Consider the following 72,089-nt stretch of genomic DNA (forward strand, 5'->3'; position numbering starts at 1 on the left):
CCTGACTGTGTTTCGGAGCAAGAGCCTCTGTCAGACTATGTAGCCTCTTGGTTTTGCTTTGTTTTCCTGCTATACGTTCAGAAAAATTACTAAAATCTCAGTCCTACTGAAAAAAAAAACTAAACAGTCAGGACGAACCGCTCGTTAAATAACGTATAAATCAATACTGGCAGCTTAATACACCATGGCACATAAAATTTATAATCCCAAGTCGGCAAGAAACACACATGGTACGTAAATCACTGTAAACGTGTCTAATGCAGAAAATCACAGTAACGTATAAGTAACGAAGAAAATATTGCGATGGTAACCATTCATAAACTTATAAAGAGCAAGTTGGCGCTGTTCTTTACTAGGATGAAGAAGCAAGTGCCTCGAATAAAATCTTCATGAAAGACCACCGAACCCGTAAATCACGAGTTGCATGGGGTTGCAAGAGAGAAAATGAACAACCCGTGCACCGTAATTGGCGACGTGGACTTAAGCAATAACAACGAATGAGTGCTGATCTTCTCCAGTGTGTTATCGCAATGTGACCTCTTTTCACATGGGCAAAAAATAATAAATAAAAAATAACGCGTATTGCAAAAACGGAGCTCCGAACGCCGACGCTTCCGTTCAATGAGGCATAAATGTTGCTGATGTTTCGAAACACGAATATGGCTGATTACTTGTGGAAGGAAGAGCCCTATCGTGGCTGTCAGCGCAGCGTTATCACGAAAGGCAAAACGTAAGCTCAATACAGGACTCATCGAGGCCGATCGAGGACAAAGTGCGCCCATCGCTTGCTCTGTTCACGCTCCACGGGTCATCATTGTCTATTGTTGCAGCGCCCCTTAATTGAAGGCTTGTGAGATTACTTGTACAATATAGAAAATGACACACAAGCAACACTATATATATAGTAGCGTATACTATGCTACGTCAGTGTTCGAGGCTATAGTGCAACACGGGCATGCACATCTTCGAGCAGGAAAAAAAAAAGAAAATGGGAAATGAAACAGTGCAAGCGGTGTCCACCTTTTATTTGTTTTCTCGCTCTTTGTATATTATCAGTCCGTGCTGTTTCATCAGGTTAGTTCACGAACTACTCCAATTTTGTTGCTGCATCGCCGATGGGAATAAAGAATACAGTGCCCGACAAAGAAGCACAAGATCTCAGTCTGGGCAATGGGACTGCACACGTCTATTTGCGAGTTACCAGAGCTAACTAGAGTTACTCGACCTAATGAAACGTGCTAGCGAAAGTGTGTTGGATTAATTCTGGTTACCTTTCCAGCCTGATTCATTGATTTGTGGGGTTTAACGTCCCAAAACCACCATATGATCATGAGAGACGCCGTAATGGAGGGCTCCGGAAATTTCGACCACCTGGGGTTCTTTAACCTGCGCCCAAATCTGAGCACACGGGCCTACAACATTTCCGCCTCCATCGGAAATGCAGCCGCCGCAGCCGGGATTCGATCCCGCGACCTGCGGGTCAGCAGCCGAGTACCTTAGACACTAGACCACCGCGGCGGGGCTACCTTTCCAGCCTGGCAGTTCTCTAAGGGCGCTTCTTCTGAAAACCAGTTCGAGACGACAGAGTCGTTTCGTTATCGCCTTCAGTACCCTTCTTACCGACGATAACTCCTCGCCACTTAGTTCTTCGCACATCAGGTGGAGAATGTGCAGCACTAATTGCGCCGCCCGTCCAAATTTCGCGCTTTTAGGCTACACGCTGGGACCTAAACTTTCACTGTAGGAAACACAAAAACGAGCTGCAATTAGACGATCACGCGCTGCAGTTTTCACGGCAGTGCGCACTTGCCGCAGGGTAATTAACATGCAAACAATTTTTCGCTCTGCGCCGCCGAGATGGAGCCTATCAGTGTACCGCCATGTTGCCGCGGTAAAAAGTATACAAGCCGGACCCTGTCTGGCTGAGAGAGCATGCCGCATCCCTAAAGTCTCAGACTAACCGTGCCCACCTCCCAATGGAATACCGGGAGTGCAAGTGTTTTGCTCTTTTCTATAGTGCCAATTAGGATGTCTTTGTTAGGGGCCGGCTGGAGAGGGAGGCATCTGAGGCTGACACGATTAATGCAAAAGGGGATTTGTGCATAAGTGTACCATAAGGAACTACCTTACTTGACAGGTTGATGACTTCAAGAGTTGTTTTTACTACGTCACTGTCATTAAGCGAATTTTGTCTTATTTCTTTGTTCACTCCTTAAGCCTTTTTCACACTTCGTTCTGACATTCGCCAGAAAAAAGCAGCTGCAATCTGCAATTTATCCGTTGGTTTAGTTCCCTTCTCGTCACATTGTCGTGTCATGGATAAGCTCATATCTGTTTTTTTTTATTTGTTATTTATGGTTTTATTTCACGTTACCATAGTTTTTTAGGGTTGCACCCTAGTCCTTGCGGATGCGTGGTTGTCATCCAGGCGATTATTCATGCCTAATAAACTCAGTAGTAGGTTGACCGTCTCTCCTGTCGGCGCTGTGCCCCTATTTGCGTCCATTATGCCTACACCATTTTCACACTCTTCATTTTAATCAGGGACCTGGTTGCGAATTACCCATTTAACCATCATAAGAACTGATAGCATCGATCCCGTAGTGCAGGGGTCTCAACCAAGGGACCCGAGGCGCTCTCGCTAGCGGTGCGCCCCACCCATGACTGTCCTTGCGCCATATAATTTTGTAACACAAAAGCATCTTGTGGGAGGGGCCACCAAGACCTTCTTGACACGTTTCTGTCATGGATAAGACCTTGTAAAATATGCACTAACAGATGACAAAGAAAAAAAAACTAGAAGAAGTTCTGTGGCCGGGAATCGAACCCACGACCTCTCGCTCCACAGCGCATTGTAATAAACGACTGGGCCACAAAGCGTTTGTTTTTCAACATGATAACGCTGATTCAGTTGTAGCTGAGCTATTCAGTTGTATTTGCAGTTGTAATACTCGGAACTCGGTGGCACTCAGCGTTTTCTTGTTATCACGTGCGAGATGCCACGAAAAGTACGAAGGGCGTGTTTTAAGGGTCGTCGTCCCAATCCTTGTCATGTGCGGGGGGTCCCCTGCTATACTATATGTACTTTGCGCTACAGGGCGTGGTCGCCCATGCACGCATGGTTATTTCATGCAGGAGGCTCTTTGTATGTGTAGTGCTTTCGCCGCTAAGTTTGCGCTGCGGTTACAAAGTGCACGAAGGTCACTCTGCTCGCTGCAGTGGCCGCCTTTGAAAAAGGAGCGCGCTGCTCAAACATAAACAAATAGCAACTGCGACAATTGTTATCTCGTGCTATGCGCGCGGATGCTAGTGCGTTCGTTTCATACGTCCTTCTTTGTGTTCTAGCAGCGTGATTCGATTGTCGATAAGTGACATTCATCTCTTTTTTTTTTTTTGTACGTCCTTTGTTCTCGAGCAGCGCACTGCAAGTTTTGAGCTGCTTGCCATTCTTGGCGTGACATTTCAATTTGTAGCTATTGCATTCATTGCTTCACCACTGGGAAGAAACCATCACTTTTTTATGTGCTCGTTGGTGCCACCTTTGCGCGAGATTCACGTTACGCTTTGTCCGGGTAAATCTCCACAACTTTAGCTACCAGAAGAGTTAAAGAATTAAACCTAGGCTTAGTCGTTGGCATGAAGATGTACCGCTATCGGCATGAACGCGTATGAATCCACGTCGAATGGCGCTGTAGCTGCGAAACACCAATGTATATTCTAAAAGCTTTCGTGTTGCGATGCACAATAAACGCTCAAATACCTCTGTGTGGACACGTTTAACATCGGCGTTATTATGACGGAACTATCAGGCATGTTCTTTTTTTGCTAATGTATGCCCATGAGCTACACAAGTATGACTGATGCAAAGCTGCGAAGCCTTTTTTTTTTTTTTCGTGAGGCACCCCTTGAGAGCACCATGTGTTAAATCATACATATACAACCTTGGAACGAAGGTTTATTTTTAAGAAAAGGCATCGATACTTCAGTCATTCTGGTGATAAGTACCGACATCTTTCTTGAAACCGCCCGTGAGGCCTCTTTTGAAAATGAGCCTTGTATGATATATGGGAAATAACTTATTTCATATGACAACATTCGCTTACATATTGCGCAAACTCCTCGTCTCTGCTTTCTTCCGGCCTTTGCATGAGAGTAAGTTTGAATGAATGAATGAATGAATGAATGAATGAATGAATGAATGAATGCGTAGTAAGAGACAACCGAGCGACGTGAAGGTGGTGGACTTAACCGTGCCAATCTCGCCACTATTCCCAGGGCCGAAGCAGGGTGGCGGTGGCGGCTGCAGTCATCCAAACCACCAGGAGCGTGAGCTCACTCTATCTAGCTGGCGCATTGATTTCTCTGAATGGATGCGTGAGAGGCGTGGCGCAGCACCACAATATGACGATGATGATGATGCTACAAATGAACGAATGAATGAATGAATGAATGAATGAATGAATGGTATAATAAATGAATGTCTATTCCAGCAAAATACAGGAAATGGGCATCAAGCGTACAGCTACAGTGGTAGCTTCAAAAGTGCGGAAAGCCCAATAGGGCAAACGGACAAAAAAAAAAAAGATCGACCAGCAGAAACATAGGTCAAGCCAGCAAAGGCGAACTAGCCAGCAAAGGCGAACACATTCGTATACTGAAAGGTGACAAAATTGCAATGAGCGAACACTTAAGCCCATTAATTCAATGAAAACCAGCAAAATGTGGAAACAGAAAACTATGAACGGCCCTTAAACGTCATGGAAGCATGACTATCCAAAGAACCAATGTTAGGCTCCCAGGGGAATGCTCATTCGGTCAAAAGAAATGAAGACAGGGGTGCGTTAACATGACATGACCTAAGATTCTTGAAAATTATACCAAATTATTTGGATAGTTTATATTGTGATGACTTAATGTGTATGGTAAAGTGAAACAAAGGCCTTTGACACCTCTTACGTGAGTGAGGTTCGCTATGGCTGATGTGAGTTTGAGACCTACGCCGTAGTGGGTACGTGCCCTCGGTCCACTCACTAATTATCATCATCGCCAATTCTTGAGTCTGTCGGCGAGAGGTGAAGACGAGTTGGAGTGGCGGCGAGGGCATGCCCTTGATGCCGACTTCCCGCGACCATGAGTGCGGCGCGACATGGCGCAGACGCGAGGGCTGGTGCGTCGTCGGCGGAGGCAGCGCGGAATCGTGTCGCCGTCGAAGAAGTGCCGGGACCCGCCTTTGCTTCCAGCAGCGGGGGGCTCTCGGGGGCGCTCATGTCTCTTGTCATCTTCGCTCTCTTCCTCATCTTCATCGTGACGATGACGGCCCGATACCTGCGCGCCGGCCAGCCAGCGCAGGTGAGCTACGTGAACAAGCAGCGTTCTATTCCCAGGAGCCATAGGGCCATCTCTCTGTGACAGCAACGTCGTTCTCCTTTAGCTTAATGTTTATATGAAAAAAAGTCATATTTCTCAATCAAAAGTTACTGGATAAACATAAAAAATATTATCATGCTCCCCTATAAAAATAATGTCTTTGAAAAACTTCAATTGTCAGCAAAACACTCACTTAGGAAATACTCAATAACCTATATAGACTAGCTCTTAAAGCTGCACTGAACACAAAGAAGGTAAGTAGCTGAAGTATACTATACGTTCTTAGTTTGCTCGTGTGTATACACGAGAAAGGTCATGGTAAGATCTTCATAAGAGAAATCAAACAAACACTGACGACGAGACATCCCCCTCAATATTTTGAATTAACAAAGATCATGGATCTTGGTTCATTCAGCTTGAATTACTGAGCATCCTAGTTTATAACCATGACACGGGTTGAATAAATCAATACATTTCGTCGCCATAAAGTCTGACATTGTTCACTTTCGTCAATCTCAATTGCTTATCGATCAAGATGGACTGCATTAATATCTAATAAAACCGTCGACAGCAACACACTTCGAATATTTTTCCTACGTCTAAAGATGTCACACTGATATAGTTGCGCTCACGTTTATGCGCCAAACATGCTGTATAGAAGTTGACGTTGGCCATCGTAACTTGTAATCAACTTTTTCCTGCACGTCAATGCAGAAGTTCCAAGATAAATACCAGCAAGTTGTTAGGTGCCTACTTTATTATTGTGGTTCTCTCATCAGTAGTGGAGCCAGAATTTTCTTTCCCAAAAGGAGGAGGGAGGTGATCAAAATTATGCATATACTGTACGTGCGTGCGTTTCTATGTGTGCGTTACATACACACATGAAAATTCGAAAATTCCTGGAGAGGAAAGGGCGTACCATCCTAACCTGACTCTGCCACTGACTACCCACCGCACCAGTGTCTTCAACCGTCCAACCGTCCTTGCATATATTCGATCACTGAGTCGAGATGGAATGATGAACTAAAGAACATTCTTAGAAAATACGCCATGATGCGGTTAATACTGGAAGTTCTCGCACGTTTAGACTGTGGCGTTCAACGTGGTGGAGTATGATAGTGCAATTGTTTTCTGTCAATTTCTTGGCCTTCTTATCAATTACCGCCGATGGTCGGCTGCTACCGTTTGTACCGTCGGCAGCACGCCGGGCAGCAAGCGCTGACGAGGCGAGATAAGGAAATACAGAACGGACGTGTTATCCCGTCCTCTATTATGGAATGCTTTCGAGGACGGCCTGGCCTCGCGTACATGTTCTTGCGTGATAGGGTTTTTGGAGAACGCAAACTAAATAATACTGTATATATCTTTTAACAAAAAATGTATTCCTCTATCCGCTGCACTTTTCAGGTGAATAAAGTTCCACTTGAGCGATTTCCCAAGACTCGTGCTTTCCATTACTGCACCAGGAGTCATAGATATTTTAAAGCAGCGACTCCTTTTTAATGTATTCAGAAACCTTGTGACATTTCAAAACAACTATTCCACCCACACCCCTCCCCACACACCCAAGGAGTATAAAAAGCAATACAAGAAGCAACTCCAGCATTGCTTCAGAAGTAAGTGTTTTTATATCGACTCCTTTTCAAGACTCTCCCTGTTCACATTGCGCAAACGAAGCCTCTGCGCAGTGAGTTTATCTCGTCCTCGTCGACGGCATATGATTTGAAACCTGTGCACGGATCAACGAAGCCTTTTGTGATAGGTTGCGATAAGTTGAAATGCAGTATATCACACGAAATTCTCAACCTGCGCAACAGCCCCGAAAGCAGCTCATTAAGAGGAGAGTGAGAAGATAATACGATATGACCCTAAATCATCCTAAGCCTACGGTTATCGACTAAATCTTTGAACAGGTCGCTCTTTCGGTATGCAAAAGCTATCCCGAAGCCCGTAGCTGCTATTTGAAAGGATAGAAGAGCCTATAGTACAAACACAGCGGAAAACTAAGAAGAAGCACTAAGGAAACCTAGTCATTCATACACGACACAGTGCTTTTGAAGCCTTATTCGCTCCGAGATAACAATGCAATAAGGCAGAAAAGTACACCCCACATTAGCTTTTAAGTTCAACCATTAGTGTGTGTGTGTGTGTGTGTGTGTGTGTGTGTGTGTGTGTGTGTGTGTGTGTGTGTGTGTGTGAGTGTGTGAGTGTGTGTGTGTGTGTGTGTGTGCGTGCGTGCGTGCGTGCGTGCGTGTGTGTGTGTGTGTGTGTGTGTGTGTGTGCGTGCGCGCGTGTGTGTGTGTGTGTGTGTGTGTGTGCGCGTGCGTGCGTGCGTGTGTGTGTGTGTGTGTGTTCGCAAAAACGCTTTCTACCATTACATACAGCGAACGTTTCATTGGTCATGACACAGATATTTCGCGCAATAGCGTCATGTGTCCGAGTACGTTTTTGATGATCTTCACTCTCCCGGCGGAAACATTTCGCTGAGCAGCGGTCACGCATGAATTCATGTACTATGGCGTCTGATGTCTCACTATCATCAGTATAGTTGGCTCAACCATGATTTTTACCGCATTTGATTGGAAGCGTTGACAACAGTTACAAAAGTGAAACGAGCACACCACTGTAGGAATAATGGCTAAAGTGACAGTGTTTCGTAACTGGTACGTATTAGTAAAAGAAAAAATCAGATGCCCCGCGGACCCATAGCGAGAGCCAAGTCACTAAAACTCACCGTTCAAGAACTTTTTGTGAATGAAAAAATAGTAATGTGTGAAAAGCGTGAAACAGGAATAAGCCAAGGAAGCCCACATTTCGTGTTTTCCTTTTCCGTCTGTCCTTGTTTGCTATACGCCTCTTTTGAACCGCTAGCTCTTCGCACTTTTCTCAACATTTTATGACGTGAAAGCCTTAGATGTCAACTCATCAAACAAGCGTTGATGGTGGCGTCGGAGTCAACACGATTGATTCAAAAAATCATCATCCCGCGATGACGTCAGATGTCACCATAATCAGTGACGTCATCATGAAGCTATCGTGAGATGTCATAGATTGACCAAACGTGGGCCGCGCCCGAAGGCACCGCGAAGCCTTTACATAATTCTCATGATGGCTACAGAAAATGATCATACAGAGCGGAGCTCTTTGCACGAACTAGCACTAAGTGTTCTGTAGTAATCACTTCCACAAAGTGCGTCTATATTGACACAATGTGACTTCAAATTACGCGCGCTAGCAAATGCTTGTGCTTTCTAGATGATTTGCGATGCACGAGCCTGCGGGACCCAGCTGCGCGCGAACCGGGTTGAAAGAAAAGAAGAACGTAGAAGAAGAGGCAGAAGGCAATCCTCGAGACAATCTAGCTGTGCTATAATTCTCGGGCACAAGTTCGCCCAGCCTACGTTAGCTTATTAAAAGAGTTTAATGAAAAGTGCGTTACAAATCTGGTGGAAGTGCTGGGTGTGATGCCAAGCCCCTCTCGAGTGACGGAGCACAGTCCAGAACCACAGCGATTTCGACCCAACGAGCTGACGCCTGTTCATCAGCGCTGCAGTCGACACCTACGTGGTGAGGGTCCTGAATTTTCACCTTTATCGACTTCGCTTGGAACATCAACGGCTGTGAACGGGTACGCAACTGACATGACAGCTCAGGTCACTCCAGCCAACATTGTCGTAAACCAGCCAATGCTACCAAAGCCTTTCCACGGTGAAAGCTACGAGGACGCAGAGCACTGGCTTGAGCACTTTGAACGCGTCGCAAAGGCTAACGGATATGGGGAAGAGCGAAAACTTGGAAGTGTTTACTTCGCACTGGAAGATAACGCACGAACGTGGTATGAAAACCACGAAGCCACCTTCCGGTCATGGAATGATTTTCGACGGGAGCTGCTCGCTGCTTTCCCGAACACAGACCGCAAAGAGAGAGCTGAAGCTGCGCTCCAGACAAGAAATCAGCGCAATAACGAAACTGTCGCCATGTATCTGGAAGACATGTCTCGCTTATTCCGCCGAGCGGATCCAAGTATGAGCGAAGACAGGAAGCTGCGCCATCTGATGCGAGGCGTGAAGCAAGAACTCTTTGCCGGACTAATTCGAAGCCCGCCGCGCACCGTCGCCGAGTTTCGTTCCGAGGCGACTACAATGGAAAGGACGCTACAACAGCGAGCAAGGTTATACAACCGGGATGCGATCGTCACTTCCTTGGACATGTTGCCACCAGCCTTCGGTAACGGCATGGAAGCACTACGCGAGCTGGTGCGGTCTGTTGTGCGAGAAGAGCTGCAGAGGCAGCGTCTTGACCAGAACGCTCCAATGCTTTCGTCTCTGGCCGATGTGATCCGTGAAGTGTGGGATTGGGCTAGTTGGTAATCCATATAAAACTTCTAGGCGCGTAAAACTTCAGACAACTAACATAAGAGACAAGGACGAGCGCAGACTTTCAACTGATTTTATTACTACTACGACACACATATATATATTAGAAAGAAGATAAGCCACACAAAAAAAGGCGAAAAGAGAGATTGCAAAAAACATCACACAAAATCAAAAGGCGAAAAGAGAGATTGCAAAAACATCACGTGCTCACCCTGGGCCCTCACGTGCCGAATTTAAAAACGCCAATTCTTTCCCAGATAATGCTATCGATGGTTTGCTGATACAGCTACCTCGAGCAATTGCTGCAGCTTCAATTACAAGTCTTGTGCCTTCATTAGGGTGGGACGCGAGAACCCTTGTCTGTTCGAACAAAGGCTGGCATCCACATTCGGAACAATGAGCGGCCAAAAAACCGTCCCGTCCTGCATTTCTTACTTTCTGGCAATGTTCTTGAAGTCTTACATTGAGGCACCTGCCCGACTGACCGACGTACTCAAGTCCACAAGACAAAGGTACGCCATAAACAATCCCTGTTGCACACTCAACAAACTTCTTTCGGTGCTTAATTTTGCAGCTACTCGTAGTGGTTCCTACGGGGCTTGTTTGGACAGATAATTTTGACAATTTATTCGGTGCGGAAAAACCACTGACACGCCCGCTCTCTGGCCTATTTTCTTGAGTTTATGCGAGATACCATGTAGATACGGTATCACCGCCACCCTCTTGGGAGTTGCTTCTTGTAAAACGTCCCCATCGTTACCGGCCCTTGATTGTCTGCGCAGCTTCTCACACACAGAAACTAGCAACGAACCGGGATAGCCCGCTGCCTCTAGACGGAGAATCTGCCTGTCGAAAAAACCCCTTTTACCGTACGCGTCTTCTCACAGCAAACTGGTGAAGCGTGGAATTGTAAAGGCATGTTTATATAACGCTTTAACAAAATCTTGCTTCCACTCAGTCCAGCGAAGTTTCGACAGGCAGATTCTCCGTCTAGAGGCAGCGGGCTATCCCGGTTCGTTGCTAGTTTCTGTGTGTGAGAAGCTGCGCAGACAATCAAGGGCCGGTAACGATGGGGACGTTTTACAAGAAGCAACTCCCAAGAGGGTGGCGGTGATACCGTATCTACATGGTATCTCGCATAAACTCAAGAAAATAGGCCAGAGAGCGGGCGTGTCAGTGGTTTTTTCCGCACCGAATAAATTGTCAAAATTATCTGTCCAAACAAGCCCCGTAGGAACCACTACGAGTAGCTGCAAAATTAAGCACCGAAAGAAGTTTGTTGAGTGTGCAACAGGGATTGTTTATGGCGTACCTTTGTCTTGTGGACTTGAGTACGTCGGTCAGTCGGGCAGGTGCCTCAATGTAAGACTTCAAGAACATTGCCAGAAAGTAAGAAATGCAGGACGGGACGGTTTTTTGGCCGCTCATTGTTCCGAATGTGGATGCCAGCCTTTGTTCGAACAGACAAGGGTTCTCGCGTCCCACCCTAATGAAGGCACAAGACTTGTAATTGAAGCTGCAGCAATTGCTCGAGGTAGCTGTATCAGCAAACCATCGATAGCATTATCTGGGAAAGAATTGGCGTTTTTAAATTCGGCACGTGAGGGCCCAGGGTGAGCACGTGATGTTTTTGCAATCTCTCTTTTCGCCTTTTGATTTTGTGTGATGTTTTTTGCAATCTCTCTTTTCGCCTTTTTTTTGTGTGGCTTATCTTCTTTCTAATATATATATGTGTGTCGTAGTAGTAATAAAATCAGTTGAAAGTCTGCGCTCGTCCTTGTCTCTTATGTTAGTTGTCTGAAGTTTTACGCGCCTAGAAGTTTTATATGTGATCCGTGAGGAGGTCAGGCAGGTGGTACGTGAACCTTCGAGCAACGCACAGCCAGGGCCGCCACTACAACAGAAGACGAGATTGACGTATGCTGATGTGCTACTACGAGGACCTCCAGGACGTGCGGACGTCGCGGCGGCTACACCTATGCAGTACCCGATGCCGCCGAGCACCCTGCAGCCAACGCCAGAGAGGAGACTAAGGAAGAGCGATGTCTGGCGCACTCCCGACAGGATACCGCTGTGTTACCACTGTGGGGAGCCTGGTCATCTCTACCGAACGTGCCACTACCGCCAGGCAGGACTCCGTGGTTTTCCTGTTAATGCACCTCGACCACGAAATGGTGAACGTCCCTTCGAAATTGAAGAATACCTGTCAGGTCGTCAAACCTCAAGTGGCTTCCAACGACACCAACCTCGGGCAACGACAACGGGGAGGTATAGATCGCCTAGCCCCCGACCTTCAGCAAGCTACCCAAGGTCTCGTTCCCCAAGCCCGCGTCGGGAAAACTATAGAGTCAGCGACCTGTGGAGGCAAAGCCGCTGTCGACGCTAATGCAGAAAAACCTCCATTGCTGACTCTGAACGACGACCGATTCAGAAACCGGTGCTTCGATAGTGACGTTGCTTCCGATTTACGTGTGTTCGTTGACGGCTACGAAGTCATCGGACTGGTAGATACCGGCGCAGATTATTCAGTGATGAGTAGCGGACTTTCTAAAATACTAAAGAAAGTGCTGACTCCTTGGAAGGGACCACAAGTTCGCACAGCAGGAGGGCACCTCATCGACCCTACTGGAATATGCACAGCAAGAATCGGAATACGGGGTTTCACGTACGTCGCCAGTTTTATTGTGCTGCCGGAGTGCTCAAGAGACTTGATTATCGGCATGGATTTCTTACGAGCTAATGGCGCTGTAATTAACTTGCGAGAATCTTCCGTCTCATTCTCGACTAGGCACGCGATTGGTACCTTTGAAACGGAAGAAAACGTATATGACCTTTGTATTGCAGATGATGGCGTCATGGTTCCGCCAAGATCGAGCATATCTGTCGCAGTAAACAACAAAGCATTCAGTGAATTCGAAGGATTTGCTGACAACAACACTGCCTTACTACTCCAAAAAGGGATCTGCATGGCACGAGGCCTTGTTAAGTTACGTGACGGATGTGCAAATGTTCTACTCACAAACTTTGGAAATGAGGTGCAGCACGTTGCAAAAGGAACCGTTATCGCCAGTCTGAATGATTTCGTCCAGGTTACGGAGCTGCGAACTTTTGAAACCAATGATTCTGATTTCGAAGACGTGGAGTCTGTCCTTGCAGCCATCGACATCGAGCCAGGCCTACTACCAAGCGAAAAAGAGCAAATAGAGGGTCTTTCAAGGGAATTCGCCGAATGTTTCTCGTTGTCATCTAAGGTTCGACGCACTCCTGTCGCTAAACATCGCATCATTGTCGACGAGTCAGTGAGGCCAATACACCAGCATCCCTACCGAGTGTCACCAAAAGAAAGAGAAGCTATTGGTAATCAGGTTAAAGAAATGCTCAAAGACGGTGTAGTCCAGCCTTCATCAAGTCCATGGGTGTCACCTGTTGTTCTTGTGAAAAAAAAAGACCAAACCTTACGTTTCTGCGTTGATTATCGGAAGCTGAATGCCGTCACCAAACGGGATGTTTATCCTCTGCCAAGAATTGATGACACTCTGGATAGGCTGCGAAATGCCAGGTATTTTTCCTCATTGGATCTTAAAAGTGGGTATTGGCAGATAGAAGTGGACGAAAGAGATCGCGAAAAGACAGCGTTTGTGACACCGGACGGTTTATACGAGTTCAAGGTACTCCCTTTTGGCCTTTGTTCAGCACCCGCCACATTCCAACGGATGATGGACACAGTGCTTTGTGGTCTTAAATGGCAGTCATGGCTGGTTTATCTCGACGATGTTGTAGTTTTCTCTGCTACCTTTGAGCAACATTTGGAAAGGCTCCGGGCCGTGCTCACTGCGATCAAATCAGCGGACTTGACGATAAAACCGCAGAAATGTCAATTCGGCTTCCGTGAGCTCCTTTTTCTCGGCCATGTCATCAGTGCAAAAGGCGTCCGCCCAGACCCTGCAAAAACTGAGGCCGTAGCAAGATTTCCGAAGCCAACAGACAAAAAGGCTGTTAGGCGATTTTTAGGTCTCTGCGCCTATTATCGACGGTTCGTAAAAAATTTTTCACGAATTGCTGAACCACTGACACGGCTGACAAAAGAGGAAATGCCTTTCGTATGGCTTGCCGAACAAGAGGATGCCTTCAATGAACTACGAAAGTGCCTTCAAAGCCATCTTGTTCTGGCGCATTTTGACGAGGAAGCGGAAACCGATATCCACACGGATGCAAGCAATTTAGGTCTTGGGGCCGTGCTCATCCAATGGCAAAACGGACAAGAACGAGTCATTGCGTATGCCAGTCGCACTCTTTCGAAAGCTGAGGTGAACTACTCAGCGACCGAGAAAGAATGCCTTGCCGTGGTATGGGCTATCAGCAAGTTTCGACCATATTTATATGGTAGGCCTTTTCGAGTTATAAGCGACCATCATTCGCTATGCTGGCTGGCTAATCTCAAGGACCCATGTGGACGGCTTGCACGATGGAGCTTGCGATTACAGGAGTACGATGTCACGCTTGTGTACAAGTCAGGTCGCAAGCACAGTGATGCGGACTGCTTGTCACGTGCTCCGATTCAACCTGCTGCTTCTGCTTCCACCGAGGATGGTGAAGATTTTATTTTCTTGGGAGCTGTGACACCATCAGAGATGGCACATCAGCAGCGATCCGACCCTGAGATACTCCTCTTGATCAAGTACCTACAAGGACAGTCTATCGATGTTCCACGACCTTTTGTCCGCGCCTTGTCAGCGTTTGTCCGACGAAACAACATCCTGTACAAAAGGAACTTTGACAACAATACAGCGACATTCCTGCTTGTCGTCCCTTCACCTCTGCGACCAGAGATTTTGGAGGCTTGCCACGACGATCCTTCAGCTGGACGCTTAGGAGTAAGCAGAACGTTAGCACGCATCCCCACTAAATACTACTGGCCGAAGTTGCTTAGCTCCGTACGACACTATGTCAGAACCTGCCGGGACTGCCAAAGACGTAAAACGCCACCGCTAAAACCAGCAGGTCTCCTTCAACCGATAGAACCACCAGAAGCCCCATTCACACAAGTGGGAATGGACTTACTGGGCCCATTTCCTACGTCGTCATCGGGAAAACGGTGGATAATAGTTGCGACCGACTATTTAACCAGATATGCCGAGACAGCGACTCTAGTTAAAGGATCAGCCGTTGAAGTAGCCGAATTCTTCGTCTCCAACATAGTACTGTGGCACGGAGCTCCAAAGGCGTTGATCACGGACCGAGGGACTGCATTTACGGCCGACCTGATGAAATGTATCATGAAATTGACGCACACCAGTCATAGAAAAACGACGGCATATTATCCTCAAGCAAATGGTCTAACGGAACGACTGAACAGAACGCTGGCTGATATGTTGTCAATGTACGTTGATATAGAACACCGTACTTGGGATAAAATATTACCCTATGCAACATTCGCCTATAACACTGCGATGCAAGAGACAACACGGATGACGCCATTCCAACTTGTTTTTGGCCGGACGGTAACGACACCTTTAGATGCAATGTTACCTATTGACGAGACGCCAGAGAATTACTATGACGTTCACGACTACATACAAAGAGCAGAAGAAGCTAGACAGCTGGCACGATATCGCATTCTCCAACAGCAGAAAACCGACACGCATCGATACAATCTGCGAAGAAAAGACGTCCAGTACGCACCAGGAGACAGAGTATGGGTGTGGATTCCTGTACGAATACGTGGCCTGTCAGAAAAACTGCTTCGCCGCTATTTCGGTCCGTACAGAGTGCTCCGCCGCGTCGGCTCGCTCAACTACGAAGTTACGCCAGAGGGACAGGATATTTCACCCCGACGGCGGCATCGCACGGAAACTGTGCATGTCGTCAGGATGAAACCATATCACGACAGGCAATGAAACGCTGAAGATACAACGTTCTTTGACGTTAACGACATCCCCGACGAGGGTTTGTGAATGACTGCCATGCAACCAGTTTGACACAAGCATCGGGACGATGCACTCTGGAAAGGGGGGCAATGACACAATGTGACTTCAAATTACGCGCGCTAGCAAATGCTTGTGCCTTCTAGATGATTTGCGATGCACGAGCCTGCGGGACCCAGCTGCGCGCGAACCGGGTTAAAAGAAAAGAAGAACGTAGAAGAAGAGGCAGAAGGCAATCCTCGAGACAATCTAGCTGTGCTATAATTCTCGGGCACAAGTTCGCCCAGCCTACGTTAGCTTATTAAAAGAGTTTAATGAAAAGTGCGTTACAATATAGAGCCCGAAACTACGCTGAAGAAGCATTCAGACTTGGGCCAGGTTATTTCTCATTGCTTGGCTTTCCTCACCAATCAGTATTACAACATTAGGGCTGACTTTGATCCATTGCGCGTTCGGGTAGCCTCTGCGCGGGGTGGTTTCATAAGGATAGTGCCTTCCCCTTCGTAAAGATGTTTCACCTTGGAAACAGCAATGCCTGAGCGCTTGCATATCATCTCGACTTCTTGCCTCACTTCGGTGGTAAACCTCAAAAGAAGGGCGACTTATGCGCGAGTTTTATACGCCTTCTCTCACTACGAGTCTTATTGTGTACCGCAGAAGTCGCGTTCGGAAATTTCTTCAGATTGTGACGTAAGATCGGGAGCTCTCGCTATCCAGCAGGCCGGAGAGAGTGGCGGAGATATTTAAAGAACTTTGGAGGTAGCGGTGAAAGACACTTACGAAAGAATTAAGAATGATAAGGGCAACGCAGACGGGCGTCTGCGGTGCAGTTGACTAGCCTTCCTCTTTGACCGCGTGAGGGTCTTAAATACGAAGAGCGAGGCCCGTCAACAGCACTGTAGGCGCACGTCTGCGTTGTCTTTGTAACTATTTACTTTTCCGAAGTGTCATTCACCGCTACCTCCACATGAGGGTCTTAACTATACACCGAGTGGCGTCGACGTTAATCAATGGTTTAGAAAGGTCTCCGTCTGCTCTGTTGAAATAAGACCACGTTAGTTGGTCTTCCATCAACTAAAAAAAAGCAGCTACTAAAGAAAGTGGCGTAAAGAAACGAAAAACAGAGTAGCAAATACACATGAGAGTGCACACGTCTCCTTTTCTTAAGGTCACTTGCCTAAGGGTTCTTAAATTCTCGCAGGTCTGGGCTCTCGTGGAGGGAAACTTTAAACTTGCTTGAAGCGCATACTGCAATCAAACGTGCAGACGAAAGACTGAGAATTCAGAATCACTTAGGCTTGTTCTGCGCAGTTACATTTGTATTCTGTTTTAATCTTTTCAGCCGTTTCCTATTCTGTGCAGTGCAGACTGCACGCTTCATTTTGTTACGGCTAGGCTAACGAGCGCTGGAACACTGGGTCACGTTCCTGAAGTTGTATTTATTTCGTCGCTGTTTTTGAAACGTGATTACACCTACGAGTTAGTAAGTGTGCATTTCATCCAGTCACTTTTTCTTTTTTTTTCTCCTTCTCTACCTCCAACCCGATTCATGAACACTCACCCTCATTATCACTCCTGAGTGCAAGTTCTAGTGTTTAAAATCCGGCTGCCCTGCCTACAACAGTAAAAGGGCTCTTGTAATTTTGGCGGAAAGTAGGAGTAGAAACGAGATGACAAAGTGCTTTTTTATGCGCTTGAACATCAACATACTTTGAGCATTTTGGCTAGAAAACTTATCCTGGTGACTGGCCGTGAATTATATTTTTGGTAGTTCCCCTACGAAACACCCGCGTAATATGTCGGGCAGTTTCGCAAATGCTGTCTCATTTTCTGCTTTTTATAGCATCTATAAGCCGGTACTGTGAGTATTCTGGAAACGGTCACGAAATTTCAGGCTAAACACGGTGCACGAAACAATATGAAATGGTCAACAAGATTGATTTTTCAACTGCTTTTCTAGCTTTCTAGCTCGCTTGCGCTTCACGTGTGGGAGCTGGTCCAGATGGAATACAAGTGATCACGAAAGGACATTCCACAAGTTGCTGCGTGGCCGGAATATTCTCTTTCGCATTACTTAATTTTGTACGGTCTGACATGAGCTGTACATGAGCTGTAAGGTGATGTGGAATAATGGGTAGGAAGAATGTCACCTCCCAAAAGTTTACGACGATCAAAGGTGAATGCAGCTGACTGAAAAGAGTGTAATTAAAAAAAGCAATTCGAAGGCTGATAGAAACGCCGCACCAAAGGAGAATTTGTCAGATTCCAACGTATACCTTAGGTTCCTCACTCAGGACCGTATGTAGTGTAAACAAGCGTCCGCCCCATCACTCTTTTGAAACCCAGCATGTGATGTGTAAAGCAATCACCAGTATTCCTCTGTAGACCGGTGATTGTCAGCACCTGGAGAGACGAAAAAAAGCACGTGTTATTGTTAGCGAACCACTATCAAAGTAGACAACGACGAAAACCATATATCAGGTGAATCAGTGCAGATTCCCGAAGACGATATCACCACTCCCTTTCGCCCAGGAAGCTGCTGCATTTATACACGAGAAAACCACGCTTTCAAACAGGAAAGCAGATTTATATTTACGCGGCAGGCTAACGAAGCAATGTCGGCTATTGCGCTTCTTCATCTCTCGCTGAGTGCAACGAGACGAGTAATGTACAGAAAACATTCTCTGGTCCCGCAAAGCCTTTCTTTCTCAGATCGAACGGCTTCCGGACAGCACGAAAGCGAAATTATTTCCTTGAAAGCGTGACGAACAATTGTTCTTAACGGAAAGGCCCCTAGGGGGAGGAGGCCTAAAGTTTAAGCGGAAAGACAAGGAGGTTAGCCCGTTCTTAGTCCGGCTGGCTACCCTGTGCTGGGTAAACGGGTGAGGGGAATAAAAGATGTTGAAGAAAATATTGCGAAGAGAGAGAGAAATTTTTAAAAATGCGACGGAGGAAAGGCAACATCAAAGAGTATAAGACACTAAAGTCTGTCTCTGAGACCAGTTGTCCGCAAAAAGCGCAGCAAAGCTTTCAAAGCCTTCTGGGCTGAGGATGGGCTCGGCCAGTGACCCAGAATCCTTTGTTCCGACAAAGCCCGATCGCCCAATCTATCCAGAGCTGCAGTGAGTTCTTCTCTTTGCGCGTTGAAATGGGTGCACTCACACAGAAGGTGCGCGATGGTTTCTTCGCAGCTGCAGTACGTGCATGTAGAAGAGCTGACCATTCCAATGAGATAAGAGTATGCGTCCGTGAAGGCCACTCCAAGCCACAGGCGGCATAGAAGAGTCCCCTCAGCGTGAGATAGATATTGTGCAAGGAAATGAAGCCGATTCTATACTTATGTTGTACTGGAAAATGAATTTATCTGCCCGTATAACAAACTTTCAGGAGGCCAAAAAAAACTTCAAACGAAAGGATCGTCCACCTCAGGGGACCAGTTGCCAAAGGGTGCTAGGCTTCTGACCCAAAGGCCACAGGTTCGATCTCGGCCGTGGCGGTTGCATTTCGATAGATGCGGATTGGTAGATGCCCGTGTGTGCGATGCCAGTGCACTTTAAAGGACACCAGATGGTCGAAATTTCCGGAGCCCTTCACAACAACGTTTCTCATAATCACGTCGTAGTTTTTGGGACGTAGAACACCACATATTATTAAACGAAACGATTGCCGCCCAAGGCAATCGGGCGAGCACCTTTGTCGCCGACGTCATTACTACCATCAGATCACGTTCAACCAACTCGGAGCATCCATTTCGTCAAATCTGTGAAGAAGTGTGCTTAATCATACCTCTGTCTCAACTTGCAAACGGCGAAAGCCTTTAACAAAACAATGTCTCCAGAGCCTGTAACTGTCAGCTCTCAGCAGCCAGATCCCTGCCTTCATGTTTTATTTATTTATTTTTATTTATTTTCAATACTGTTAACCCTATCGGGCTGTTAAAGGGTGGGGCAGTTTACAAAGCACAAAAAGTAAATACAAACAATATAAAAATACAGAAACAGCATAGCACAAACAGAACAATGCAAACTAAAAAACGCACACAGGTATACACAGCGCGAACAAAATTTATACAAAAGAGCACTGCATTTATACATAAAAATTTTGATGGTATACACACAGTGACTGCAGTGAATGTTGTTAGTGAATTTAACTGCAGTGACTGCAGTTAAATGGAAAACCCAGGTGGACGTTACCACTTAGCCAGTTTCCGTATGAAGCACGCCGAGCTCCTTAGGCTCTCACGATGTCCGCTGACGCCGTTGCCGTAGCTTCTCGTTGGACCAAAACACAGATTTTACATATAACGTACATGGAGCATCAGTAGCATGCGTACGGGTTAAAAACAGACCGTACTCGGTCCATGAATATGACGGTCTGCCCATCGGTCCTTGCGAGCGTGCATCCAGCATCCGTTTGTCCGTGCGTCTGTATGGCCATTCTTTATACTAGTCATTGAATTCAACGTAGAAATTATGGACCTTAGAACCTAGCTTGGCTCCGTCATCAGCATACACTTCGTGGATCTGCAGCAATATTTAACTAGTGACCAGGGCTGTCCGTTCAGTGGAAAAAGACTCGTCGCCGAGACACTTTACCATCTTCCTGTGTCCTCGACTTGACTTCTTCTGGCACCCAACAAAATGCCTTTACTGTTTTTGTGTTTGCCTATAAATAGAGTCGGGCTGGCCGTTGAAAGGCTTAACCTCAATATACTGGACACGGTTTCAGATGTTGGCAATCATCCGACAGTCTTTCTAACGTACGGGAAGGATACTGAAGGCGTAATTTTTTCTTTAATTTTTAAACAGCTTTATGCATGTCGCATCAACATAAATGAAGGGCCACGAGCATCTGCCCCTCTATAGTCATAATCAACGCCACAACAGACTATTGCCAAAAGATCGGTTTGCTTCATTTTCCTTTAGCACGAAACTGTTTTATGGCGGGGTCCAAGAGCTCCGCTGTGCTTTTTCTGTCACGCATGTGACGTATTAGTATATACATCAAGACACGCGAAAAAAAGAATCAAAACAAAATGTTCAGCTTCGGGTAGTCAAGCCTACGACCTCTCGCTCCGCAGGGCCTGGTGCGAATCGACTCGGCCACAAAACGCTTGTTTCTCAGCTTGCTCATGGCAAGCATTTTATGTACGTCATTTACCGCTGGCGGCTTGAGCCAACACCGACTAAATTCCAAGGCCGAAAGGCTGCCGCAGTGACGTCAGAGGGTGGAGGCCCAGTTACCCAACTGAGCATGCTCAGTAAGACTTTTTTTTCCACATCTTTTATTCGGCCCAATCAAGACGCAGCAGCTGCGAGAGCGGGAGCGTTTGTTCTCCTAAAACGCGAACGAAACACCGGCTTTCCGCAGCGTTCGCGGCGTAACTGGGCCTCCACCCTCTGACGTAACTGCGGCAGCCTTTCGGCCTTGGAATTTAGTCGGTGTTGCTTGAGCAGGTCCTTCTTGCTATCACTGGCGAAAGGGGCACAGAGCACGTTCCCTGTGCAATGCGACGTGCATGCTCTTCATGGTATTATAGCTCATGTGCGCGCGCTTATCTCGTGATCGCGATGGTTAGTACGTTTAGGGATTTCACCGCGAATGTGCGGTGACAAAGAGCACGAAGGTCACGCTCACTGCAGTGGCCACGCTTGCGAATGGAGCGCGTTGCACACACACAAAACCGTGATTGTGACAGTTGTTGTTTCGCGCTCGTCCTGTGAACGATAGAGTTTCTTAAAATTAACTAGAGGGGACTCTGGCGCTGGGATCATTGAGCTACCATGGGAATGAGCGGTAGTGCACAGATTTGCCTAGGCTTCGTACTTGTAGATGGCTAATCGTACTTCTGAATTAGTTTATTGATGTGTTGCAGTTTCGTTTCGAAGAAAAAAAAACGAACCCTTTCGAACTTTGTGAGCCAATTTGAAATGGTAAGCCTAAAATGATAAGGTGTTAAAGTGCCACCAGTGGACATATGCTGATTTTAGTTTCGTGAAAAAAAAATAGCTCCAAGCTACACGAACACACATGGAGCCAGAAGCACGAAGATTAGACAATACCGTGTGCTGCCCATCATTCCCATTATCGCCGAAGTACCGTGCGTTGCAGCTCCCATAGACACTAGCGTCAGAGTTCCTTCTAGTGCATATGTAGAGAACTCTATGTTGTATACCTGTATGTTCCTTCGGTGCATCCTTATTTGTTTTCGAGCAGGCCTCTCTAAGTGTCGAGCAGGTTTTGTCCACGCTTGGCGTGTGTAAGTTATTCTCACGCGTCCTTCCTGATAGAACGTTTTGCAAGTTTCAAAGTTGCTGGCCTTTCTTCGTGTGACATTACGATTTGTTGCTGTGACAATCATTCCTTCACCCGAAACATTGCACAATAAATGTTCAAATACCTCTGTGCAGATGCGTTTCACTTTTGTGTTAAACCAATTTTCATGACAGAGGGATCAGACTTGTTTTTTTTTTGCTTTTTTGTGTACGCTTGTGCACTTAAATCCCAAAAATATCCGGATATGTACTACTGCCCAGCCATCGCTTTCACGCCAGAATCGCGCTTTCATGCAAGTAATTTCCGTTCAGTGACCTCTGACAATTCTTTCGCAGTTGTTGACAACATCGAATGATGCGCACACTTCAACAGTGGTTCTCTGGACACTTCTAACAGTCTAAGCTGCCTTGCCTCGACTACCCTTCTGCCTGAAAAATACCAAACGTCTTTTAGCGCAATGTAAATCAAGAAGATCGAAGAAAAAGCAGTGGGAGGAGCGATAGAAATCGGGAAGTACGGACTGAGCTCGGCTTATTTTGCACAGGCATAGAATCTTCGCCACTTCTGCCACAAAGTGTTTCACAGGAACCATCTGGAATATGGACGTCAGTGCTTTCTGTGGCTAACCATTCGCCTAGATTTCTTAGAAGCACTGCAAGACGTTCAGAGCTGTGCAACTAAATTATAGTCGGCACCTCTCTGGAACAAAAAAAAAGCACAACCTAAATACTACACTGCAATTTGCTCGAATCTCCTTCAGCTACACTCAAAGACCCAAGAGAGTTCTGGCAACTCTCTTTGCGGGAGTAGAATCTTGTCCCACATTTCACTCTCTTTTCAGGAGTGCTGGGAACTCTCTTCAGCACGAGTAAGAATACTTTCTCGACGGAGTGCTGGTACACTGGCTGAGCGAGAGTAAACAAGCTCCCTCGCCCGACTACAGTCACGCTTCTGAAATATAGTTCGTACACCCTCTGCGCGAGTTGCGCTATTCGCTCGAAGAGTTTTACAATCTGGCAGTGCTAGAGTGCTTCAACCTCCTTCAAGAGTAGAGCCACTCCTGCTGCGCTAGGACTAACTTCTCAAAAAAAAGAAAAATGTCGAGTATTTTATAAAAGCAGTGAACTGCACAGATTCCTTCAAGATTACGTCACATATGCTGGACGGACATTGGTAGGGGGGGGGGGGGGGTTAGAAAAAGAAGGTAACGATTTAGAGCACAAGGTACTCTCATAGAGAAAGAAGAAGACAAGAGCGGACACTCCGCAAAACCTGGCCTCAGGAAGTGCGTCACGACTACGTAACGAACTAGTGCTCCCACCAAACGTCAGAGGGCGCAAGCGCAAAAAAAAACAGTTATAATCAATGCAACAGAATTGTTTTCACAAATTAATAATTACACGCCCAAATTTGGTATATTTTTATACATAAAAACAATTTATTCAACACACCTTACGCGATTATTTTTCTTCAGCCGTACTGTCATAAACACCATCTACCCAGCGACAAGCCCATGCATGACTGACAGCGAGAAGCTTTCGTCGCTTTCGTTAAGGTCGGCTGCGTCGGCGTTTTCAAGCGTGAGATAACAGGTGAGGCACGTTTTCAAGCGAAGCTTGTTGAATGACATGTTGTTGGTCTTGTTGGGTCATTTTTTCAGAAAACGGTTACGCCTGCGCGAAAAAAACACCATGCAACAAACATAGAAAGATGCACACACACACGTTGCGCTTCGTGTGTGCGAGTTTGTTTCTTACGTGGCGTCTCATTCACGCAGTTGTAACCTTTTTCTGAAGCTTGTAAGGACTGGGAGGTTCGCTAAAAAGAAAATTTGTGGCTCTATGTGGCGGTTAGACGGGAACATTGTGCAACGTATGCAGTATAGCAAAGGCGGCACGGCGTCAAGCCGAGGCGACGCGTGCTGCGTCTGCCACGGACGCGAGCGTCTGTGCGCTGAGCATAGCTGGGCAGCTAGGTCGTAGGCTCGGTGCAAAATATTGAGAAGCGTTTGCTCAGCCTCGCATGCTTCACGACGCATTTCCCGAAGGCTCGGAACACCAATAATTCTTGGTATGCCGGAGGCAAATCTGGACTAGCCAAGTGGCCATCATCTTCGTTTCTTCGCTAGCCTTGTGCCACTAGTGCAAGCTGCCCACAAATGTTTTTGACGTTTCCAATATAATTTTACCGCACAAATTTCAACTACGATTTTTCTTCCCAATGTACTGCTGATACTGCGTACGCACGAAGGTGTTCTAAAGTTCCCAGGCCGCGATACCATTGCATTACAAGGAATAGCGGCCTGGAAACTTCTGAAGATCTTTGTTCGTGGTCTTGACGTATATATTTGTAAGTCAGAGTTTTATGGGTCAGAGATGTATCACTAGTTTTGTATTGTGCATCGATTAGCTAATCATTCAAAGGGGTTTGCTGGTACACTTATGACGTGCACATATCTTTTTCGTAATTTGACAGCGAAGCATCCACTTACTAACATTTTCAGACCACGCTGACGCCATGCCGTCCGGCGGTCCAAGCTACGGCAGCTACTGCTGTGTATCGTGGTGCTTCAACAATGGCAGAACCCACAAGAAGCCTGGGATGAGTTTCTTCCGCGTACCACGGAACGGCAGGTGTGTTAAAGCTTTTGTATGGTTTGCATGTCTGTAGGCTTATTGTTCGTACTTGCTAAGTGAGGGTAACAATAAAAAATCACTATTCAAGCACTTCCCCTTTCAGCTGATAGTTCATTGCCAATGCAGGATGAAAGCATGGATGCAGTATGCTGGACGCGATGATCTCCTGAGTAAGCCGGCCAGCCTATTGTACGCAACGTACAGGGTTTGTAGCGACCATTTTGCTGCTCAAAGTTTCATGGACCCTGGGCACACAAGGCTTACAAGAATGGCTGTTCCCAGTGTGCAACCAGCTGCACCATGTAAGTGATTGACTGAAACTCAAACATGTGCAATAGCAGCCACTTGTATTGAATCAGTGGCGACAGTTAACCGTGAAGATCTTTGTAGCCGATGGAGAAACCTCACTACAAAAGTAACACTTGGAAAGTCTTAAATTCTGTGAATTGTGGGCTATTACCTTCCTAACAGCAGCTTTACATTTCTGTCATTTTTTGATGCTCTGGACCTGCGCAACTTGTTTTGAAAGGCTTTAAAGGGCTATTTCACGTTATCTTCAAGCCTGAGTGCACATGTACGTATACCTTTCATCAGTGAAAGCTGCCACTGTTAATAATTACAAAAATCACAAATTACTTGTTTCCTAGTTGGTGCCGTCTCTTTTCTTCCACGTTCGACCAATTTATGCGTTTGAAAGAGCTGTTTAAGTTTCCCCATGCTACAAGCTTTGTAACTTGTACCAACTGCACATATATGCAGGTTTTCTGAGCGTCGCTTCAAGTAGTGACTGTGACATGGCTGCAGAAGCTGCACTGCAAGGTGCGGATGAGCTTCAGTTTGTGTTATTTTAAGCCTCTTACTGACACATTGTCGTAATTTCATCTCTTCAGGACCTGCGGTAGAGGCTTCAAAAAGCGGCTCCCACACATTGAGGTGCCCCGATGAACAGGGTGCGTTCAGTGTCGCGATTTCTTTTTTTTTTTTACCCAAATTGACTGTTGACCAAACCTCTGCAGGTGGCAGCTCCCTTGTAGCTGGTGAAAGAATTTTTGGTGATTTCGTCTTGCCGGAGAAAACCTTAACCAGTCGTTCAGCTGTCACAAAAGGAACTTGTGTGGCCGGTAAGTTGTATGTTCACTTCAACACCAGAGTGGATTGATATAGAGACTTCCGCAGGCCGCTCGCAAGATTGTTCCGACAGCACTGTCCGAGGCACTGAACAAGCTTCACAAGACCCTCCAGAAGACGTCTCCGCCAACAGCTCCACGCCTGAGTGCCTTAGAGAAAATGGTGACTATGCTTTTATTGCAGCAGTTTTTAATGTGCTATTTTATGTTTAGGACATTCTGAGGAAACTATCCTCAAAAGGACACTACGTGTGCACATACAAAATGTAAGGGTGGGCTCTCAGTGATTTTCATTTTTTTTTGTGCATTGTCAACATTGTGAATGGTTTGTTTTTAGGTAGTGGAATCGAAAACTTTGTACCACAGAAAGTTGTGCACCTTGGGTCTGAAAGAGCGAGGAAAGTGCTCGTATGGGATTAGTTGTTCTTCGCTTTTACATCAATTTTTTTGTTTATTGCAGTGCGTTCCTGTGTGCCAGCGACAATGTTTCCATCAATGAAGTACAAGCAAACCATTAAACATCTGCAAGCTAAAGTAGCAGCACAGCAGAAAACTATCAAAAGACTGCAGAGACAGCCTCACCAAGCACCGTCATCGACTTCGAAGGCCCTTGAAGTTATCCGACCGCACGTCACCGAGGAGGTTTTTAAACTTCTTTCTGCACATGTTCGCTTGAGGCCCAAACGCAAGGGCAAGCGGTTTCCCGTGTGGTTCAAGAAATTCGCTCTTCACCTAAACTTCCGAGGTCCGCGAGCATACCGATTTCTGGCTCCGTATTTTTCTTTGCCCTCCCGGCGTTCATTAAGGAGGTGGCTAGCTAATGTAAAGATGACTCCAGGCATAATTCCAGGAATCCTTTCTTCCATTGCAACAAATACTCAAGCTTGGAATGAACGGGACCGAGTGTGCGCTTTAGTTTTCGACGAAATGGCAGTGAAAAAGAATTTGTACTATGATGCTGCAAGAGACGTTGTCCAGGGTTTTACAGATGATGGCACTCATCGCACTTCAACCATCGCTGATCGAGCACTGGTTTTTCTTCTTGTTGGCGTTTCGAGAAAGTGGGTTCAACCGGTTGCTTTTACTATAGGGCACACATCAACACCATCATCTGTTATGCATAACTTGCTGGTGTCACCCATTTTGGAGCTTAGGAGCATTAATATTGCAGTGAAAGCAGTCATTTGTGACCAGGGCAGTTCAAATGTAAGTCTCGCTAACCAACTAAGAGTGACTGTAGCAAAGCCTTTTTTGAAGTTAATGGTGAGCGGGTATATTACATTTTTGATGTTCCGCATTTAATTAAAACAACGCGCAATAATGTCCAAGCACACAAGTTATACATTGGGGATGACATCGTTAACTGGTCGCACATTGTAAGCCTTTACCAATCCTCACATGAGTTGCGGTTGCGATTGGCTCCAAAGTTGACTGAACGGCACGTTCATCAGAAACCTTTTTCTAATATGAAGGTCAGCAGAGCAACTCAGGTCCTCAGTGCATCAGTTTCGATTGCTATCACGGCAGCGGTGTATGCGAAGGTGCTCCCTGCCTCGGCCATCACTACAGCTCAATTTTGTGATCGTATGGACAGGATTTTCGATGCCTTGAACAGCTCGAGTAAAAAAAGAACTTCGCAAAAGCTGCGGCATGCAATCATGAAAAATGATTCAGAGCTGATTGACTTCCTCCGAGGCCAGCTTCCCTAGATTGCATCATGGCAGTTTGTTGGCAGACGTCAACCACAAACCATCGTAGGTTGGCAAATTACAATTCAGGCAATTTGTCAACTATGGGACGACCTCTCCAAAAATTACAATTTTGAATACCTGTTAACACGCAGGCTTCAACAGGATCCTCTGGAGAACATATTTGGCCACATTAGGCAAAAACAGGGTTGCAACACCAACCCCAATGTAGCACAATTTATTTGTGGCCTGAAGCACATCTGCATAAGAAAACTCTTCAAGCTGTCAGAATACGGAAATGTCGAGGATGATGAATGTGACCTCCTCCAGGAGCAGCTCTCGCCATTCTCCCTCACCAGTGCGTCTCTTGTGGATAATGAGGAGTGTGCACAGCCACAGCCTGACGACTTTCCCGCTCTAGACGATCTCTCTGAACTTGCGACAAACATTCACTCCCATATTATCGATGACTCCGCTGCATATTATGTAGCTGGTTTTCTCATCAAACACTTCCTTCGGAATGCATGTGACGGTTGCAGTTGCCCACAGTTACTGAAAGACGACAGTGAGACGCTTAAGGGTACCCACCAGTATTTCACAATGCTCAAAGCATACCACGTCCCCAGCAAACTTTTTGGGAATCTCACTGTGCCATCAGAAGCAGCTTTTGCATACGTACAACAACTTGAATCTCACTTTCTTGCCATAATTGAGGCCACTGCACATCACCTGAAAGTGTGCGATGTTTTGTATCACCATCTGTCAAGTGTTGGCGATTTTCATTTCTGCTCTGCTGGGTGTCGCGCTAAGTTTCTGAAAATGTTTTGCCGGGTTCGCTTATGTTGGCATGTGCGTTTTGTGAACCGAAACTTAGACAGGGTTAGGTTCCAGTCTTCAATCTCGGGCATGCAGCTTGACAAGTTCAAAGGTTAGCAATTAGCGGCGGGTTTACACTAAAGTATTCGAGTTGAGCCGAATCCTGCAATAGCTTTGTTATGTTATTACTTCTTTACAGCAGACTTCATTATGGTCTTATATGCTTATATACTTCATTATGGTCTTATATGCTTATATTCAGTTCAACTGGACTAACCACTCCTTCGTTGCATTCATTGTTTTGGTTACCCGCTATGAGGAGTACGAACACTGTGTATTCGCTCGAAGTGATTTGCATAACCTTAAAAAGAATGTTGGGTATCCTGTCTGTATTTTTTGTAGCAAATACGGGCGAACTGTACACTTTACTGTGGGTCGCTTGGTCACTGTGTATGCTTTATCTCTCCAGCTCAAGTAATATATCGATAACAAAACCGCTTGTTGAAATGTCTTCGAGCGGGTAAGGAACACAGTATGAAGTGGGCACGGTTAATGTTATCACGCTTTTCGTATTTTAGCTTCTCATCAACCTCCTCATCTTGCCCATCAAAATTTTCAAAAGAATACCCAAACTTGTAGCGTTTGATGGGGCTGCGGACGCTGCCATTTTATTTTTATATAGCTTGTGAGTGATAACGTACGATGTAGAGCCTTTGTGAAAAATAATGTGCCAAAGTGGTTTCCTTCTGCTATTTATTAGCCCTGTAATACCGCTCTCGTAGCACCAATTAAAGTCCACAATTCTGGATAAAGTGATGACTACAATCTATTTTAGCTCGTAAGCGTCACAGCAACACCCAGACGCAAATCACTTGGGATCTTAAGTTTTTGATGAAGGCGACGCATAACAAAAGCCACAAGACCTGCCAGTGTTGTAGCATAAAGTTTGTCTTTCACGTAGTGAGCAAGCTGCAAAGCCCTACCTTTCTGAGGACAAGCAGGCATCAAGTCTGCTTTTTTTCATTTTGGACTAGCTGTTCTTAAGCACAGCCAGCACACTGCACCTTTGCCTTTCTGCTATATTGTGTCGTGTGGTTTCTGTGCGCTCTTTTTTTCTATGCATTATTTCGGTTAAGCCCAGGCGTGATTCGCGACTTCATTGCTGTGTATATGTCACTTCTTCCTTCTTCATCAGCATTGTGCGCTGTGGTTTTGCCATAGATCCTTACTTACCCACTGGCCCGGTGTGTCATAACTTCACCAGCTTCTCGGCTTCTGCCAACTCTAGCGATGTGTGCGTTGTCTGTGTTCTCTATGTATTTGTTACAATATTTGTTACAATTTATTTGTAAGGCGAGATGCATTTGTTGTCTACCTTTGTCATATTGTGCTTTTTATATTCTCATACTCTACCTTGCCTTTGAATAAAACATTGCGGATGCTCTGTTTCTTTGACTGATATATACATTGATCACTTGTTCCAAAAGAAAAACACAAGCGCGATGAATAAAACAATAGTGAATTATCATTACCTGCATCTCTTTTTATTATACTTTAATCGAAATAAAAATTACGTCACGACCGATTCGCACGAACCACTGAACAAAACAAAACAGGGAATCGCTAAATCAAAACGACCTACAAAAACTATCCATTTGGGCGATGAATAGTGGTCTGAAATCATGAACTTTCGACATAGCCAAACGTCGGTTATGCAAAGTAATTCAAAATTTGCGCCAGTGAAACCAAAACCGGAAGCGCACGCCACTTGCTCTCATCAACCACTAGGTGTGCTAGAGTCGATTGGGCCGCTGGGGTCTACGGGAGTGTCCACTCTTCACCTTTTTTTATTTCTCTATGGTACTCTACTACGGGAGAGCTTAAAGCCGTCCCGAGAAGCTTGACATATACAAAGAGTATACTGCAGAAGAGTCAGAACATTTACCTTACGTGCTGCAGTCAACCGTTCACGCAGCAACCAGTATTCATACTCATGATGTCCAGCCCTTCAGTACGGGTGGCGCTACATTTCTATTACGCGTTTTGAAGAGCAAATATGAATTTAGCATGTGTAACTATCTAGTGATCTTTAGTTTCTCTATAGGCACGTCGATCTTTTATAATAAATCTACATGACTTACAACACCGTTTTCAATACTAAATTCCAATTACCAGCTGGTATTATGTCATATCGACTCAGTGCAGTGAAGCCACTTGTGCCCAAGCCTGAAAGGATTACTAGTCGCTTACAAACACAGTTGGGACGATCTGGCAGCAGTGCTGGCCGAAAAATAATCTACGAACGTTACGATCCGGCGTTCGATTCGATGCCGCGGTGTGTACTTGGCCGCCAGAAAAATAACGCTGGCCGGCAGAACCACAAATCAAACGCATCTCTGGCAATCCTTATAGTTTTGCTTACCTCGTCTACACTTTAATACAACAGTTAGAGGCTCGAGTGTCAATCTTCGCGAGCCACCTGCGCCGAGATCGGTGCAAGGAAATGTGACCCGTACGAGTACAACTCTCAGCGAATATAGGCCTATAGCTTACCAGCCGAGTACGTCATACATGCCATCGGCATTTCTGGGTTAGATAATATGCTAAGCCGAGGAGTGTAAAAATGACTGTACAGCAGACCCTTGCCATTGGTAACTTGAATGAATCATTAGGGAGTTTTAGAATACCGTTTGCGAGCGCTGCGGGCGTTGCGGGCGTAGCGGGCGCCATATGTGTTTTAGAATAGCGTTCGCCCTACTGCGATCCGCAACGCACGATCGCAGCGACACCGTAGCCTCGAAACCAGCGCTTGCGGGCCACATGCGGGCACGACCTACTGTACTTCTGACCTGCCCAGCTGGCGATGGTCTACGGAGCTGCCTGCGCCGGCTAAGATTCCGAACTTCGCCGCCTAGGGAGCACTCGAGTGACCCCAGCTGAGCGCCGGTGAATGCATGAGAATGCGTGGGTTGCATGCGTGAATCGCAAATCAGGTACAAACACATGTATCAGCGTGCAAAACAAGAAAGAATGACGACGTAGACAGGTTGGCCACCAAATGTTTATTTAACTCATGATACCAGCTATATGTGTATACAATGGTAGACTTGTTGCCGTTGTGTTACACTCAGCTGGCTTGCATTGGCTGTCTGCGCAAGAAAGGGCAAGGACTATGACGCCTGACAGTGTCCGCGGCATCCGGCGCGCATAGAAAACAACCCAATACAGACAATTTTGCGCATAAATACCTTCGTCTCAAATGGCAAATATAGATCTCGGGTAGCTGAATAATCAGTGAGAGACACTCTGCAACTGTTTTGAAACGAAACTGCACACAAAATTACTTATTCAACGCTAATTCTTCACACAATGGGTGTGTTTCGAAACCTAGTTGCATAACCTCATGTAGTGACATGGTTTCCTTATGTGCACTCGTGTTGTCTTTTCTTTATTTTTTTTGGCTAATAGTTGTGAGTATAACGCGTCGTTGTTTACTTTCTTGAGGTTGTCGGTTTATTATTATTTTTTGTGCTAATATGCGTCTCAGTCTGTCATGCACCACCAACCAGCCCAGAAAGTCACTCCTTTAGAGACGCGTAGTCTTTTACAACACAGAAATCACCTCGATCCATTTTTCATGGACCTCGGTCACTGGAAACTCATGAAAAGTCACATAAGGAGTCTTCCCTTGCCTTGATTCGCAGAAAGGCACGTAGCACACTACTATGATGATGGTTAATTTGCACCAAGAAACCTCGCTTCGCTGGTGTACAAACTGCACCGACCTGCACGCTTCTGTCGCAGCTCGGCACGAGCAGGCGGTAGCGAAAGATCGTCATTATAACTTTAGGTTATTCAAAAAAGAGGTTTTTATTTATTTTGATCGTCCAGAGTGTATGCACGCGTAAACATTGCTGCTTTTCTCCCAGCTTCACGCGAGCAGACGCAAAAAAAAAAAAAGCGCGGTGACCCATGTTTTGGCCGCCAGCAACCGGTGCGGATGAGGTAAGTTGCAGCGCCACAGGGCGCATAGCGGCAGGCACTAATGCCAGCAAGGGCGTGCTGGCGCTTCGCTCGCTGGGCAGGTCAGTAAAATACAGAAGGTCGTGTATGCGGGCCGCCATCACCACCCGTAGCTTCAAAACCAGCGCTTGCGGGCCACATGTGGACCGCCATTACCGCACGCAATTTCGGATTTTTTTGCGTGCGGTCCGCGAACGCCGACTTGCGTACGACGCATGCGCAGTGGCAGCGACCGCACCGCAAGGGCTCGCGGTGCGCTATTCTAAAGCTCCCTATTAGAGAGTTTTAGTACTGCGTACGCTGCGTACGTGGCGGCGTTGCGTACGTAAGGACGCCACGTTCTGCGTAGTGCGCATGCGCAGACCGCAACGCGCACGTATCGCGTTACGTACGCAGCTGCTACGTACGCACGCATGAGATGCGTGCGTGCGTACGTATGAGGTGATCGCGCCGCTCTCGAACAAATTCGCGACAGCGCGAGACTTCGTTTTGCAAAATGGCGGCATCGAAGGCAAGCACCGACCGGCTCTGTGGCTTAAAGTATGGCCATAACCTGGCTATAACACTTGGATTGGCTCACATTGGCTGTCAACAACACGTGCTTCTATTTTGATATACCAGATGGCGCAACACGCTTCACGCTCGTTACATACGCGGGTACTACGGCGTACTAAAAGCCGATTAGTGGCAAACGACGCCACGTAACGCAAGGCGCTTGCGTGATGCGTATGTAGCACCATTCCGCAGCACTAAAACTCTCTATTGTTTCTTGCGTACGGTGTGCGCACAAAGAGAGATGAGCATCGATGCGACGCACTTTCAGCCTGCGGCGCAGCGCACACGGGCCACCGCCGACAGCCGCCGGGCGCACTCATCGGCACTTCTCTGACTCACACGTGCAAACACAGGCTTTTCGTTCGGTGCGCGTTCATAAAGTAACACGATAAGACATTTTCGTGCACGTGCAATTCGATTTTCACCTATCGGCCATGCCGTTCCAGCTATCGGTTTGCGGATGTAAATCAGCAACACGGCCGCTGTGGTATAGCATATCGTAGCTTGCGCACAAAAGTACACCTATTCAATCAACTAGGCGCGTACTTATCGAGCATTACCGTCGATATCAAACTTCGGCGCACGTCAACCAGCAGAAAAAGCGAGTAACTGTTATTGCACGCGCCAGCAAGTCATCTGCATCAGGTTCTCGGTAATTTCTCTATGTTTTCTTTTCTATGTTGTGAATCCTGAAAGAAACATGGCGTCTTGGCATTACTGGCATGTATAACGCGTGAACGCCAGTAGTCCCCGTATCATGAAGATGGAAGGTTTAGTTAGGAACGAAAATCGTGCATGCATATGTTCAAGCTATACGACCCGTGAAGCGGAACAGCGTCTTTTCTTCTAACCAGTTTTTTACCCTGCAGGGAGCCTATCACAACGTGGCTCAGTAATGAAGAAAAAAAAATGGCCCCGTATCTGCATGTTAATCTGCAAATGTCATCGAAAGACGATAGTCTCGTGTGTGGAGAGAGTGAACAGAACATTTATTTGATGTTCTGCGAAAGAAAATCGGTGAATGGTATTCTGTGCTGAGATTGTGCAGAGATTTACCTTGTATACTCACGTTGCAATTGGTTTGTTTGGTGAACTAGCTTTTGGCGACGCTTTAGGTGTTGCCGCCGTTACTTGCATCGAAGGGGTTTTGTTGTGACGCTTCGGTAGTGGCGCTTCGGGAACTGAACCTTCATGATCACACAAGCATGCTTTAGAAGTTATCACCGAAAGTTATCCTATTACTCGACGCATTAAACTTACCTCTGAGGCGTCTACGCTCAGAGGCGTATGGCTACGAGACAGTTTTATTGCTTTGCGGCGTCAGTGGTAACGTGCAAGCGCTAGATCAGCAAGGACGGAGTGCCAGATCCCATTCACGCCTCATCGGCACGAGAGTTGCATAGATTGGGAACTCCACTTGAGTAGCAGAGAGTTCGCACTCTCTTTTACTCTGCATTCAACGAAAGAGTATGTTGCGCGGCCAACTCAACTCTTCCCTACTCTCGCACGGAGGACTCTGGGGAGAGTAAAACAGTCCCTCTGCTCTTGCAGTACTCCACCGAATTCTGTGAGTGTCTACCCTGCACGCGACAGGTAATGGTACCCTTAGAATCTGCTGGCTGGGTACGGGCAGACGCAAAAGTCAATAATTGATTCGATAAAGGCCTGAAGAGCACCTGCAATACTCATGATACATGATGCATTGGCGTACTGAAAAATTCTATCACGCATTTAAGGTCATTGCATTTATAACTATCTGCTTGAATGCTCCATGAGCGCGAAGGTTGTCATTTGCTCTAGTTGACTAGTCATGTTACGTACGCACTCGAGCGAGCTTGAGTCTGTGTCGATGATATATGAAGGGAAGTTCAGAATAAGTTGTTCATACTCGCTTGCAGTGTTAAGGCAAGATGACTGCCGTAACAACGTATATCTGTGTGTGCAAGTACGTGTTTGAAGACATTACGCACACGTTGCGACACCCGACTCCAAGTTGGTCTGTCGTCTTGACGTTGTCGCTAGCATGACGCTAGTGTAATCTATATGTATGTATGTATGTATGTATGTATGTATGTATGTATGTATGTATGTATGTATGTATGTATGTATGTATGTATGTATGTATGTATGTATGTATGTACGTATGTATGTATGTATGTATGTATGTATGTATGTATGTATGTATGTATGTATGTATGTATGTATGTATGTATGTATGTATGTATGTGCGTGCGTATGCATGTATGCATGCATTTACGAAAATATCGCGTAAATGTTTACGTTAGTGGGTGAATGAGCGAGGGACATAAACAATCAATTCATTGGCAGGAAGGTTGGCCTTCTGTTACACGTTAAAGTTCCGTTACTATCTCAACTAATAAATGGTGACAGAGATCTAAAGGCGAGATGAATCATGATAATATGATAAACAGAAGCATATGCACAATCTAATCACCTTATGGGATGCGTAATGCCGTTTGTAGAGTCCAGTGGCTGGTGCAAAGGCATATTTTTTATTTATTTTCATTTACAGGTACTGCAATCCCCATAGGTGATTTTAGCAGAGTGCAAATACATCGTCATGGTGGAAAAAAATAGGCAGCAAAACAACAAAGGGCAGCAAACCTTGCTTCCACAAAATACAACACAGATAAATACAGATAAATACACATACTCATGTCACTTTTCTTTGTGCGTGTGAGAGAGGGAGACGGAGATATCACGCACTTGCGCGGGTTATAATCGGTACTCAAATGCTTTCTGGCAGGTGCCGCAGCTTGTGACGGCTGCCGTGTCCAGTCGGAACCTGAGCTTTTACGACAACGGAACCGCAGTGCCCGAGCAGGAGGAAGCGGAGCCTGCTGTCGAGGCCGCGGTGAACCTGACCCTGCTCGAAACGACGCTGCAACCAGTGGCTGCCACCAATCAAAGCAGCTAGCCAAACCAGTCGAGACCGTGGTCGAAGGACTGTACAGAGGCTTGGATTGGATCGCGGCCTACTTCGGCGTACAAATGCGCAAGAAGCCGCACATCGACTAACGAGCACTGGGCGAAAGTGCGCATTTGCGTCTCCAGATCCCGCAGAGGCTGCAGTAATCTTTATAGAAACTTTGCATTCTCTACTTTTTCTTTAATCTCTTCTCTCGGACTTTATCCTTTCTTCTTACTTGTTAGTTTTGTTCTTTTTTTTGCTAAAGAACATCTTCTCACGAGTTACCTTACCGTTTACTGTTAACCGTGTCGAACAATCCCATAGCTTGTCACGTCTTTGGCCTTATCTCTCTCTCTCTCTCTCTCTCGTGAACTGCAGCGTATCGCTCGTGGTCAACTCTACACTGTTGTTTTCATGATCACTGCGCCTCGGTAAACCACAAATACGACTGCTCTCCTTATCCTTTGTTTCTTCTACTAACGCACAAAACCTGTGCACCCGTCTTCACTGGAGAGGAGGAGGAGCGTAGTCTGAAATCGGTGAATTTTCTTCCCTCTCCACCCGCCGTTCGGCTAGTACGCTATAGTTCAGCTATTGCCGCTGTTGTGTGAAGATCGATGCGTCTGGCATGCGCAGCGCGTGTGACGTCAATGTGTTTTAAATGCGCTAAAGCAGTTGTACTGTTAGAAAACTGGAATGTCGGACGAGAACAGGTCGACAGGCTACCACGGCACTGCGCTTGGCTGCCACAACAACTATCGAAAGCACAAAAGGCTGGCAGCCGAGACACGCGAGGTGTAAGTTTCTTCGTAATGACTTTACCAGGTCACAGGCCTCCTTTTCCCGACAAACATTTTACTACATGTGGTGTCTCTCCTTGTGATCGTTTCCTCGTGTACACCAGCTTGATTCCGCTTGGGTACTGGTACACGTACACTTCATCCTCCGCAGCAAAGAGAAGCAATGTCGAAGCTGACAGTTAACACACACACAAAAAAAGACCAGAATTCGTCTGTTGTAACATCAACATTCCATATTTTTATGCAACACCCATAAGTTATAAAGCCTGCGGCTACTTAAATCTATGCGCGTGCAATTTCAAGATTATCTAACGAGCGCTTCCCAAATTGCATGGCAGAAAGGCCCGTTTAGCCGACAGGAAAATGCCTCTAGTGTTTTTTAGATGACACATCATTTCTCGACTTGTCAATATTGCGACAATAACTGAGGCAGTTATGTGACAACTGGACTATTTTATTTTTTTCGTGGCAGCCAGAATGGGAAATTTCAACCCACATGAGTTATTCCCTGAACTTGTGCGCTTGTCGCGATGCTTTTTAACAACAAAAAAAAACCAACAAATTACGTTACCAAGAACAGGCGCACTTACGGCGTATCGCCAGTGGTGGCTGCTCGCGCCGAAGCGAACTTACGCCATGCAGTTGCCATGCTTCCAGATGTGCAAAACGTCAATTTTCATGTTCTATTTGTGTTATTTCTACACGGAAAATTCAGCTTCTCTGTCGTACATCTGCTTTTTATCCTGCGCAACGATCAGACACAATCTCGTGACTACGACGAGGACACAGGCATCGGGGTATAATCGTGCTCGGTTCCATAAATTTTGTAGTGGGACGATCTGAGCGAAACAAGGTGGTCTGCTAGTGATTACTGAGCTGTGTTAAACGTAAGGAATCACTGATTTGATTGATATGTTGGGTTTAACGTCCCAAAACCACTATATGATTATGAGAGACGCCGTAGTGGACGGCTCCGGAAAACGTAAGGAATCACGGCAAATAAATCGGAGTTATCTTAAGTGAAGCTGGCCAATGGCGAACGCATTCGCTCGTCTCAATTTACGTTTCCCCGATTATTTTGGCGCACGTTAAAGAACCCCAGGTGGTCGAAATTTCCGGAGCCCTACACTACGGCGTCTCTCATAATCAAATGGTGGCTTTTGGGACGTTAAACCTCACAAATCAATCAATTACGTTTCCCCGATTACTTTGGGAGTTGTTCGAAAACTTCACGCTAGCGCATACTCCCTGAACGCCGCAAGACCAGCTCTATCAAGACATACTAATTACCCATTCACACGTGCTGCTTAAGGAATGCTGTGAAATTCTACTCACCTCTTGTCTATTGTGGGCGCCGCTGCTTTCCGCTTCAATAATTTCGAAGACGAAAGCGTGTCGATAACTCACTAGTGTCTTTACACTCGCGAAGCGTTCATGTGTTTTGACTGCGCACCGCAAAGAACAACAATATCCTGTGCACTGATCGCATAAGCTGCATACACCGCCACAGATCACACATCAACCGACACGGCGGCGAAACATGGCAGACGTTAGACGGTTCTGCGGCAAAAAAGAAAAAAAGGCAGCATCCACGTGAAAATAGTCTATAGCTTATGTGTTTATCCATCTCATGCTGACGTTCCGAAGAGGCAGATGCTGAATACGGGGATTCGAGCTTGCAATTGCGTGCTGCTTGCCAACTACTGGAGGCGATGAGTACCAGTAGCTTCTATTATTAATTTGTCTCACCTTTGTCCCTTTTTCTTGGATCATTACTGACTAAATGTCCTTTATTTATTCCTGTTTAGCATGGCAGTTATTTATGTGACGTAGTTTCTTTGTCTGAAGCACATTTTTTTTAATTCGCACAGTGATTAGATGAGTGTAGAGTTCGTACTCAGAAGCGAATTCATTCCCGCGTAAACATTTCTTCCGTGCCGCGATCTTGGCACGAGAGAGTGTGCGCACTCTCGTCTCACACTAGAATAATGCTTAAGCATGAAGTGAACGCCACTGTTAGAGCCGTTAACTGAGAAATTGCACTTGTTTCTTATCTCAGCACAGTCTATTTACTCTCGTTGTCGTATAGAGTTGAACGCAAATTGGCACCTCTAACAAATTGTAGTTCATTTGGTTGGCATTTTCAGATGAGACATAGCAGTGTATTACTATACCCCATGAGAAAAATATATGGCTGCGTCTTCTCGACACTTGCCTATAAGGGGCAGAGTTCTGGAGGCCCGAAGAAGTGGTTCAATTGAAATTGAGGACGACGTAGCGAGCCATGGAAAGGGATATAATAGGTGTAACCATAACAAGAAGCGAGCAGCATTGGTAACGGAATGAACACGCGTTAATGCCACCTTATAATCGTAATAAAGAAAAATTGGCATGTGCAGGGCATGCTGATAAGAAAAGAAACGCTGCTCATTGAACATGACAGGTGTTACAAATAAAGGAGGAAGAGGAGGGCGGCAAGCACGTGCAAAAAGAAGGTTGAAGAGTTGGTTTCGCAAAGATTATGGTGTCGGCATCGTTGCTTGTGAGTGAAAAGTCATCACCTTATGCCTGACCGAAAAATCGAGAAGGATGGAAATAAAAAAAAAGTTACAAGAGCAGAGTATACGGTCCGCACTGGGGCTTTTTGGGTAAGAGTGGGGACAGAGCCTGGGTCGTTTGCGAGGTAAGCAGATGTTTTACAACACGGCCACGCCTCTGTTTGCGGAAACAGTGAAAAGATGTTCCTCTGCTTGGAACTGATGCTGTGAAACTAGCTTTCTTGCTTCCCAAACACACGCGTCCTGTATAAATGCTTCCCAATGCAACATAAAATGGTGCAGTAATAATGCGTGGTACAAGTGTCCGTTGTCAACGGACACCTGAACATGTGATTATCATAAAATGAAAGCCGGTACTCCGCTACAAAAGGCGCACACGCTACTGCACCTATTCCCTTAACACCACGTGGTGTGTGCATAGCGAATTCGAAAAGGTTTCATGCACTAAGTATTTGAAGTGAGCACGAGGAACAGGATGTCACAATTGCGTCCAGCTCCTAAAGGTGAAGAAGGTCCCCTAATTTTCTTTTTGATGAAACAACGCTTGACCAAACCTTACATTTTATGAATGATGAGGTCAAATTATTTCTCGAGAGTTGTTTCCACTGCTATAACACCCTGAACACTTTAAAAGGATCATTATAAATGTTTTTGTCTTTTTGTTTTTCTATGAAACGCGACGTGCTCCATCACTCATTCAGCTATACCAGGAAAATTGTCTAACTCACAGATGCGTTTGCTTTACGCAGAATTTGACGAAGACAGTGGCTGGTTTTTTTTTTTTTTTAAGGCAGATAGATGGGTGAAGGCATCAACGTTTTAAGATGGCCACCTTTCTTGGCCTCTGTTAGCAAATACTCCGCAGGGAGCCGTTTGTAAGGACAGACTGCAGTAGTGCTAACTCTTTGGATCCCACGAGCCTTCGAGGAGCCTTCCTCACTGCCCAAGATACGACCGCGAATGCATTTATTTATTTCGAACTTCAAGTGTCGTCGCTCACGCTGGATAGACGAACAGAACCAAAATAAGGACTTTTGGGGGCTTGAGCGAAGCTGTAACGTTTGAGATTTCACTGCAATAAAGAAGAACGGAAGGGAGGAGCGTAGGACTGAGATGCACTAGCTGTCATTCGAAATGGCGTCAAGCCACAGAGGAGGTCATTTACTTTCAACGACTGCGCGATAACAAAGGAGAACTAGGAGAAGGAGACGGGTGGGCATCACGTGCCGTTGACGTGTTTTTTCTTACATTTATCTCTTAATAACTTAATCAATCTTCAATGTGTTCACTAACACAATTTATTGAGAGAAATACATTGTTTACCTCGAGCTCACTTCACAACACTAAATTCACAACACATCATAGAGCGACCATGATGTCTCTAATATTGGCAGCAAATAGCAGAACAAAGTAGAAGATAAACATTGTTGGCAAACTATAACGAAAAAAAAACATTAAGTGGTTCCCCCCCTCTCAAAAAACAAAAAAAACGTGCTTGGCGCCGTTGCTTATCAACCACACCCACTGACGGTGAAAGCCCGTGATGCCGTCGCGCCGACTTTGCGCGCGGCGCAAGCCGAGCACGAGCGACGATAGGCTAGTGCTTCCACGGGGGTGCCACAGCTAGCTTCGAACATTATTTCTGGCGCCAGAGTTTGCACACTCTTCCATAAACCTGGTATGCTTAGACTCTACTTCGTCTACTCTAAGGAAAAACCTAGCGCCGGTCAAGAAGCCCACAAGATCAACCAGATTCGCAATTTTTTTAAGCTTCACGCGGCAAGCGTAAACGATAGTTATAGCGCGAGAACAAAACGATGACACAGAAACAAGAAGGACACGAAAGACACGCAAGACACGTGTCCTTCCGTGTCCTTTCGTGTCCTTCTTGTCTCTGTGTCGTCGTATTGTTCTCGCGCTATAACTATCGTCATGCCATACCAACTAGCCCAAGCTGCTACACTGCAAGTGTAAACTTCTCCCACTTCATGAGTACCATTGCTTTCAGTTGACGGTGCTGCACGTAAGCTCCTTAAGCTCATTTCAAACATGAGGATGCGTAACGTGCGGCGAAACAGTACACGAGCCGTCTGCTTGTTATCCACACCGTACACGGACGACAATGACCAGGGGAATGGCATATTGAACATAGTTTAATTATGGAGAAAAAAAAGGGCTGAAATTTGCATGCAGCCCGCAAAGATCAATGATGAAGACTTTTTGAGTATTCGTTATTATAGCAGTGACGTGATAAGTTTATCGGCATCTCCGAAGCCTACCTCTCAATCTTCTCACGTCTAAATAAAGAAAAAAAGACACTTCAACCACAGCGACGGGAATAAATAATCCGAGAATTTGTTTTACGACGCGCAAAATTTTAGTACTTATGCAAACTTGACGGGCAGCTCAGGGACTCATAATTTTACTTTCTAAACAGCGTCGTTTTGGACGCGTTATTCGACATACATGATAGAATGGAACCACGCACGTTCGCCTACGCGAATTATCTCGTCCCGCTCTTCGATGCGCTGGGAAGGCGGAAGGAGCGCAACCGGAGATTGAACACCGAGCTTCAGTGCAGCACTGCCAAGGTCAGAATCGTGTGGATGATGTCAAGATAAAGGAGTGCTGTTGCATGGGGAAAAAGAAGAAAGGATTAGAAGGGGATAAAGCAGAGTGAAAAAAACATCCCGAAAGAGGAGTTGGGAAAGAAGCCATGCGATGAGAGGATAAACGGGCGCTACGAAAAGGTGGAAGAACGAAGCAGAGAGGGGAGAGAAGGGAGAGCGGTGCGATTGTCGCGCGCATGCGTGCTACCACATTTCTTCTCCCTCGTTCCTTTCTCCCCTTTTCCCTCTCAACGTCGACGCGCGCGATGTAGACGCGCTGTTTTCGGCGGAGCGCGCCAAAAAGCTCTGGAGAGCGGTGCCGCTAAGTTGACGCGCTCATCTGGGAAAGCGTAGTCCATGGCACATTTCGGGGCGCGCTAGATGCGCTCGGTAAAATAGCGGGAAAAACTTTGGTAGCGCTCTTTTGGGAGGAAGAAAGAAACTCGGGCAAGTTTATGTCGCCGTGGAAGGGACGCCTTTCGTCGTGGGAAAAGTTTGAAGACTCGGAGATCATTGTTTGTTGACCACGTGTTTTAAAAATACGTGACGACGATTTTCACTCTGCCTTCGCGAGTTCCTAATCTCCGCGAGGAGCGTTAAAGGGCTCGCATTGTTTTAGTTGTGTGCGACGAAAAGCAAAGCAACGTTCCTGGCAAGAATAGTTTTGTTTCGAAGTTCTGAAGTGGAGAAACTTGTGCGCTGTGTTCGTGATTGCAGTTGCTCTTTGTATTGAGATCATTTCATGACTTTACGAATGGTAAAGAAGCGAATGAATGCAACTCCGAGGTCACCATAAACATGAAATAAAGGTAAGACGTATTTTTTTTTTGACCGCATGCCAATACACAGCTTAATGTTATTTTTTGTTTCCATGCCGTCGTTGAGCATTACTCGAACAGTCCTAATGTGTTGTGAATCTGCGTCTACGTTGAACTGTGAATGCCATTAGGTCTTCCAAATGGAAGCTCTACATAATATAAAAATAACATCAGTACGCTGTCATTTTATAGTTGCATAATGTCGCCTACAAAATTGACGCCTTTTTAAAACGCCATACATATATGTTACTGTATCAAACTGAAAGGCGGGTGAGTTGGAGGAGGAGAAACGAGAAAAAGGGAAGGCAGGGAGGTTAACCAGATGCTAGTATCCGGTATGCTACCCTACGCTGGGGTTGGGGAATAGGGGGTCGAAAGAGTTGGAACTTGTCCATAGAGGTCAGTGCAGAAAAAGAAAACACACAGGAGAAAAAAAAACAGAAGAAACTTGTCCTGTTTCCTTCTCTGGTGTGTTTTTATTTTTTGCGCTGTCCTCTGTGGATATCTATTGTGGTTGTTTTTATGAGTGTTAGTTTATTCGTCACAGATGACACTTTTTTTTCCGTAATAGCGTCCTCAGCGATTAGACCAGACAGACGCAACGTGCTGATTTTTTACAGAGAAAACTGTCCATTCTTAGGTGTTGTCGATGCAAAGCAAATAGTGTTCTGAAAAAAAAAACTATACCGCGAGCTTAATCGAATATCGATCAAGTTTACCCAAAGTGCAAAAGACTGAATTTCGGCTCTGACCTGTTGAAAAACGTGTGCGGTTGTAAAGGCAAAAATAAAACATACAAGCGTACATCGCAACATAAAGTTAACAGCACGAAAATAACACACGGTGGACAGGAAAAAGATGAGGCGAACGCTCCACACTTTGAAAGAACCATAGTTCTGAGAAAGATTTAAGGGACCCTGCAACACTTTTTGAGCATGGTCAGAAAATGCTGCTAATCGGTAGTAGAGGCTCCCGACAACACGCAAGCCAAATATTATAGCACAGCACGTGGCCTGGAATTCACAACAAATTATCAAAGCCAGCTAAAGATTGCTTTCTCTTCTCTCGACAAATCGCGTTATGTGCCAAAAAATTAGACGTCAATGACCCATCCGTCAGCCATTGGCTGATCTGAACATGGCGCGCTCGCTCGTTACAGAGATCGCAGCGGGAGGCCGCTACTTGTCTACGCATGCGCGCGCAATCACACTAAAGAAGCACCGCATTTGAAGCAAAAAAAAAATGTGCTCAAGGTCGCGAGGCTCGCGTGATGTTTTAGGGGTGAAGCTCCTTAAAGCGGCACCCGTTCGTCCCTCGTCATAGTACGTAACATGTCTTACGCTTTGACCTGCAAGGTGGTGTTGGTGGGAGATTTCTCTTGTGCGATGTTGAATAATAAAAAAATGGCAGCATATCCACGGAGTGAATGATGCAGAGTGGAGCGAAGAATTCGTCCGTCCATTCGTTCTTGCTTCCGTCCTTCCATGCGTCCGTCAGTGCGGCCGTCCATGCGTCCATCAGCCCGTCCGTGCGTGCGTCTGTTCGTGCGTCCGTCCCTGTGTTCGTCCATGCAGCCGCCCCTGCGTCCGTTCATGCGTCCATCCATGCATCTGTCTATGTGTCCGTTCGTCTATCTCTTCAACACTGCAAGTACCACCATCTCGCATCTTTTCATCATATATTCCCCATATAGAAGCACCGCCATTCAGCGGACATTCCAAGGACTAAACGAGAGGTGGCACACGCACACTTTCTTTCGGCTTGCGCTTCGGGTCCACTTCCCACCTTTAACCACCTCGAGTTCATGGTATATACTAGTTCACTGTATTCATGGCACTGCGGCCGAACGCTCGCTAAACCTTTCGAAAACCAAGGGGGTTACGCCCAGCGAGTATGACGCAGCAAACTTTTTCAGTCAGATAGTGCTCAATGTACATGCCAATGGCTGCTAATGAGAAATGAGAGGCGGAGAATTCGGCTTTTACTTTCTTACGGCTTGCGCTTCGTATCTACTTCCCATTTTTAACCACATCGAGTTCATTCATGGTATATACAAGTTCATGGTATTCATGGCACTGTGGCTAAACGCTCGCTAAACCTTTCTAAAGCTAAATAGGTTACACCCAGCGAGTATAACGTAGCAACCCTTTCTTGTCAGATAGTGCTCAATGTGCATGCCAATGGCTGCTATTGGTGATCGCAGCCTGCGCCTTAACTTAAAGCCGAATGCTCCTATCTCTCATTCCCCATTAGCAGCCATTGACATGTACATTGAGCACTATTTTTTATTGTTCAACAACGCACAGAAAAAGTCTCTCAGCGGCACCACCTTGGAGGTCAAAATGTTATACTTGTTACATACTATGGGGAACGAATGGGTGCCGCTATAAGGAGCTTCTCCCCTAAAAATTCGCAGCATGTGCGTTAACTAAAAGCCGAATTCTCCTGTCTCTCATTCCCCATGAGCAGTCATTGGTATGTACATTGAGCACTATCTGACAAGAAAGGGTTGCTACGTTAAACTCGCTGGGCGTAACCTTCTTGGTTTTAGAAAGGTTTAGCGCGCGTTGGGCCCCAGTGCCATGAATAGAGTGAACTAGTATATACCGTGAACTCGAGCTTCTTAAAGGTGGGAAGTGGACCCGAAGCGCAAGCCGTGAGAAAGTGTACGTGTGCCATCTCTCGTTTAGTCCTTGGAATGTCCGCTGGATGGCGGTGCTTCTATATGGGTAATATATGATGAAAAGATGCGAGATGGTGGTACTTGGAGTGTTGAATGTATTGACGAACGGACACACAGACAGATGCATGGATGGACGCATGAACGGACGCAGGAACGGATGCATGGTCGAACGCAGGGACAGACGCACGAACAGACACACGCATGGACGGGTTGATGGACGCACGGACGGTCACACAGACGAACGCATGGACGGACGGAAGCAAGAACGAATGGACGGACGGATGCTTCGTCCCACTTTCCATCATTCAGCCCGTGAATATGCTGCCATTTTTTTCTGTGACCCTGCCATCCCTCCCTGCTTAGGTTCCAGCGCTTTCGTCGGGACGAAAGAACAGAGAATGCAATAGTAGCACGCGACAAACCTTGGTAACACCCCTCGCGCTGCACAGATTGTTAAAATTTTTGCGGCTTTGAATTCTTGAGGCAATAAGCTCTTCCAGTGAATTCATTCCATAGTTACTTGAAAAAGTGTTTCAGGGCCCCTTTGAAGAACAACACGTCCGCAGAATATGCCAGGCTGCTCAAACAGCACGTGCAAAGAGCACGTGTGCAAGCAACTGCCATCAGTGGCTGTGTCAGAAAGAGATTTCTGCTTTCTGTGGTTGCGAGGGCCAGCGTAGCAGGCTACGTGATTGTTGATGTTTAGTTGTCTCGTATCTTTGCATCTGTTCTCATCTTTTTCTTCGCTGTTTATACTATTCACTCGGGTATATAAACAATCCTTCTTGTCAATAAAATTTCAGCTGGAAGTCAGCGCTTGTCCCGTCTTTTTTCTGGCAGCCGTGTGTTATTTTCGTGCTGTTATCCCTAAATATGCAAAACCAACAAGCCCACTCAGCCACTCGTGGGTGCTCGTGGAACCAAGGTGTTACATTGTGGTATAGAGCCAGGGTGAGAACATTTGCGGAGCAAGATTGCTGCTTCCGGTCGCCAACGAGCCGGCCTGTACACTCTAAAAAAATAGCAAGTAAAAAGGGTGTCTTTTTGTCCCACAACAATAATCGCCATCTAAATTGCGTTCCATCCTTGCGCTATCACCCCGCACCCGGTACATTCCAGTCACGATCGACATGCCCATTATCAGGGTTACATTGCATTCTCGATAGGAAAGTGGCCAGCGCCGAGTTTTCAAGAAAGGAAGCGCACGCAAGCATGACGACGATTATTGTTGTGGGACAAAAAGACACCCTTTTTACTCGATATTTTTTTAGAGTGTAGGTAACCATGCACATAATTCCAGCGTGGCGTTGCTAGGTTAGCGCGCTTTCGCAAGCCGACTGAAATGGCTCACATAATTTATTTACTATTTATTTATTTATTTATTTATTTATTTATTTATTTATCTATTTATTATACTCTCAGGGCCAAAGGAATTACAGAGGGGAGTGGTGTGAGAGCAAGGAACAACAAAAAAATAAGCACAAAGACGTTAAGATACAACATACAATACCATCATTAACACAATGTAATTGAAAAAACATTAGAAGCACTCCTGAATATACAATGTTAGCTAGAGCATTTCGAAGCTGTTGGACGTCATTAATGGATGCAGCGCCTTTCGGTGATGCGGCGCGCATGCTATAAGTAAGAAACACGATTCGACTATGAGATTTCGCCTTATATACATTCGAAAACATGATAAACGTAAACACCAGCACAGAAGCATAGTAACTTTATCATATTTTCTCTCTCTCTCTCTCTCTCTCTCACACACACACACAAACGTCACAGGCCTGTCTTCGTGTAGCATTAAAACAATATCTTGAAATTTTGTTGTTTCATCCCGAGCAGCGAATACTGCCGCCATACTGCATTGCAAGCTTTCGTAGAGGCTATCAGCCACGGAAGAACCCGCCAGCTTCTTCCATTCTTTATCGACGGCAGCCTACAGGTTGTCGAGAGGATACTAACTCTAATACAGTCTTTCAATGTCGCACGAAGAAAGCCCCGTGGCTACTTTTTTTTTTTGTCGTCGCTACAGAAAACATAAAATAAACACCCTACGCTTTTGTGCAGGTGTTTATTTTTATCATGTCTTCGAACGCACCTAAAATGCAACCTCTTAGCCGAATCGCGTTTGTTTAACGTACAGAGCCTAGGTGCAGCATCACCGCCAAGCGCAGAACGAGAGCGTCGTCTGCTCGCGCTGCAGTATAAGTATAGTGTGCACCGGTGACATTTCTGTCCGCATGCAAAAGCGTGCTAGTCTAGCAGCGCCACGCTGGCCGTGTGCACTTTGTGAACTAAATGCTGACTCTCTAGTAACCGAAAGGTGTAACAACTTGGTTCCACGATCACCACTATCTCCGCCAGCAGCTAGTGTCCTATTTCATTCCGTGAGTACAGTACTTCTCACTTTAAGTAGGGCGTCGCTATCGTCAGTCGTGTGACTAACCAGCCTTTCTGCTTTGATTGCGTTCGCTTTACGAAATGCCTGTCCAGATTGGAGGTATCTTTAAGCAGCACTGCGCGACACTGCAAGTGCAGCGCAAGAGCTCTGAACTAGCACGGAAGTGAGCAGAAGCGGGGCTGAGACAATAGAAAACGCGCGGCGTTTATTCCCAGCTTGGAGGAAGGAAAGCTAAGGAGAGGCCCTTGCAATGTGAGCTGCAGAGCGAAATATGTGTGGCGGAAGTGACGTGTTTTTGCAGGGGGTTTGTAGGACAAGGTAGGCACGTCGCGTCGTATCGTGTCGTCTGCATCACCACTCGTATGACCGCGTTGTTGATAGCTGGCTGGAGTTCTGAATGCGCGTTTTATGCAGCTGTTGCACTTTACAAATGATGCAATGTGTTAGATGCCTACAGTGAGCGTTGGTCTTCGGAGCTACGAGTTTAGTTTATATCGCTTGATGTCGAAAGTGGTCGACTTCGAAGCTTGCGACCACTTCCCCTAGAATGCTTGGCGCTTCACCTTCGCTCTTTTAAAGCGACAGCATTAAGGAGCTCGTTTCGCAAAAATGCCGGAGTCGGCGTCGTTTTACGTGAGCTAAAAATAATCATGTCATGAGTGACCGAAAAATCAAGAGCGATGCAAATAAATGATAAAAAAATCCTGGAGAAAAGTGGAGACCGGACCAAGGTTGTTTGGGTGCAAGTGGGGAACGAACCCGGGTCGTTCGCTGGGCAAGCGTTCTACCACACGGCCACGACTCTGCTTGTCAAAAATGTGAAAAGAACTTCATCTGCTTGGGAATGCAGGGAAAGTAGCTTTCATAGTTCACAAACGCACGATTCTTGTATACATGCTTCACAATGCAACATGAAATCTCGCAGTAATAATGCGTGGTAGAAGCGCACATTGCCGACGGGAGTACGTGACCATCATACTGGCTCCCTGGTTGAAAGCCGATGCCGCACTACAAAAGGCGTCGCTACACGCTAGTGCGCCTATTCCCTCAAAGCCATATAGAGCAAATTCGAGAAGGTTTCATGCACTATGTGTTTGAAGTACGCTCTAGGAACAGGATGTCGCTATTGCATTCAACTCCTAAAGGCGAAGCTTTTGGGTCCCCGAATTTTTTTTTTATTTGCACCGTGCTGTTGCGTGTCTCCGCGAAGGAAGCCTAGAACTCCCAGATGAGAACGGCAGCGTCTACGGCTCTTAACACGAGAGGTGGCGGTGAGCCGTTCTGGAGTACGATGGTCACAACTATCGGAAAGCCGTACGTGAATCACTGTTCTCACCGGAGCTTGTCGAGCCAGGAATCGGACGTGCCTGGCACAGTAATATAATTTATTGTTTGAATTATTGCTTTCTATTAACGTTTGCACGTGGTAGGCTCATTTTTGGCGAAGTTTTTTTTTATTTGGTCGCAGTCGGTCGAACTGCGCTGCGGCGAACAATTCTCGTGCTATAGCGTATTGTGACACAAATGGCAAATAATAAGTCAAGGGTGTTTCGTCTGGCTAAATAGCAAGACAAATTAATCAACATATCACTGTTACGCTATGTTCTGTACCCCGAACTTACCGTATCTGCAGAAGAAAACAGCCTGTCTTGGAGATTATCCCGCCGTTTCGCGCCGTTGCTCTCATGCGTTCAGCGAAAAAAAAAAGAAGGGCGAGAGGGCCAGTGTATTGTAGATTCACAATAAGAGCCGTAATGAAGCTGAGAATAGCACACATATGCTATACAAGCGGGTATCGCAGCACGTTTGCTCGTAATCGGCACAAAAGTTTAGCTTTTCCAGTTGTCATGAGCAGCGATCTTGGCACTTCTTCGAGTAATCTATGATATCATTGACATATCAGCTGTGATTGCTGACCATTCCTTAACAGTCGCGAATTCACTCCACTGTTCCAATACTGATGAAACTTTCTGAGGTGCCTTATACAGAAGTCCTTATAGTCATTTCTCATTGAAGAGTAAGACAAAGCCACTACTTTCAAGTTTATAACAATGAACCGACGGTCGAGCCTCACCGCCGTATTCACAAACGCTCCACGGACTCAACTTCCACCCTTCACTTGACAGAGTTGCGCACTGCGCCGCTGATAAGGTGAAAATGACGCTGCGCTACTCAAGAATAGCAGCAAATTATTACTGATATGCAGCGACTTTCCCTGCCTAAAGATGGAACTCCCATCGGTTTTCTCAAGTGAAGGTGTAGCGTTGAGTGAAGGGGCGTTCTATAATACGGGGGCAGTCGCGTGTGTTTCTTTTGTTTCTGTTTGTCTTTTATTCTCTACCGTTAAAACGTCAAGTATGACGCTCTTCTGAGTTCGTCCAGTCGGCTAGATATTAGCCGATCTTCACGGAGATATGTTCTGGCACCATAGCAACACATGTCGTAAGCTGACGAAGCGTACCAAGTATTGCTTCCCGTCGATTCTCAGGCTTTCCTTCTCTCTTTCTCTTGAGACGACGTGGAGATCATTACGCTGCCTGAACGTGCGCGTTAGCTTTCTTCTCAGCGTTGCCGCCCTCTGACGCACACCGGAAGCGATATAAAACTGCCATTAGTGCCGTAAAAAACTCACGGGTTCCTTTGTGTATTCGCCTAACTAGACTCGGAAGGAGAAGGCAGTCTTTTTTTAATCTTCTTGTTTGCCACGGTGAAGCAGTGGTTAAGGTGTGTACCTCAAGGTATACAGGATTCGATCCAGGCCGCGGCGGTGGCATTCAGATGGAGGTGAAATGGTAGAGGCCTGTCTACTGAGCGATGTTACTGCACGTTAAAGAACACTAGATTGTCGCAATTTCCGGAGCTTTCCGTTACGGGGTCTTTCACAATCACAGCGAGGTTTTGGTTTTGGGACGTAAAACGTCACATATCAATATTAATATTATCCTTTTCTCTTACCCGTTCATGAATCGCTTCTACTCCCCTCACCCTACCTTCGAAAGCTTTCTGCAGCCAACGCGGTTCTGTACTGCTTCCAGGATCGGAGCCATTGCAGGCTACTGCACCTCACCTCGTTTTGCACTGCCTCCACCACCTCGACCTTGACGAGGCAAATGTGTTGGTACGACGTCACTCTGTGAAATCACTTGATGTGGTGTCGTAATGAGGCCATGAACACATCACAAATGTTACCAATGTGTGACGTCATGACGACGTTATTGTGTTGCATCTTCACGTGATGAGGATCTTTTTCGTCACTCGTGTCGACTCCGGCGCCGTGGAGTGCCGATGGGCAGTTTTCGCGTTTGATGAAGCATATAAGGCTTTAAGCCTGATGCTTGTTTCGATAATACATCCAACTTGAAAGTATAGAATGCGGCACGAGTACCAGCCCATCTCACCTGCACAGAAGCACGGTTTTGTAAAATGCGCTTTGTAAAAGAGAGAGAGAGAGAGCAACTTTATTCAAAAAGCCTACAGAATTGATTAGGCTTCCTACCCCCCAAAAAGTGGGGGTAGGAAGCCTAAGTTTTTGAAGGTGTAGCGCGTTTCACTTTCACTGTGATGAGTACTTTATTGTTCATGTCCAAATAAGCGCTGCTAAGTTTCCCGACTCCTCATGTCTCCCCGTTGCTAAAACTCGTAAAAAACCTGGAAGCATCAACCTATCTCGCTGTTGCTTGCGCTTTACTGCGTACGCCAGTGTTTTATAAAAAAAATTTAGTTAAGCACTAGTAAGCCGTTTCCAGACACACTATTTTTTGCCGTAGCTATACCACAAGTACTAGGTGAAGTTGAAAAAGAATGATGATGGCATTGAGCAAGTACGTAAGTTGAAGGCAGTGAGAGAACTAAGTTCTGCACTTTGCGACGTACCAGGAAATGAAACGTCCATGGGGACATGCATGACGTTTCCTGGTGATAGGTCTTCGCAGTGGTTTCATGAGCAGCAAGATGCCAAATATCGCGGCTGGAAGTTCCCGAATCGCGAGCAGTGTTTTGTGAAAAGAAACTTTCTTAATAAGTTTAGTGTCGCTTCCTGGTTTTAGTTATTCCGCCAGTGAGAGATACAAAGAAGGGAGAAAGTTACACGAAAGATTACCGATAAAAAAAAAGATTTAAGTGTGTGCAATGAAGATGGCGGTGGTGGTTATAAGAAGAACAAGGCGCCTCGTTTCAGTAGCACGGTAGAGAGCACGGCACAGCACCTTAAAAAAAGAAAATCGTGATGTCGAGGAACGGGTGCTTCGATGCGCTTAAATCTCTAAACGATGCGATAGACCACTTTGGTTAGGACTTTGTTTCGTGCTTCTATTTATATGAAGTACTCTGCGTGCCGTGGCAACACTAAGCTTCTGCTTCTTTGTTTCTCTTTTTTTTTTCTTTTTGCGGTGACATTCTCGGAAGTTAAGATTGATAGATTTATATGTGGGGTTTAGCATCCCAAAACCACTATATGATTATGAGAGACGCCGTAGTGGAGGGCTCTGGAAATTTCGACCACCTGGAGTTCTTTAACGTGCACCCAAATCTGAGCACATGGGCCTACAGCATTTCCCCCTCTATCTAAAATGCAACCACTGTGACAAAGCTCGTGAGTTTTTTATTTGTACTTTCTAAAGAAAAATAAGCTAACAATAAATTTGACTTTATTAAGGCTCCGATTCTTGATATGGAAGTGGAAAAAATTTTGGAAGGAGAATTGGGACTGTGATACAAAAAATAAAGTAAAAATAAGTAAAGTTATAAATAAATAACTGTAAAATGGTCGATCTGACAGGCACATATTAAACTTTACATAGACCCTTTCTCCCGACAGAGTAAAGGACCCTCATTTTTTTGTTCATGGCATGTGAACTAGAATAGTTGCCACCTGCTTGTTCTCTGATCTATTTTGGGGCCTTCTGGTGATGTTTCACCTATCATATTCTCCTACTATGCACACTGCAGAAAACCACGCTTCACCAAAGACAGTGACAAACGGCAAGAAATATTCAAGAACCTACACCGGATAACACAAATGTGATTATGCACCATTCTCGTATCATGGCAGCCTTTTGCTGCTGTCAGTGAAGTGAAACGTGTGCAACCAGTGAATGTAGCCAGCAGTAAAAGGTGCTAGAGCTTGGATAGGATAGCGACAAACTATAACAACTATGGTGCGCTTGTAAGCCTGAAATGTGATATTTTTTGTTATAAACTGCAAATATGACAGTCACTCATATTCGTTCTTTAGGAATGTCTGACGAAAGAACTAGCAAGGTTCCATATTACGGTGCAAGAACGCAAGGGCCGGAATGAACATCTGCGCGACGACCGAGGTGAAATAAGTATATTTAAGAAAACCTAAATAGAGCACAGGAAAGAGACAGCCTTTTTCCTGGTCGTTAAGTTGCTCACATATGCAGAACATGTCTAGAATGCAGATTACAGTTTTTACGGCCCAATTACGGGAATGATGGAGTGTTTTTCGAATATTGCCGACTAGAAACGTCGGCCAAGACACTACTGCATGTTTAAAGTACACTTTTTTACTTATTTTTATTTAGAAATACTTCCAATCTCAAACGAGTTAAAGTCAGGAAAATAGGGGTGGGGTGTTACAGCAGAATACATGAAAAACAGTAAAGAAATTACGTTAAGTTGTACAAAAATGCACTAAAATACGTAAATGCAGACATAAGTTAACTACAAGTTATACAATATAAACATCCTTCCACTAGAAAATAGGAGTAATAGAAAATAATACTGTTCATAAAAATAGTTATGTTCACAAAGAAATCAGTTATTAACCTAACTCAACCGTTCTGGGTTAGTAAAGCTATCTTGATTGCCATAGTGAAGCTGAGTGAGTGCTAGCAGTTGATGGATCTAGTTCATTCCAGTCTCTTAAGGCTCTCGCGATGTAAGAGTATTTAAAGCAGTTAGAATGGTGCGTATATTCAGCTAGGGTCATGGAGTATGTGTAGCGCGTAGGTCCACATGAGCTTACCTAAATATATGTAGTGTTGTCAATGTTTATCTGGTTGTGTAGTATTTTATGCATTAATTTTAATCTAGTTAGTGAGGATATATATTCAAGGATAGAAGCTTCTGCCTTTTTTAGTAGTTCCTTCGGTGAGTCTGGAGTTTTTATATTTGTTAAACATAAATCTGGTGGCCTTTCTTTGGATCCGTTCGAGCTTATCAATGTTATGTTTAGTGTACGGGAACCATGCAATGTTGGCATATTAGAGAACTGATTGGATAAAAGTTTTGTATGCTAAAAGCTTGATGTCAGGTGGCGCAACACGGAGGTGTCTTCTGAGGCAGAAGAGCTTATGTGTGAGACGTTTGGACATTTTGACGGCATTCATGGGACCTCTCGTGTCATGTATAGTGTGCGTCAGCCTGTTTGACGATAATTTTAGAAATAGAAAAAAAGCTTACCTTCATCACATCCTCATGTGTCATGGTGAAAGCATTGCTTCCGAAGCTATCAGGGTTCCTTCATTTTTTTATATTTTTTTTGCTGTTGGTTAGTGTTCAACGTGTCCAGCCTTTCATGACAATCGCTGCTTTTTGGATCCTTCTCTACTTGCACAATGGCCTTTCTCAGATAATAGCCCCATTAAAACTTAGTCTAAGGGGCCCAAAGAAGTCTTTCGCACAGCATCACTGAAGCAAGAGGCGTTCGGTTATTTCTGGGTGCTTTTGCCCACTTATCGTTTTATCGACTCCCTCGACAAAATTACGCCGCAATTAACGCTGACGCTTTGTCCGGCCAGGAAAACTACATTTTTTTGCCTCATGTCTGCGTTACTTCACCTGCGTCGGCCACACTTACAGAACCTTAATGAAGAAGTCGGGGTTAGGTGCCCCAGCTGATAATCACGTTGCCTAGATTTTGCTACTGCATGCGACGGTTGCATTTAAGCGTCGGCCGGACAGTGGGTTGGGTTTTGGTAAGGTGAGCGTCGTTCGTTCGGCTTTTTCCGATCACGATGGCGACGATTAGATTGGTGACGCTGAATGTACGTGGGCTTTCTGCCGAACGGCGGCAAAACCAGCTTTACCGCCTACAAAATGTAGACATCGTCGCTGTACAGGAAACTAAAGTAGAGAGTGAAGAGCTCGCTGAGCTGACGATGCAGCCCATCACGAGACTATTTTATGTCTGCGTTTGCCACGCGGTGGGCACGTATGACGGGTGCCTCTTGTTAACTCGGCAGAGCCCTAATCCGAAAGTGAAGTCCTTAACTACCTGCGAGGCGGGTCGTTTCATTATATGTGATTGCAGTGACAATTATGTACATGCATGTTTTGATTTTTTCTGGTTGCTCTTTGTTTATAGACTCCCATCGCACGCAAACATGTACATGCATGCCGAATGCGCATGGGAGTAGGAGCCTCTGTCAGGCGATACGGCCTTGAGCTCTTACTTCTCTTTCTGTATCAAAAAGAAATAAAAATAAACTTCAAACTTCCTCGCTCAGAGAAAAATGGAGAGTGATCTGTGTGTACGCACACACGGTCGAAAGGAGTTTTTTTTTTTTTTGAAAAGCTTGCTGCGTATTTGAAATTTGAACGTAAACTCATTTTTGCCGGGGATTTAAACTGCGTTTGTTAGAGTATAGATAAATCAAGTTTCAGATCATACAGAGATTCAAGTACCGCCGTTTTAATCGATATGGTTGCGAAGACTCAGCTAGCAGACGTGGGATAATGTCTTTGCAGTAGAAAAGGGGTTATGTTTACCCACTTTCATCCTTCAAGCCATGCTAGACTTGACAGAGCATACGTGTCTTCTGAAACTATCCCTTTGTGCCGTGATTACAGATTTACACCTGTCACATTTAGTGATCAATGTTCAATTCAATTCAGTTTATTCCGACATCACAGGAGACATTACAAAAGTCACAACAGTGATGCTGTGGGGCGAAAGCAAAAAGCCATTAAGGCTTGACGAAGGCTTTCGCACCATTTGACAACATAGCAACAGCAACAGCAGCATGAGATCATCAGTTATTATACAATATCAAAACATGTACTTCAAGGTCATGCCGATTTGCATTTTATTAACACGTTGAAAAACATTTACAGAACGGAGCAGTATAAATGGTTTATTGTAAGAAACTGTTTAAGGTTAGTGGCAGTAAGTAGCTCATCATCTGGCGACCATAGTTAGTACGTGTGTAAGGAATTTTCCAGTCATCGGTAGCTCGTGTGCTATAGGGGCAGGTATAGGGTGTCAAACGCGCTAAATCAGTAAGAAAAGAGTCGTGATTCTTTAAGGAAGTACGATATCGCTTCATTAAAATTGTATTGTATATCTCAGGCATTGGTTGTAAATTAAGGGCTTCGAAAATGGGTTTGGAATGTTCATCGCGAGGAACACCTGTAATTATGCGCACAGCCTTTTTCTGTAATCTATATATTCGGCCTAAGTTCTTTTCTGATGTGGTGCCCCATACTAGATAGCAATAGCTTAATGTAGATAAAAATAGCGAATTATATAGTAAGAGTTTAATTTTTTGTGGCAAGAGAAAACGTAAGCGCGATAAGATACCTACAGTACGAGAAAGTTTAGCATGGACAAACTCAGCCTGATCCTTCCATAGCATGTTTTCGTGGAAAAAAACTCCCAGAGTTTTCACTATCGGTTCAATCCTTATAGATTCTGAGCCAATCACTAATGATAAATCGCAGTTTACGGGCTTATTTATTGGACGAAAGAGCACAGATTTTGTTTTTGAGGTGTTTATAATTAGCGAATTTCTTATGCTCCAAATGTGCAGCAGTTTCAAGACACTATTTGCTTTGTCAACTAGTTTATGCAAATCGCAGTCTTTAAAAAATAAGCTGGTATCATCTGCATAAATAATAAATGTTGTATTGTTATCGATGTTTGTCAAGTCGTTCACATACAGATTAAAAAGCAGGGGACCCAGAATACTTCCTTGGGGCACGCCATGTGACAGTTTTTTAAAACTAGATGCGTAGCCATTTATATCTACTTTTTGCTGTCGGTATTTCAAATAGGTTTTTATGACACTTATAAAGTTCCCCCGAAAACCGTAGTGTTCTAGTTTTTTAATTAATGTAATGTGGTTGATTCTGTCAAATGCTTTTGAGAAATCTACAAAAATTCCAAGTGTATATATTTCCTTTTCAAATGCATCGAGTATGATTTCTTTTTGCATTAGTAGGGCAGTTTCTGTTGAGCGCTGCTTTGTGAAACCAAATTGAAAAGGCGTCATAATGTGGTGCTTGGTTAAGAATGACACTATTCGTTTATGTAACAACTTTTCAATTACTTTAGAAAATACAGGTAAAATAGAAATTGGTCTGTAATTGGTCATGCTATTTTTGTCACCACCTTTGAAAATAATAGAAACTTTGGCTATCTGAAGACGACTAGGAAACGTGCCCAATGAGAAGATTAAGTTAATGATGTATTCTAAAATAGGAGATATGACATGAATAACATGCTTAACTGGACGGATTTCCAGGCCGTCTATGTCACAACACCTGCTATTCTTTAGTGACATGAAATCTGCCGTAACCTCCTGTGTAGTCACTGGAAATAGAAATGCACTTTCGCCTACTTGCGAACCCATGAATCGCGCAAAATTATTGTCGTGTGAGCTCTCTCCAATAGAGGTAAAGAATTTATTGAAAGCTTCAGCAAGGTCATCACCAGTTAGAACGCGGTTGTCTACAATGAGTTTAGTCGGGTATGTGCTATCATCCGAGTGTGGGTGGAGCAACATGTTTAACTTTTTCCAGATGGCTTCGGACGTTTTGGTTTTTTCAGGGCTGAAAAGGTTGCTAAAATATTCAAGTTTGCTTTTCCTTAATAAGGAGTTTGTAGTATTTCTATGTTTTCTAAATGTCTTCAAGTCTTTTTTGTCTCTAGATATTAGAAATTTCTGGTAAAGTGCATTTTTTACTTTTATAGCTTGAAGGCATTCCGAAGTAATCCAAGGCTTTCTTGCCTTGCGTGGTCTGCGTTTTGCTTTGAGCGGGAAGCACTTGTAGGCTTCACTAAAACGTTCGATGAAAACATTATACGCTGTGTCTGCATCAGTTTCACGGAAAACAGCGTCCCATTTTATCTTGGATATATATGCAGCGAACATATCAATTGTGCTAGGACATATGTACCGGAATGGGGTAGGCGGTGGCTTTGCATCCCTAAGTTGAAGCTTCTTTTGACTTAAAATTGAGTAAACAGGCAAATGGTCGCTAATATGTGTCTTAAGGACACCCGAGCAAAGAGGTTCACTTGTGCTATTTGTTATAATGACGTCGATAAGTGTGCAGGATTGGGCATGAAATCGAGTGGGGTGTTTTATAACATTTTTAAATGCGTTTGATTCCATGATATTGCAAAGTTCAAGACGTTGGGGGCTGGAAGTTAGCATATCAATGTTTAGGTCACCCCCGATAGTAAGATTGTAACCATTTTCATTGACCCACGACAGGAAAGTGTCTAAAAACGTAAAAAAGTTGCACATGTTACATTTGGGGGGGCGGTATACCACAGAAAAAATACCCGAAGAACATTTTACAGTCATAATCTCGTAATCGTCAGTAACCACAGAAAAAGCCTCGAGTATTTCACACTCAAACACATCTTTGACCAGGAGCATAACACCACCACCTAATTTATCACTGCGGTTCAAGAAATACGTGGCATAGCTAGGTATACGAAGAACGTCGGATTCATGGCGATACCAGGTTTCAGTAACCATGATGACGTCAAAGGAGAACTCAAACGATTCAAGCAGTATTGCTATCTCATCTGCCTTGTTTCTGGCTGATTGCGCATTTATATGAAGGTAGGAAATGTGGTGTTTTCTACCAGATACCAATAGGCTCAACTGGTGTGGCGTTAAGCAGTCTGCAGCCATTTTCTTTTTGCCCTGTTTTTCTTCTAGCTTTTTTTGCTAAAGGATGAAGCTCAACAAATTTAAACAATCTTTTCGAGATCGCTCTCAGTAGTTATCTGAAGCACCCTCGACTTCTCATCCTTTCGCGCAAAAATTTTGCCGCCTTTCGTCCAGGCAAATCGCCATTCGGCTTCCTTCTTGCGCGCTACAGTTTGTCCCAGTAGTTTTTTTAACTGTGAGCATAGGTGTTCATTGACGTAGACAAATGTCTTTCCTGGGAAACCAATATCAGCTGTCGTTAAGCGCAACTTTTTCGCCTTTTCCAGAACTGCGTCTCGCTTAGACCGGTTGTTGAACTGCACAACAATATGAGGGCAAGATGCATCCTTAGCAGTCACGCGATGGCAAATTTCTATGTCATCTTCTTTCACTGATTCGCCGACAGCTTCACCAATCTTCTGAACGACCCTGGTCAACCGTTCACCCTCCACGAAAGGAACATTTTTCACTTCAATATTTCGGTTTCGCGAGTACTGTTCTAGGGCGGTAGTCCTACGTTCATTGTTGAGAACGACCTGCTTCAGCTGACTGCAATCAGTCTTCAGAACATCATTTTGAGCCTTTAGCTCACCGTTTTCTTTTTCAAGCCGCGAGCACAGAGCCGAAATTTCTTCAAACTGCTTATTAAAAAAGTCTAGACTTGTTTTCACATCACGTATTTCCTTACGCAGCTCTCTCTCCAGGGCAGTCCGCATTTCGCGAAACTCTTGTTTCAACTCTTTAAAATGTTTTTCCATTTCGGCTGGCGACATCAAAAAACACTAAAAACACTATGGCAGCAGCAGCAGCAGCAGCAGAAAGCAACAGAACACTAAGGAAAGAAACAACGATAGTACTGACCTGTAAAAACAATATGCAATGGTTCAGTAGGCTGTGCGCAGATCCGCTGCTGCTGCCAAAGTGTGGTTCAGTACACCCGGAGATGCTCCGAGCTGAACAGCTATCCAGGTGGCGCTCACAGCGGGGCACAACAAAAACACGACCACGATGATCACAGCCGTGCCCTGATATGATACGGGGCGATGCGTCGAGGCTATTTGAAAGGTCAGCAGTCACTCCCACGATGACCACCGTATTTCCCTTGACACGGGGCAGTGCACCGACGACATGCGCTGCGCGTTGAAAAAAGCACACGCAGCGATGAAAAGCGATGTCAACCTCCAAAGCAGCTGGGACGTTCCGTCAAGAACCCACAGCAACAGCAGTGAAGAACTTTAGTACCTGTAAAAACAATATGCAATGGTTCAGTAGGCTGTGCGCAGATCCGCTGCTGCTGCCAAAGTGTGGTTCAGTACACCCGGAGATGCTCCGAGCTGAACAGCTATCCAGGTGGCGCTCACAGCGGGGCACAACAAAAACACGACCACGATGATCACAGCCGTGCCCTGATATGATACGGGGCGATGCGTCGAGGCTATTTGAAAGGTCAGCAGTCACTCCCACGATGACCACCGTATTTCCCTTGACACGGGGCAGTGCACCGACGACATGCGCTGTAAAAACAATATGCAATGGTTCAGTAGGCTGTGCGCAGATCCGCTGCTGCTGCCAAAGTGCCGCTGCTGCTGCCAATGTTTGGTTTCGTTCGCAGCGGTAAATATAAAAGAAATAAGAAACACTTCTCTTGGAAACTTTGAAAAATTAATGTAAAGTAAAACTATTAGGAGATGAAGAGTTTAATTGCTTTTTAGAGGCCATGGAATACTTAGCAAATAGAACACTTGAATCCTGGGGACACAAGTGGGAACTCTTTGAACAGTTCATTAAACTGAAAGCACTTGAGAGAGCCAGTATGCTGAGACATGCTGAAAAAGAACTTGAAGCGCGCTTGCGTGAAAACTCGCAACAGTTAGTGGCGGAAGAATGTACCCAGGCAGGTACATTTTCAGAGGATAAAAACAAAACTAAACAGAAACTAGAGTTTATAGACCGAAAACGATATCGCGGAGCATTGATTCGAGCTCAAGCAGAAAACTTTTTAGCGGGATAAATGCAAACAAAACCAGCTCTTGAAGCCGAGAAGAGACATGCCTGTAAAGTGAAATAAGAGAAATAGAATATAAAGGAGCAAGGTACCATACGAAAGAAGCAATAGCCGGTGCATTTTTTTTCAAATATTACGAAGGGTTATTCACACCAAGCAGTGTACACGCCGATCATTTTAATAGTGATTTCATTTCATTAATGCCAAGACTTGATGATGAAATGAAGGAAATTTGAGAATTGCCAATAACAGATCGAGAAGTTGAAAAAGCAATTGATAAGTTGCACAATGGGAAGTCTCCAGGACTTGATGGCCTGAGTGCTTCAGTATGCAAGATATTCGAAGATGTAATTTCACCTATTTTGAAGAAGGTGTTTATTGAGGCTTTTAAGTGTAAACGACTTCCACCATCGTTCTTGTCAGCCCACACGGTCTTAATATCTAAAACAGAAGATCCCGTGAAGTTAAGAAGTGTTACTGATATAGACCAATTAGCCTAACTAATGTTGGCTATAAAATATTGATGAGAAAATTGGCCAGAAGACTCCTGACAGCTATGACAAAACCGATTGGGTCCCACCATACTTGTGGCATAGAGGGAAAGAAGATAAGTACTAACATAAACATAGCATGATCAATCCTAGAGAGTTATGACGTTATGCATCTCAATGTTCCCATGCTTCAAATTTACCTCGAAAAGGCATTTGATCGCGTGCCGCACGACTTACTTCTTCCATTACTTGAGCACATGAGCGTAGGGAGTTTTATCAGTGGCGGAGTGCGCATGGCTTACACAGGATGCACGACGAGATTGGTAATAAATAAAACCGCAGGTGAGTGTGTACCTGTGCTGCGGTCAATGAGACAGGGGTGCCGCTATCGCCCCTGCTTTTTGCTATTCATATTGAACCTTTCTGTTTCTTGAACTGTAATTAATTAGCGCAATACACGGCTTTAAATTGCACGAAGCCGAGGTTAGCCTCCTTGCATACGCAGAAGACATTGCAGTTTTCTGTACAATTATGGGAGTATAATGCCTGCTGTGAATGCCGTGAAAACTTTTTGCCAGGTGAGTGGTAGTGCCGTCAACTGGGATAAGTGTCTCGGTTTCTGGCAAGAGGAATGGGACGTCACACCAGGAGTATTTCTAAACTATAAATGGCAGGAAACACCAGTGAAGTATTTAGGAGTGCCACTGGACTTCTATCGCGACCGTGAACCGTATTGGAAAAAAGGAACACAGGCATTGCACATTGATGTAGAAAAGATGGAAAGGGTGGGGTATTTCTATATTCGCATGGGCCACAACGTGCAACCTGTTTCTAGTGAGGAAGCAGTGGTACGTAATGCAGGTTTTGCACTGCAGTAGAATAAGTGTACAGAAAATACACAGAGTGTTTTAAGTTTTTATTTGTAGCTCTGTCTGAGAAACACTGAGCAGCACAAGCTTCTTCATTAAAGTCAGAGATGGTTGGCTTGGATTAGTTCATTTCTACATAACATAGCTTGTCAACCGTTTCCGTTTTCTGAGTGATTTAGATGACCCTTTTTTCAGAACTGTTATACAACTCAGGTTGTCTAGAGCGCTGCCGGGATTTCTCATACCATCATCAATTGTGCAAGGACCAATACAGGGGTATTTAAAAGAAGTTGTTTTGACTTTCCACTTTCTATCAATGAAATTTTTGTTAGAGTATCTGACTGAAGTATCACGTAAAAACTGTATAAAGACCTTGTCGATGTTTTACTGCCTGTACCATTGTACTGTCAGCTTTACTGTGCAGGCCCAGGGCAGGATGTTCTTAAACGTGTCAAAAGAATTCTTATAGCACCAGGGGTCAGAACACGTTTTTCTTTAAATTACAAACTGGTACCTTACCAGTTAAAACGTGGTTGCAAGATAGGGGATTATTTGTCCCATAGAGCACACATTACCACTTATGTAGTAAACCGGAAACAATTTAACACGTGTTCATAGATTGCTGGAGTAGGGTTTCCTTCTGACACATATTGCGATAACCTTGAAGAAAAAGAATTACCGTTAAGTCCTCACGGCATACGTTTTCTTTCAGTTAAAAACGAGGAAGGCGTACGTTATGATCTAAAATCATGCTTCTGCTGGGCCTGCACAGTATATGGAAAACCCTATCTGCCTTTGAAAACACGGACGTAGAAGTGCTATCTGTGCGCCAATATTTTTGCAAATCTGTGTGCCATTTTCTTGAAGTGCTGAAAGGTCAAGAGGATGTAGCAGACTAGATTGCGTGTATTGAGGCATTGCTACTAATGCCAAAGTATTGATCAATAGTCATCTAAGAGCTGACGGTACTTCAATGAGTTTTGTGGGTGTATTTTGTGTAATGAGTTTTGTGGGTGTAATTTTTCAACCATGCCGCCTATGAGTCCTCTTGCGTAAAGTGCATACCATTATTCCCAGCGATTTTGTACAGAAGGGCACTTAGCCTTCAGGTTTACTTTTCACGAAGGCATTCGTGTTGGTTCTAATTCTGCGTATTTAACGCAGAACGTCTAAACATAGCTGAAAAGACAGCAGGGACTTTCTGTTCAACTGCGAAGCACGTGTCATGTTCGTTCAACTTGCTTGTTTGGCGTGAGTGGGGCCCCTATTTGCAGTTTGATTCACAGCACCGCGTACCACCGTTGCTGGAACTGGCGGAGTTTCTCTCTCAACTGCGGCTAACTAAACAAAACTCAACAGTGTAGTAATAACACTGTATTTAGGTTTTCATGCTTTAAAATGTCACTGTGGTATTCGTTTACTCGTTTTAGTATTCGATAATATGTAATAAAAAATGTAAAACTGCAAGTGGTTTTAGTTTCTTTTATTTTTAACGGTAGTACAATACTCATCGTGTTTACCAACCAGTGTTGTGAACATGCCCACACCAATAGATCAAGACCAAATTCTGTCGTAAATATTTTTACTCATTTTTCCAGAGACACCACTGAAACGTTTGACACTTTATACGGTACGTTTCCGTTGCGACAAAAAATTGAAAAAAAAACGATAAAGGACGGTAAAAAGTTCCTTCAGGGGACCACAATAGAGGACACTGTGTTAGAGAACAAACGGTTGTTAATGGCATCTTAGTCGAAATCAAGAGGCAGGAATGGCCATGGGTAGGTCTTGTATAGCGCGTAACCGTCGTAACCAAGAGAAGTCAGTTGGTCGCTCAGTCGGTCCATCAGCTAGCCAGTCAACGAACTTTGTTCAGGAGTTGTCCGACAGAAGGCAAGTGCGCAAGGGGGAGTAGGGTGAGGGCAGGACGTTAACGGAGCAGATGGGGTTAAGAATTTTACGGACACAGCGTTGCCGTAGCAAGCACAGTAACAGTCCAATTAGCACAACATTGAATGTATACCTGTGCCACACGATGGGTGCACTCAAGCTGCTGCTTTTGATGATGATGGATTTGGGAAAAGTTCATGGAGTGCGATAACCGAAGGTATCGCACTGTGAAAGTCGTTATAGCTCCACTACTAAATTAAACGCTGAATACTCTCAAGAGTAGTGGGCACTGCATTTGACCATCTCTTGAAAAGTGCGTATAATCGATCATCTGCGCCGCTGATTAGTTTTTTTTTTTGGCCAATATGTGTGAACGCATATGTCAATGTAGCCACACTCGTTGCATGAGCGTGACACGTGCAAACGAAATAGCCCGACGAGAAATACACCCACGATTGTTTGTCGGTTTTCTGTCGGTTATCACTCACATGCGCAATATGGCGGCTCATCGTTCAAAAAAAATCATTTTTTGCACAAAACGGTGAGACCGAATCTTTAATCATGTCATGCGCAGTGGCGACTCTTATGTGTATCAGCACCACATTGTAGAAAAAAGTTCTAAAAATTGTTCTGTTCGCATATGATATGTGAGTATGCACTTGCCCTCCCCATCTTTGGAACTTCATTCACTCGTACGTTGAAGATACACAGAAAAGATTGTCGCTAGCGAACGATAGTGATAGATTTAGGCTACTGTATTCTTTATGAAGCAATGGCACGTTTATTAACGTCATCGCCTTCGTGAATGTAATGTTTCTCTTTCTATCACACGTTGTTTCTGTCACGTTAACAATGCCGCTATTCCGTTAAATATGAGACGGGTGGCATGAGAGCAAACGCTGTGAAGGTTAGAAATAACGCTGCGAAATTTACAGGAACCAAGTTAAACATTTTCATTCTACAGCTGTTGGCATTCAATTACAGGCGGCCGTCTGAACATAGGGTTCAAATCCTGTGTGACCGTCGTGCATATTGATGCACTGCCCGCGTTTTGAAACTGAACAAAGCCTACCAGATAGCCTTACCGAGAAATTCAAGGCCGCTCAATGACCACTGTGATCTTCTAGTCACGTACAAGTCGTCTTCAAACTATGCCAGCACTTTGGCAAAGTAAATGTAGAGGGAGGTAAAGACGAGTTCACTTACACAGGGTGTGCCGTGCAGTCCGATTTCGTACATCTATAGGAAGCCGCAAGGAATCGGTTGAGAGGAGGGCGCAGCTTAACGTAGCTAATTCAATAAGCTGAACTTAATCAGCGAATCGAGAAATATAGCACTCACGCAGTTCTTTTCTTGTGCGCTCGAGGGAAAGTGCGATGCAGCCGAACCAAGCTCCACATTGCGTAAGATACGCCTGAACGAGCATACCCCTATGGGCTGATTGCCTTAACGTTCTTTAAAGCAAGAACACCTGAACAAATATAAAATTTAACAATAAAAAAACGCGGCAGGAATGTCACAAGAAGTGCCCGTTCCTGTCAGAAGTGTGATTCTGCAGTTAAACTTTCAACAAATATTTTTAAAGAGCGCGTGATGCTTGTCGTACATAATATATTTGTGAATGTAAGCGAAAAAAAAAAGCCATACGGCGATGTGTAGGCCTACTTGCAATGGTGGGCGTACTATTGTACGGAGAGCGTTTTCCAGCAGCTTTCTGTCAAGGAGCTACAAAGAATATTACACCACGTTTTTTTTTTCCTTAAATAAAGGAAATGTGGGCATGTACTGCCAGTGGTGCGGAGGCAGAGGAAGCAGCTGAGCCGTTGGCTTTGCACTCCTATTCACCGACACTTCCCCTTCCCACCTTTTTCTATATGACACTACGAAAGACTATGCTATGCCTTCCTCTCTCACCTGTTCCTTTCCCTCCTCCCTATTGTGACTTTATTGTTTGAACCATTTTTGTACTATACTACACTGTACACTGCATACTACACTGTAGTACACTGTACTATACTACGTTATATTATGCTACATTATAAATGGTTGTATTGAAATAGAGTTCGGGGAGCAAGCTTTTATGAGTCGTGCGAGAGACGCTGGCTAGGGCAGCGATGAAGAGAACGCAACATGCACGGCACACAAACATATACAGTAACGAACAAATGGCACCAGTACAAAGCACATCTAGCAGTATAAAATGGCAAAGCGTCTTCCGCAAACAGTTCAAAAAGACGACGCGCTCACGCATTTGGGAACCGAGGAAGCAACTACGGCGGCGTCGATGCTGTCGGACGAGAAGGACCAGGCGGGTTGTCGCAGGGTCTGCGTCCGCTGGGCGCCGGAGAAGAAGTCGGGCCGCTTACGAAGTCCTTCGGGCGTTGAATTCCTACGAGGTATCTTCCGGCAGTGGTGGCTTCTCGAACGTTGACGTCCGGCCAGGCCAACGCGTCTTCTTCGCTCCAGCTTCTGGCTCCGTCTGATCGGCAGTGGAATGTGAGGTGAAACTTTGATACCGTCGACGTCTGTGATCTTGGTCAGAGCAAGTAGAGATGCCTGGTGTACGACGTCGATTGCCAAGGCATTCTTGCGGGGGTGTACTCAATCATCCTTGATGTCGTTGGGCGCCAAGGATTTGAGTTTCTTCGAGGTGTGCTGTCGATTCAGGAATCTAAAATTGTCTGATCACGTTATTGGCACAAATTGGACAGTGTAGTGTGTTGAAGCTGCCTGCAGCTTCACAGTAGGTGAGGTAGAAGGTGGTGATGCACCGAGGGATCTTTGTTTTAATTGCAAAATGTTTCTTTGCGTACTGCAAGCACTTTTGACATCTATCTATCTATCTATCTATCTATCTATCTATCTATCTATCTATCTATCTATCTATCTATCTATCTATCTATCTATCTATCTATCTATCTATCTATCTATCTATCTATCTATCTATCTATCTATCTTGCCGCTAACTTCTGGGTGCTCTGGTGATCACTCCCTTAACTTGGTGTGAACCAAAACTATTATGGGAGGGTAAGACGGTTTGAAGAATATGACGCGTTGATTAAAACAAAAATACAGTCACACTCCCGTCGCGTACGTAGTTGAACACATCCCTCCATACAGTGGCACATACCCGCGGGTGGGTATCTGCCCCTGGTGTGCGGGTAGGTGCCACAGGTAATTGACACTTAGTTTCAATCCGGAAACAACGAAAACGTGATCAATTTCAACCCGTGAGCATTAAAAAAAAAACCTGACATTGGCAGCGTTGACCCGACTATTGCGAAGAATAAATGCCAGGGACCCGGCAGCAATCGAACCCAAGCATTTTGCGTGGAAATAAAGCATTCTACCACAGAGCCACGCAAGGACTCGGAACCATTTTTTCAAATAGACCCTAATGGTCGTGAAACGTCAAGTGTTGTTGCATAGCTGGCTATCCAATTCATAAACATTGCATATGTACTCCTCTGCTAGAACTTTTACGTTGAAAGTTTGTTTTGCCAACATACACCACTGTCTAACAGACAAAACACGCTTTACAGGCGGCCCTATTTTTGAAGTTTGCATTATTTAACGCGATAGCTTTAAAGAGTCCGTTTCGCAGAAATTCCGGGGTCGGCGTCGTTGGTTGTGAGCGAAAATTCATCATCTTTTACGTTACGAAAAAAACACAAAGAACGATGCAAATAAAATGAATAAATGATAAAGACCTAGGAGCCGAGTGCGGACTGAGGCACAGTTTGAGTTCCAGTGGGGATCGAAGCCGGGTCGTTTGCGCGGCAAGCGAATGTTCTACCACATGGCCACGCTTTGCTTGTGAAAACAGTGAAAAGAACTTTCTCTGCTTGAAAAAGCTGTGAAAGTAGTTTTCATGCTTTACAAACCCACACGTCCTGTATAAATGCTTCACAATGCAACATAAAGTATTGCAGTAATAATGCGTGCTACAAGCGTCCGTTGCCAACGCGCGTCGGAATATGTGATCGTCATGATAGCTCCGTGGTTGGAAGCGGATACCGCACTACAAAAGGCACGCACGCTACTGCACCCATTCCCTTAAGGCCACGTAGTGGGTGCATAGCAACGTCGAGAAAGTTTCATGCACTAAGCGTTTGAAGTACGCACTAGGAACAGGATGTCGCTATCGCGTTAAACTCCTAGAAGCAAAGCTTTAGTGTCTACTAAATGTTTGCTTCTGGTGTTGCTGATACTCATGTTACTGTTGGCATTGTTGCGGAGAGTCAAACAATTGGTTCTGTAAACATCTGCAACTCCTCAACGTATATCTATGCGTGCAACATTTATACATATATTTAGCACTATTTCATGACATCTCGATAAAAAAATTACAACACGATCACCTTTCCACCACATGTTTCGCATAACGTCAATTCCCAAGCTACATGGAATTTGCCAATTTTTTCTTTGTTTATGACTGTAAATAGACGTGAAGTCATCCTCGCAATCATCACTGTCTCCTGATTAGAGTTCGGTGGACTCACTGTCAGCGTCACTGCGTTCACTTCTCCGTTACCCCAAGGGGCCCGCCGATGGCGGGCGCATGGCTGGGGGGTGTTCACGCGAGTCTTCTTTGAGTGCAGCCAAATGGAATATTGATGGCTACGTGAAAGAGAGAAAAGTAAACGTTTGTTTCGAAACAGTGTTCTGAGCAATGCCCTGTATCACCCTAAGGTTGGAAGGTTCTCTAATCCAGGAACCCTCTGGCTTCAACTGCCTTCTTGGCCCTGGCAACGAGTTGTCGCTAGTCTCCAAGGTTCTCGAGAATGAGCTTCGCCTCCCACGTTACCAATAGCTGGTCGTCGTTCGTTCTTGGTGCTTCGTCTCGCTCCGGTTGCATGTCGTGGTTTGCATGGCACTGGCATTCCAGGAGCAAGTGTTACAGAGTGTCCGGTACGCTGCAGAGCGGGCACATGAAGCCATGCGTCGCTGTGCCTACGCGAGAAACATGAATGATTGATAGTAAATGTCACCCGGTATACAAAGACCAGTTCAAAAGACACATTTCATCGTCGTTAAGCTTCAGTGCCTCCGGGCATGCATTCTCTCGAAGAAGTCGTTCTTCAGCGCTACAGACCGTAACTCGAAGCGAGAAAATGGCGAAGCTTGCACTTAGCCACGTAATTTTTGAAACAGCGAACCAGGGCATTTCTTCAGTCTAATCAGGTTGGTTTTAGGCTGTTGCTAGGCATGAACTAGGTGATGGTAAGTTCTTTCTACGCTGATTCTCAGCTCAAGGAGGTTGTACTTAGAAGTCCAAACTTGAGCGTTCACGCCTTTCGTAGATCTACATTAGCGTAGGCCTTCCATTGTTTCAGCTTTTTGCAACCACCGTTGTCTTTCCCATTTTGTGGTATGCCCTCAATGTACGCTGTCGGAGTCTTTGACTCACCGTCCCCACTTTACAGTCATTTTTTTTGTCTTACTGTGGTATTTTTCATATTTAGTGCACCAGTGGTTAGTAGTGAGATTCACCCACTTTTTGCGGTCCATACTTACTCATGATGATAATAGTTGTTCGTGGTCCTTCATTTTACCTTGAGCTTTAACAGAGAAAAACACGATTCCTGAGGCTTGCCAAACTCTCACACGAAATTTGAACGCAGCTCTATCCTTGTTCTGATTTCGAGATGTAATGAGGCAGAGAAGTTGAGATGGGCCGGAAATTAGAGAATTCTCATGGCTGTGGCAATAATCTTTCGCTTCAGTTGTCTTCACATCGAGAAGATTCAAAAATGCTTTCCAAAATAAACGACAGCTATAGCGTTTACAAACTATTCTATCTTGATCTTCTTCGGACGAGTATTTCTGATCAGAAAATTTTATTTTGCGGGAGGAAAACTTTAAAGCTAATTCCACGTCTTCAAAATCTGAGTGAATAACGTTGCTGGTGGCGAAGCATCACCACCTGGCCAATGCAGGTAAAGTTCTCTCTTCATCTTGTTCTTTTCGTGATGGGATAGAGTTAAAAGCTCGTTAAATTCTGGTGTCGTAATCGAATCGACGTCCACGTCGTTGGTTGTAGATGGGAAATCAAACGTTGTCCATGATCAGAAAATTGAGAAAGGTGAAAACAAATTAAATAATAAATACTATGATTTGAGCGAAAATCGAACTCCGGCTTTCTGCGGGGCAAGCAGGTGTTTACCACAAAACTACGTCATTGCTTACTATTTTGGAAAAAGAAAGTTTGTGAATGTCATATATTGATAGGAGCATCCTTAACGCATGCAATTTTGCGTGGCAGAAGCGTACAATTGCACCTGGCGTCAAAACATATAAATCGCCGCCGTAGTGGCCCAAGCGCCCATGTCTCAGCAACTCCCTCGAACGACAGTGGCCCCTGGTAGTTGAGGCGATGCGGGTGCGTATCACAGAAACGAAAAAAAAATGAGGCTGGCAGTACTGTAGCACATCAAGTTGCCACAATATGAAAAAATGAGAGAGAATGTATTCATTAACGATTTCTTTTTGTAAACCACATGAATAAGACTGGAGGCGGCGTCGCATGCAGACAGTCAAGCGAGCAGTGTGTGTTCTGCTATTTATCTCCATTCCAGTGGCGTGAGGCTGGTTCCTAAATCAAGTTTTAGTGTTTGCTAAATTTATAAAATACTGAGGAGAGATACCAACTGATGAAACCTGAGCCAAACAGCAGAACTCAAGCAGCGTTCTGTAAGGGGCAAAAAGACGTACTACTCAGCATGAGGCATATGCAGCAATTTCTTCCCCTGATCACTATCATCAAGAACCTTCTCAAGCCACAGCGTAAAGTGAACAATGGGTATACATTATTTGTGAATGACTACGCAGATGAAAAGCTGCCTTGTTTGCGAGTTGTGTGCGGGGGAACGCTTGCCTACGCCGCTGAGTTGTGCCGGAGTGGCGAGGGTGGTCAAGCTGCAGATATTGCAACTTTTATCCTACTATGCTCACCATAAATGATATATTTTCCCTGCTTTCTTTTTCAGCGTTGTTATTATTGTATCGAATATTTAAAGTAAACTAAATTTCAGAATCTGAAAATGTTAGAGAAAATAAGCTGGCAATAGATACTCAAAGTCGAGACCCCCCCCCCCCCCCCGTTTAGCCTAATTTCTGCTGCAGACAGGGTTCTTGTTACGAATAAAGCAGTATGCCAGTCAAGCCTTACTTTTCTACATTCAGCCAATATGGTAAAGCTTCCTTCTGCGCTGGCTGTCATGCCGAAGTGACATCGAAATTTATGTATCACCAAAAAAGAGTCAAATGTTTCAAATTATGGCTTGTCACTTAGCTCGTCCAGCAAATATTTAGTTTTTATCTTGCGTGAATCAGCTAAAAATTACTTTTAATCAGGGTGATTGATCAACAACAATAACTGCTGATGTTTTACGTGCAAAACATTGTATGATTATAGTGCGGGACTCTACGTTAATAGTTTTGACCTTTGGCATTACTAAGTGCACATGAATTCAAGTACACGGGTTCTCTATGCATTTCGCCCCCATAGAGAATTCATGCAGCACCCTCGCTCTTAGCAGAGCGACGCCATCCGTGATATACTAATATGGACGGTTTGCTTGGTCAAATGCGTGCATAGATAATGCCTACTGCCATATCCTCGGGGAAAGCAAATTACCACAGTTTCCCTTTGCTCCTCGCCCCCTCACCTTTTTTGGTCCTTTTTTTACTGTGGAAGTGGGCAGCCTGAACGTGTAAATGTAGGCTTATCATCCTGCACTAGCTTGACACAAACTCCTGCACGCAACTAGAAAATTATGACGAGAGAGTATCCATCGCGGCAGAGAAACGTCTCTTAGTCGTCATATACATAGACGCTGTACGCCTTGCAGAGCTTCTCTTCATTTTGCAGTGGTGTCTTCTGAAAAGTAGATAGCCTTCGTACAAAGTTACCTTTTTTAAGACTGTAGTGGTATTACAAGCTCAGTGAGTGCTCGAGCTACTTGTTCCAAATACAAGCACGAAGACAGTGCTCCCGCTAACCGCGGTGCACTGCGGCTAGTCGTATGTGAGTGTGACTGAATTTTAGGTCGCGAATGCCCGCTAGGTGCCCTTTTACAGCGCGCTGTTTATTTGTTTTATTCATTTATTTCCACAATACCGCTGACCTTAATTTGGTTCATGCAGGAGGGCAGCGCATAAATACATACATTCACAGAAACCACAACAAAATAAAACAAGTTTAGGGCCCGAAAGAAAAAAATAATAACAATAACATCAAAACAAAACCAAAGTAATAACAAAGAACATAATGTGCATGCATGAACATAAGATAATACTTATCTAGCGCTGCTCTCCCATATGA

The 72,089-nt window shown here is 45.1% G+C and overlaps 2 protein-coding genes across 2 annotated transcripts; both read left to right on the forward strand.

Moving 5' to 3' along the window:
• Positions 1-5,047: 5,047 nt before the first annotated feature.
• LOC142788246 (uncharacterized) lies at positions 5,048-36,185 on the forward strand. The gene is made up of 2 exons (XM_075884843.1): positions 5,048-5,349; positions 35,556-36,185. The coding sequence occupies exons 1-2, from the start codon at positions 5,131-5,133 to the stop codon at positions 35,724-35,726; spliced, it is 390 nt and encodes a 129-aa protein (XP_075740958.1). The 5' UTR covers positions 5,048-5,130; the 3' UTR covers positions 35,727-36,185.
• On the forward strand, positions 24,616-29,658 carry LOC142777462 (uncharacterized). Its single transcript, XM_075881895.1, has 5 exons — positions 24,616-24,881; positions 25,339-25,398; positions 25,470-25,700; positions 25,756-25,869; positions 26,167-29,658. The coding sequence occupies exons 1-5, from the start codon at positions 24,707-24,709 to the stop codon at positions 27,006-27,008; spliced, it is 1,422 nt and encodes a 473-aa protein (XP_075738010.1). The 5' UTR covers positions 24,616-24,706; the 3' UTR covers positions 27,009-29,658.
• Positions 36,186-72,089: the final 35,904 nt, after the last annotated feature.

The sequence above is a fragment of the Rhipicephalus microplus genome, chromosome 2 (assembly GCF_043290135.1).
Source record: "Rhipicephalus microplus isolate Deutch F79 chromosome 2, USDA_Rmic, whole genome shotgun sequence".
In the NCBI taxonomy this organism is placed as follows: Eukaryota; Metazoa; Arthropoda; class Arachnida; order Ixodida; family Ixodidae; genus Rhipicephalus; species Rhipicephalus microplus.

Coding starts and splice junctions, on each gene's coding strand:
- LOC142777462 (XM_075881895.1), top strand. CDS start 24,707: ATGAAAGCATGGATGCAGTATGCTGGACGCGATGATCTCCTGAGTAAG. Junction 24,882..25,338: donor TGTGCAACCAGCTGCACCAT/GTAAGTGATTGA, acceptor ACATATATGCAG/GTTTTCTGAGCGTCGCTTCA. Junction 25,399..25,469: donor TGCAGAAGCTGCACTGCAAG/GTGCGGATGAGC, acceptor TCATCTCTTCAG/GACCTGCGGTAGAGGCTTCA.
- LOC142788246 (XM_075884843.1), top strand. CDS start 5,131: ATGAGTGCGGCGCGACATGGCGCAGACGCGAGGGCTGGTGCGTCGTCG. Junction 5,350..35,555: donor GCGCCGGCCAGCCAGCGCAG/GTGAGCTACGTG, acceptor GCTTTCTGGCAG/GTGCCGCAGCTTGTGACGGC.